Source organism: Equus asinus, chromosome 17 (genome assembly GCF_041296235.1).
Source record: "Equus asinus isolate D_3611 breed Donkey chromosome 17, EquAss-T2T_v2, whole genome shotgun sequence".
In the NCBI taxonomy this organism is placed as follows: domain Eukaryota; kingdom Metazoa; phylum Chordata; class Mammalia; order Perissodactyla; family Equidae; genus Equus; species Equus asinus.
The window spans coordinates 3,955,578-4,027,666 of NC_091806.1; positions in this window are offsets into that span (position 1 = coordinate 3,955,578).

Genomic DNA, 72,089 nt, shown 5'->3' on the forward strand with positions numbered 1-72,089 from the left:
CCATCATGATCTAACAAACTTCCTTGGAAATGCTTCCACTAAAAGCTTACAGAGCATTGCACATCACCATATTACAAAATCATTTAAAAGTTGTGTGCTCCATTTTGGATTGTGGCTGATATCCTTATTTTAATTTGATTGACTGCAAGGAGATAACCCAGATACAGGTGGAGGATGAACAGGGCTTCTTTTGCAACAGCAGAGGGGTAGATTTCCATGCAAATTGGCAGTTGGTGATGCCAAGTGCAGTTGTAGCCTTGACACCGTAGGCAGTAACGATTTTTATATTCCATAAAAATATTACTCTTGGCCGTGGCTCATGAGGTTCTGAGCAGTTTCATATTGATAAGATGGGCTATTTCTCCACTCTGTCCTACAAGGCGAATGTAAGAAGCGATGCCTGTATTGCAATAGTCATATTTTACCCCTTAATTTACTATTGGAGTTTCTGAGCTTATGTATTTGTGATCTTCCCTGGCTCTGGCACTACTTTTTTACTCTTAGCTTTGAAAGGATTTATTTTTTTCTACGATCTGTATGCATCCCTTCTTCTATACATTTCTCTATGGTATGATTATGACATTCTTCCTTCAGTTGAAGTCAAAATTGGTACTTTACTTTTTATAAGGAATCAGAGAAAACGAGGATCAGACTCACTTACTTAGTATTACTTTTGGAGAACAGCAGCCCTACCCCACAGAATGTGTAATTTTTTTTTTAAATCAGCTGAACCTAAACTTCTCTTCCTCTACTCTAAGCCAATTTCCAAGTCATTTTCTCTTTGGAATGTAAGTTGAGAATGCAGAGCCTTCTATGAATCTTTTCAGGAGCTCTCCTCCTGCCTCATCTCTGCTTCTGGTTTTCAATATGACTACTGAAGTTTCAGGCTTCGGAAGTAAACCAAAGGCCTAAGTGCAAATACCAAGACCCCCACTCCCACAATAATGCCACCAATATATTATCCTATTTTTCCCGAATGGTCAGCTGGATGAGAGAGGCTTCTTAGACAATGCATTAAACAAGTGATTTTAAAGCATTTGAATATAATCCAGAACTAGGACAGGAATCTCTAAAAAGCTACAAAGAGCAAAGAGACCCTCAAAATCATTGAGGCACTCACGGAGGGCACAGTAAAATGACATCTTACAGCTTTCTAACGTGGTTGTTCTGGCAGAAACCAGGTCTGAGCCACACTCCTGTGGATAACAGAAGTCTTCCCTGAAAGAAGGAGATATTTCTGTCAGTTGTGGTGGGAAGAGGCAGATCCTAAGACAGAAAATAAGGATTTGGAAGGTGTCTCAAAGAAGAGAGGGAATGAGTACTTTCGGAGAGTAGTCCTTCCTCGGATTTGGAGTCTAAGGATTTGTGACTTTTCAAGATTGAGCTCGGGTGGTGGGGGAAAGATGGTCTCTGCCAAGTGGAGGTTGCTGCAAGCTGGACCTCATGAGAGTAGGCTGGGCTGAGTGGGCTCCTGGGAGAACCATGTCTTATTGTCAGATAAGTTAAGTATATTTTTCTCTCTAGAACTGTCTCTGTTAGCCTGAATCATAAGTAAAGTCTGGTTTAAACACAAAAGCTTGGCCAACTATGCCACTGAGATTTAAGGAAGGGTCAGCTCATGAACGGGAAGGTGAACCCTGGAGATAACAGTCATGTTGCTAGACAAGAGTAGGGTCTGTAAGATCGAGCTGCCCCTTGCCATCTGAAGATTTTCTCCTAACTGCCATCCTTGCAGAATAGGGCTTTGAATCTGTCCAAGGAAGCTATAGGTTTCTTATAATAACTTCAGAGACAATTAGAAACTCTCAGCACTAAAAGTGAAGAAGCTTAAACACGAGTTTGCACCATCTGAGTCCCCTCTCTCTCTTCTCTCTGTAATGAATTAGGACTCAATATCATCAGCCGCTCTCAATTATTTATACTTCATTCTCTCCTTTAGTTCTTTAATTTCTTGTTAGGATAGGTAATGCATTAGGTTCTTGGATCATAGACAGAGGTTACTTTAATTAGGATAATAAAAGTTGTTCTTTCATTCTCAAGTTTTATTCAGGGATTTAATCTGATATCTTGTCTCTGCTCTCTCCTTTTCTGTTTGTATGGGAAATATAAAATAAAGATACATTTCATAGTTCACTAATTCTTTTCCTCGTTTTTATTCTTTGTCTTGTGATCTCCAAAAAGCAATTGAGAGAGACTAGTCTTCGTACCTTTAGTAGTTACACATAGTTTAAGAGTTTGCAATGGTGAGCTGGAGCTGGTCCATAACGGCCGACCGATAAATATTCGGAATTTCACAAGCTTGATGTTAAACTATTAATAACTTGAAATTGACCATGGGAGGGGTGTTTATATCCCCGTGGAAACTGAAAATTGCTGTAGATTAGAGGTTTTCTTTCTCCTCCTCCTATTTTCCAGAGAGCTGGCTTACCAACACATCACCGAATTTCCTTATTGGTATCATAAATATGGCATAAAAATTACTTTATTATGTTTTAAAGTGGATTGATTTTCAAGAGTTAGAGGAAAATCTCAACTTTTTAATGAAAGGAAGAGATGTTTGTTTTTTAAAAAATTTTTCATGTTTTTTGGGATGGATATCTGAGAGGAAGGAGGTTATTTCCAGGAACAATAAAAAAGCAGTAAAAATAGTAAAAATAGGCATAATAGGGCATAAGTTCTGAAAAAGAAATCTTGTATTTTATTTGTTCCTAAAAACGAATTTCTGCATGATGTTTATTATATAAGCGAATGTTGCATTCAGGTCCTGAAGTTTAGAAGTAAGCTCAGGGAATTAGCCTTCAAGGATTCGTCAGCTTGCCTTCTACCTCCCTGGAGGTAACCGGCCAGGGCCTCCGGCACTGGCACTGCTGGCTCCCCCAACTGATAAATGTTAGTGTCCTGTGCTTGAAAAGTCCAGTCAATTAACTGAGTTGTTTTGCTTGAACAAACTATTTGGTTTAACAAACCCTGAAGCCTGTTGGATTCCTAAAAATATTTCTCCTCTCAAGTTCTTATTTTGAGCTAAGATAGTAGGACGAGGTGGGAGGTGAGGTGGGCTGGTGGAGAGAGAGCAGTTGAGACTTGAACTGGTGAGTGAAGTCTTTCATATTTGCAGTTCACCCACTGTCGGCAGTGACCCTGTGTTAGTCTCCCACTGCTGCTGTAAGAAATGACCAGAAACTTGGTAGCTTAAAAGAACAAACATTTATTCTCTTAAAATTCTGGAGGTCAGAAGTTCAGAATCAGTTTGAATTGGGCTGAAGTCAAGGGGTCTGCAGGACTGCGCTCCCTCCAGGGCTCTAGGGAGAATCCATTTCCTTGCTTTTTCCAGATTCTAGAACTGCATTTGTTGGCTTGTCCTCCTTTCTTCTATCTTCAAAGTCATCAGTATAACATCTTCCTTCAATTATCACAATGTCTTCTGTCTCTGTAGTCTATCTCCATCTGCCTCCCTCTTATGAGGACACTGTGATTACATTTAGAACCCACCCAGATGATCTAGGTTAATCTCCCTATCTCAAGATTTTAACTTAATCACATCTGCAAAGTCTCTTTTCACATTTAAGATAATGTTTGCAGGTTCCAGGGGTTAGTACCTCCACATCGTTGGGGATCAATATTCAGCCTATCACAGGGCTTTCAGAGGAAGAGCAGACAGCATGATGCCCCCCTGGGGAACTTCAGGGTGGGTAAGAATTGCCCATGAAGCTGCCCCATTTTGGAAAGCTAGCTTGCTTTAAAATTCTGTCTTTGGCGTCTCTCCACCTCATCTGCCTACCTATCCTACCTGAAGAGAACGGGAGCCAAGAAAATTTCCTGTATTAAGCCATGTGTTAAACCATAGAGTGTCCAGGCATACTTTCCCTTCCCTACGTGAAATAATACTGGAAGCAGTCAGGAAAAAAATATCTTAGTTGCTTCCTGCAGGAAATACTTGCTTCTGGAAGATAAGAATTTGAACAACGTAGAATAATTCACTTAACAAGACGCTCTCAGAAACCTCACCTGAATGTGCTGATCAGTCCAAAGCTATTATGTCATCAACTCCACCCAATCCCAACTAGTTTTCCTCCTTGAACAGCTCTCCTGAAATCGTCCAGCCCACGACCTAAAACCCTACAAATACCATTTACTAATTTCTTTATTTTAAGACACTTGTAAGACTCTGTCCAGTGTTCTCTTTTACAGTAAGTCTAATAAACTTTGCTGTATGAACAGGTTTCTCTGGTGGTCTTGAGGAGTCCTGCCAACATTGCGCTCTTGAAACTTCATAGATACCTTTCATTGATTACTGTGGACAATTTCTGTAGGCACTATCTTAATCCTCAAATGTAACTTTCACTCTGAGGGCTACGAACACACTAGCGGTTATTTCTATAAGATATTTCTTTTTACACAGGGGGTATCTCATCAAAAAAGTAGCAGCAACTGAGAAGAAATCATTACTTGTTTTAGAAGACAATAGAGGCAACAAATGGGGATTTTTTTCTTTCCATGCTCCTCTCTTACACCAATAAGTAAAACAAAACAGAAACTTTTTTACTAGGTATTTACTGGAGGTTCAAGTAGTCTCTATCTATGACTTAAAACTCATTAATAGAGTACATCCTCAGCATTCTCAAGAGACAACTCCAGATAGCTAAAAATACTAGCAATTGAAACGTGATGTTCAGGCAGCAGGCGAGGGTCATTTATGAGCTAGAGAATTCATTTCAACACACCGTTCTTCCAGTTTGCAGTTCAAATTCTTGCCAGGTGTTTTATAAAAGTCATTTGATTTCATTCTCCTTACAATCTTATTGGGTAGCTATTTGAGGTTTGAGGGACCAGTAAATCACATTATTCTTCCCTAAGAGTTCTGAACCTATTGATACCTACACAGTTATCAGATTGAAGGATCTTGAAATATAATTTTTATTGTTAGTAGAACTGGATGGGGCTTCATGACATTGATCTGTGGTCAAATGAGTTTCCTAAGACTTTTATTAAATAATTAGATTTACCAAAGCAGGCATGGAGAGCACAGCCTGATAGCCTTATATCCAAGAAGAAGGTGGTCACCACACAGGGAAGGATGAGACTGACGAGGCTGTAAATGGTCTTGGATCAAGTTTTTCCCAAGCTTATGAATCGGTAAATCATTCCTTTTTGATGAGGAGAGTAAGGAGTAGAGAGGAAATCTAGAAGTGTTACATTAATAGTTTATGGCTGGGAGTGTAAACTTTCTCTGGAAATAAGAAGACAGGGGAAAAAAAAGAGTTCTCTATAATAGAAGTATTATCTCTGTTCCACACTGTGGATCTTTGGGATAACTCTGGTATATTTGACACTTTAAACGTTAATCCAAAAACAGCATTATGAGCCTTGAAATGATTTTTTCCTCCCTCTCTCCCTCCCTCCTTTCCTTCTTTACTTTCTTCCTTCCTTCCTTATGCTGTTATTGGATGAAGTATTTCATAAGTGATCAAATTGACTGATGGAGCTACTCAGTTCAACTATATCCTTACTGATTTTCTGCTTGCTGGATCTATTAATTACTAAAAAAAGAGATGTCGAAGTCTTCAACTGTAATAGTAGATTTGACTATTTCTCTTCACAGTTCTATCAGCTTTTGCCTCATGCATTTTGACACTCTGTTGTTAAATACATACGAGTTAAAGATTGTTAAGTCTCAAGGGAGAATCGACAACTTAATTATTATGTAAGGCCACTCGTTATCCCTGGCAAATGTCCTTGTCTGAAGTCTACTTTGTTTGAATTAATATAGCTACTCCAACTTTCCTTTGATTAGTGTTAGCATTATATATACCTTTCTCCATCTCTTTATTTCTTTTTTCAAATATGTCTTTTTAAAAATTGAGTTGAAATTCACATAACGTACACTTAACTATTTTAAAGTGAACAACTCAATGGCATTTAGTACATTGTGCAGGTGCTGCCATCTAATTCAAAAATGTTTTCATCACCTCAAAGAAAACTTCGTATCTATTAAGCAGTTATTCCACGATTAACCCTTCCCTCTATCTCCTGGCAACCTACAGTCCATTTCTATCTTTATAGATTTATCTATTCTGAATAAATGGAATTATACAATCTACGACCTTTGTCTCTGGCTTCTTTCACTTTGCATAATGTTTTCAAGGTTCTTCCACATTGTAGCATATCCGTACTTCATTCTTTTCTAGGACTGAACAATATTCCATTGTATTTATGTATCACGGTTTATCCATTCATCCCTTGATGAACATTTGAGTTGCTTCCACCTTTTGGCTATTGTGAATATTGCTGCTGTGAACATGCATGTCCATGTAATTGAGTACCTGTCTTCAACTCTTTGGGGGTATATACTTAGGAGTGTGCTATAGGCTGAATGTTTGTATCCTCCCAAAAGTTATGTGTTGAAATATAATCTCCAGTGTGATAGTATTTGGAGGTGGGGCTTTTGGGAGGTCATTAGGTCATGAGGGCAGAGCCTTAATGAACGGAGATGGTGCTCTTATAAACGGGACCATAGAGAGCTTCCTTGTTCCTTCCACCATGTGAGAACGCAGCAAAAAGACAGCCATCTATACATCAGGAAATGAGCCCTCACCAGACACTGAACCTGATGGCCCCTTGATCTTGAACTTCCCAGGCCCTAGAATTGTGTGAAATAGTTTTTGTTGTTGATAAGCTACCCAGTCTATGGTCTTCTGTCATAGCTACCCTAAAGGACCAAGACACAGTGGAATTGCTAGGTAATATCGTGAGTGTATATTTAACTTTTTGAGGAACTGTCAACTCATCCCTTTACTTTTAACCTATCTATGACTGTACATTTAAAGACAACATGTAGTTGCGTCTTGTTTTTTTTTTTTACCCATTCTGACAATCCTTGTCTTTTAATAGGTGTATTTAGACCACTCACATTTAAAGTGATCATTGACATAGTTGGATTAATATCTACCATGTTTGTAATTGTCTTCTGTGTTTTGTGCTTCTTCTTTGTTTCTTGTCCTTTATGTCTTTATAATGTTTCCTTCTCTTTCTGCCATCTCGAGTTGACATTGAGCATTTTACATAATTTCATTTTTTCTCCTCTCTTACTATATCAGTTAAAAATTCTGCAGGTAACTTATAACAGATTATTTGCCATGTTTTCTTCATGACCCAGGTATATACCCTGAAGAATTAAAAATAGGTACTCAAACAAATACATGTACATGTGTGTTCATAGCGGCATTATTCACAATAGCCAAAAGATAGAAACAACTCAAAGTCCAGTAACTGATGAATGGACAAACAAATTGTGGTAAATACATACAATGGAATATTATTCAGCCATGAAAAGAATGAAGTACAGATACATGCAATTCATTTCACATATCCATATTCCATAATCATCCAATGCATTGTTACTATTATTTACTTGATAAAAACAGTTGCCTATTAGATTAATTCTTCCTCTTCTGCTATTCCAATAGTTCATGTTACTCCATTTTAAATTTTCCCATGATTCTTGGATGTTCTGTTCTGTTTCATTCTGTTTTATCTTTTCATTTCAGTTTGGGAAGCTTCTGTTGACACAGGTTCGAGATCACCGATGATTTCCTTGGCTAGGTGCAGTCTACTGACGAACCACTAAGGAAATTCTTCGCTCGTGTTGCAGTGTTCTTGATTTTGAACACTTTTTTGAATTTTTTCTTGAAATTTCCATCTCTGCATGTATCTGTCTCAAATGTTCTCCACTTTTTCCATTAGAGCCCTTACCATAGCAATCATTGTGATTGAAAATTTCCTGTCTGATGGTTCCAAAATCTATATCATATCTGAGATTACCTCTGATGTGTACTTTGTTTTGTCAGATTGTGTTTATTTATTTATTTGAGGAAGATTAGCCCTCAGCTAACATCTGCCGCCAATCCTCCTCTTTTTGCTGAGGAAAACTGGCCCTGAGCTAACATCTGTGCCCATCTTCCTCTGCTTTATATGTGGGATGCCTATCATAGCATGGCGTGCCAAGCGGTGCCAAGTCTGCACCCAGGATCCAGGCCTGTGAACCCCAGGCCACTGAAGTGGGATGGGTGCCCTTAACCACTATGCCACTGGGCCAACCCCTTGTCAGACTGTGTTTTGTTTGTCCTTTAGCATTCCTTGTAATGTTTTGTTGAAAACTAGACGTGAAGTATTGAGTAGTAGCAACTCTAGTAAATGGGCCTTTAGTGTGAGGTTTTATGTGAATCTGGTGGGAATTGGGCTGTATTTAATGTTTGCTGTAGCTGTCGATGCCAAAGGCTTCTGTTTCCTCTGGTGTCCTTGTTGTCTCACCTGTTGTCTTTGCATTTCCCTAAGAACTCTTTCTTAAGTAAAGTCTGTGTATTGCAGCTCTTTCAGCTGTAATCCACTATTATTATACTGGAGATGTGTTGGTGTTTCAGTAAGCTGGGGAGGAAGGGAAGAATGTCACAAATTTATGATTAAACCTTAGTCTTTTAGTGGGCTTGTGTCCCTGGACTGTGACCTTCATAAGTGTTCCTTAACTTTTTTCTCTCCCCTTAGGTGATATCGGGAGGCTAGAGGGGACTGGAGTTGGACACCTGCCCTCTCCCAAGATCATAAAAGGATTCGGTAAAGTCTTTTCCCTTTGAGAGTAGGCCTTTATTATGGGGAATGTTCTGGGTATATTTTAAAGTGGTTAACTTTCTCTTTCCTAATGCCATAAACACAAGAGAGTTTTTCTTCAATCTTTTCGGTGAGAAACTGTGGGGTCCCTGGAGGTAAAACCTCTGAATGGAAGGGACTTCCTGGAAGACTAGGCCCCCAAGAGTTTTCATCCTCAAGGTGGTCCCCACTCAACTTCCAGCAACTTGTGAAAATTGCCATTTAAGTGTTCTTACCCATTTATGGCTCTGATTTAAAGTTTATGAACACAAAGATTATAAATACTATGATTCTCTGTATTTGCCTGTCTCTCCACATATTGGGGTGGCAGTTTGCCCTATGAATTCAATTCTATGATGGGTCCAAGAAAAGTTGTTGAATTTTGGTTCATTTTGTTATTTCTTGTCTTAAGGATGGGAGTGATGACTTTTAAGTTCTTTACATTTTGAAGCTGAAAGCTCTCATAATTTTTATTTCAACAATAACTTCTAGATGTATACTTCTTTATAATTCTTTACTATAAAAAAGCATCGATAATCCCATTATATTTCTTTATTCCTTTATTCACTAATTCTCTAGGATGGGAAGTTTGTATCTTTTCTTGCCTGCTCAAACCTTCAACATTTCATATCCAATCCTTATGCTCAGCTGATGACACTTACTTCTGTATCACTGAGAAAGTTGAAGCAATTAGAAGAGAACTGTCATAAGCTTTCATTGCCACATTGAACCAGCTGCCTGTATTGGAACATATTTCTTTTTTCCTGATATCATAGATAAGATTCCCATCCTCTCTTCTATGGCTAACTCATCCTCTTTCATGCCAGTCCCTTTACCTTGTTGCTTGGTTAAGAACATCACACAAGAAATTCTGAAATCAGCTCTCTAAATAATTAATTTTCACTATCTTTAGGATCATTTCCATCAGTACAGAAGTAGCTGATCTTTTTTCCACTTTATAAAACAATAAGACACTCCTCTTAAAAACTACACCCTTTCCTGCTCCTACCTTCATTCTTTGCTCTCTTTTAGAATAAACTTGAAAAAATGTTCTTCTCACTCTCTAATTCTCTCTCCTCCCATTCGTTCTAAAACACACTCAAATCTAGCTTTTGCTTCCACCATTTCAGTAAAATAGCTATTGTCCCTGTAACAGTGATAGAGTGAATGATTTGCTAGTGATTCTTTCTTCTTTCTCCTATTTTTTCGTGGCTCCATCCACACCATTGATATTGGTCTTGATTAGGCAGCTTACTTTGGTTAATGAAATGTGGAAGAAGAGAGTGTACCAGTTTTGAGCCAAAGCAAATTTACACCAACTTTTTTGAGCTTCTTCCTGCGTCATTAGGAAGGCATACCCTTGGTAGCTATAGCTCCTTATATACAGCTTATGAGAATGATTTTTTGAGTTGCTTAATCTTCTCCATATCTGCTAGGAGTAGCTCCATACCCACTCTCCCCAAAGGATTATCCCATACCTACTCATACCTAAAAGACTGACTGACACACCCACTGTCTAGTCACAAGGATTTGAATCCTATGATAGTTCACTTGGTATCTGTAGATAGCAATAGACTTGTCTCAATAAAGTAATCATCCAATTTGCATGTGCCAGACTGTCTTAGAACTTACTTGGAATCACATTTTGGAGTATAAGATGAAGATATGTCAGATTAATTTTTGCCTTCAGGTTTAAAAGCTTCCCTTTTCACTATAAGAAAGACAAATGGCCTTTTAGAATTGCATATATTTCTTTTCATATTGGTTTGATACCAATTCAAATTATCTGGTTCAATTGACATATTCCCTGTGATTTGTTAGGTAATATATGAACCAAAAACTATTCCTCATTAAGTAATCTAAGCGAGAATAGCAGAGACACTGAAACTTCTCTTGAATAGAATAGTACATTGTGGGCAGAGTTTTAGGCGACAAGTGGTCAGGTCCTAATTCTTTCACTGACAGGCTATGTGACTTTAGGGTGATCAACTAACCTCACCTTGCCTTGGTTTCCTTAAACATAAAATAAGCAATTTAACTTCATGAGATTCAGTTAAACCCTGCAATTTTATCGATAATAAAAAAATACTTTCCGTTAAAATGGATATGGACAAATAACTGAACTGCCTAGGATGGAAAGGATATTAGGAAGTTTATAGAGTGAGAAAAATTGACACTTTTCATCCTGAAGAGAGGAAAGAAATGGAATCAAATGAGATAGTTACTATAAAAGGGGTACACTGAAACAAGAACATATGGAGGATAATGCCTACCATATTCAAATTAGTGCCAGGTTTTTGTGGTTTGTTGGATGCTTTTCCATAGACTTGAGAAGGAAAAAGAGTGCAGTTGTGAAAATTCTCCTCTTCACCTTGGCTGCGGAACTCTCCAAGAGAGCAGATGGTTCTGAGTTTTAAGCCATGAATCATTGTCAAGGGATCTCCTCAAGCTGCCGCGAGCAAGGAGAGTTGACAAGCCTCAATGGGTAATCTTCTTATTACTATTGGTGTCAGACACATCCATGCCCTTGCTGCTGGGGTTAGGCTTATGGTTAATAAAGCTACAACTTGGAAACAAAATAGCAAGAGTCAGCAAATTATTTGTATTTAATGTCTAATGGAAGTTTCAAGATCTTAGTGTTCCTCTCTTTAATGTTCATCAGTGAAGAAAGTAAGAGAGGAGCCCGTTCCTTTTATTTATTTTCACTTTTTTTATTTTTACTTTTTCAAAGTAGACTGATGGATAAATATTTTATGTTTTGGTACCTTAATTAGCTAATTTGTGAAAGCAATTATTACTAATATCATGTTTTTGGTTGTAATGTGTGATCTAAATTTGTTACTTTCTTATAATATAAGTAGATAGGTGAGAGTCTTGGTGGCATAGTGGTTAAGATCCTGTGCTCTCACAGCAGTGGCCTGGGCTCGTGTCCAGGTCTGGGAACCACATAACCCAGCTGTCAGTTGTCCTACTGTGGTGGGGGCATGTAGTTGCGATGCTGAGAGCTCCGCCACTGACATTTCAAATACCAGCAGGGTCACCCATGGTGGACAGGTTTCAGTGGGGCTTCCAGACTAAGACAGACGAGGAAGAAAGACCTGGCCTCCCATTTCGGAAAAAATTGGCTGTGAAAACCCTATGACTCTGATACAGCACTGGAAGATGAGAGGAGGGCGAAAAAAGACCGGACAGGGCTCAGCTCTGCTGTACAGAGTGTTGCTAGGAGTCAGAATCGACTCCACAGCATTAAAAACAAAAGTAAGAGCTTGGTTTTGACCTGGATTATAATGTGTTTAATTCTAATGCTGTGGTTCATAATAGGTATATATGCTATTTGGAGGAACCACGGTGAGTTAACTTGACTCTATTAGGAAATCTGGGATCATTGGATTCTTCACGTAAAGTAGAACCAGATTAAATTGGCTCTGTCCATTAAAACTCTGATATACTTTTGTTGTGTTGATTAGACTATATCTCAGTTACTTTAGTTACTTTAGCTAAAGTCACTTTCAGTAGCTTTAGCTGAAATTTTACCTAGGATATCTTGGCTACTTTTTATAGAATTTAATGATTAGAATATGCTTCAATGATCTTTTTTAACATTTTGAATTGCAAAATACCTTGGACCATTAGGTTTCAAACCAGAAATCTAATAGAGGACAAAAGTGGTCCAAAGTAGTGGTTTTTTTCATATTGTGGAAAAGTCGATATTTAATGGATTCCAAGTGTCTGCAGTAGAAGAGAAAAGGGGTGTTCAGAAAGAAAGCATATTCACGTTTTAGTTCTGCAGAATTTAATCTGAAAATAGTTTCATGGTGAGTGCTTTGAAGATCATTACTTTTTCTGATATGAAGGGTGAGGTGGTCAGGTGCAAAGAGCAGGGGATCTGAGTCAGCCAGAACTGCTCCATCCTTTTAAACTACGCGACCAGTTACAAATGCCTCTGAGGCACTTTCTTCAACAGTAAAATGAGGACAATAATATGCATCTCAATAGCTTGCAGAGTTATTGTGAGAAAGAGAGGTTGCTAGAGTCCTTGGGTTTTATCTGACATGTGGTGGGCTCTCAGTAATAATAGCCATTCCTAGGGTTTTCTCATTGTACTGATGGCTAACTCAGCCCTTGTCTTTTGAATGCCTATATAACGTGCCAGAGGAAAATACTGCAAACGTTAAACACATGGAAGGTGAGAGCAAAAGAAAAAAACATCAGAGTTGAATGAAGTAGGTAGAAAACAAGTTTCTTGACCTGACTTTGCTACTACTAAATTTTATGATCCTGAGAAACTTTGTTTATTCTTTCCATACCCCAGTGTTATGTACAAAATGAAAAAACAAAATCAGATTAGCTATCTGAACTATTCTCTGAAGTACTCTGATGTTGATAATTATTCATTAAATAAGAGTTCCATGTTGAAATAAATTTAGAAAAAAAAGCTCTGGACATATTATAATACTCTTGGAAATTTACCTTGCTAATTGCATATTAGAATATGGTTTAATATGGTTTTGGTAAAGAAATAAGTTGAACTTGGTATAACCCAGTTTCCCAAACATTACAAGAACATCTCTTATTCATGGAAAAACCCATCTTTCTGAACATTTTGTGTAACTCAATTTGGAAACGCTGTACTGGGTGTTTCCTACAGTTCCTTATAATTCTAATATTTTGTGAATCTGTAACTAAGCAACCGCCTGAAGGAATATGTTAGATGATGATTTAGACTGAGCATGACTTCCAAAAGTTCACTTTATGTGTAAAAATAATTTGTTATTGGACCATTAGAGGAACATGTTTGTTAATTAAGGATAGGTTTATGAGTGAAATTATGACAGTTTTTACATAGATGACTTGAGTTTACAGAGGACAGTGTTCTCATTGTCCAGTAGAGTTTTAATTTTCCTTCACTCTGAGAATTAAGTTTACCTCAATAACATTTACCAATTGATTGCACATTCTCAACTCTTACAGAAATTATTATTTTTAGAAAAACATGTAGACCTAAAAACCCTCGCAGTAACATAGTATATATGTACATGAAACACGTGGAACATACACGCTACTGCTAGAGGGTTAAATTTATTCACTGTGATGGCACCGTTGCTTTTCTCTAATTTATACTACATGTTTCTTCTTTATTTAGCTTTTTAATTCTGTAAAGAGTGTGGAGATATAAATTGTATGAAGGATATGATATATGAGCCATTCCAATCATGGCTATATGTCATCCTCAATTTGCTAGGATAAGTTTTGTCTGTCAGTTTTTCAAATAATGATAGGAAGCTCTCATTGGGTCAAACAATGGTAGGATCCAGTGTGTATGTGGGAGACTTCTTCTGTGGGCTCTTATTGCTTCTTCTAGAATGAGGATAGCTCCATGAGGAGGATAGGAGTCATAACTGTCAAGATAGAAATGCATTTTCCACAGGTTCTGTGGCTTTTGGTAACTCACAGCCTGATGTAGAAGTTATTCCTTCCTGCTCATATAGATTGTCTGAGGGAAGCCATGACTCTTGTTAGGTTGTGGGTTGCCTTTGTATGTGTACTAATGGCTACCCTTCCCCACACACGCCAATATTCTTGGTACAATAGGGAAAAGGGAAGTGAATGGTAGTGGAGTCCTTCTTGTGGTTTCTCCTTCTCATCTCTTACATCCGATCAGTTATACCTCATAACAATCTCTCAAATGTTTCCCTGGGCTTGATTCTTAGCTTTATCACTTACTAGCTGTGTGACTTTGGTCAGGTTTCCTAACCTCCTTAGTCTCTTTGCCTCATCTATAAAATGTGTGTGTTGAAGATGTAAACATTAGGGGAAGTGGGGTGTGGTTGATGAAAAAGATTCAGTGAGATAATTCGTTCAAATGCTTAGTGTGAAGTTCTGCACATAGGGCGTACTCAGGAAAATTTACTGTCGTTATTTTTACTGTTAGTTTAGGTTTTCATTATATTTTGGCTCTTAACTGGTATCTCTGACTCAAAATCTCGTCTTTTTTCCAAATCCATCCTTCATAATACTTCCAAAAGGATCTTTTAAAACTGCAGATTAAACTATATAAGAAGCCCACTGTTTCACCCCCATAGTGGTTCCCAATTTCCTGTAGGATGGAGTCCAAACTCTGTACCATGACAGACTCTGCCCCCGGGGACCTCTTGTCCAGCACCAAGCTCCAGCTAAACCACTTGCAGTTGCATCTTTGCACTTCCATGTCCTTGCACATGCTTTTTCCACTCTCTTGAATGTACAAGCAACTGTGTCCTGCCACTACCCTTCACACTGCCACACTCTGTCCTTCAAGGCCCAGCTGTGGGATCACTGAGTAGCATCCATTCTTCCTCTGCCACAACCGTACCTCACATAGGCTTCTATCCTAGTGCTTCCTGTACTGAAATATGGGTTCACATCCCTCTCTCTCTCTCCTGTGCTCTCTGAGGAAAGACAATGGTGCTGATCCACCTCTCTGTCTCAGTAGCAGACAGGAGACTTGATAAGTGTTTGTTGAATGATGGAATGAATGGGAGTTAGTATGGAACATGATGTGCTTCCCCTCCTAAACTCCTAAATAACTACTGCACCAAACACCTTACACTTAGCAAACAGTAGGTGCTCAATAAATAACTTTGAACTAACTAATTTGTTTATACACCTACTTATGATCTGTGAAGTAAAAGGAATTTAGAATCATTTAAACAAGAGTACCAGATGTGGTAATATTACTGAGTTAAACACAAAAGTGATGCAAATAGAACGGTCACTTTCTGCCATCATTTGAGTTCTCCTGTTGTCCTACATTTTCTCTGATCTTTTTACGATAGCATAATTTAAAGGTCATAATTCATAATCACTTAAATATATGAAGTGTAGTTGCCATTCTTTGAAAAGGTTAGTGCTATCATAGGAAGTGTAAATCTTCTTTTATGAAAAAGATGACAAGCAGAATTATGATCCAAGTCAAGGTTTTATAAAACCTTGACTTGGATATGCTTGCTTTTAAAGTAATTTTAGTTTAATCTTTCATTAGAGATTCAATCCTTATTTATGTACGATGATCAAGCTGATAATGTTTTTGAGTCATTGATGAATGGAAATAAGGTCAAATATAGAATTTTCTTTCCTTTGGAATCACTGAATATTTTACATTCCACATTACTGTTTTACAGACTTTCAATGACTAGATAAATAGGGCCCTTGGTTTTACATTTATGAAGATATTAATAAATGAGCAGAGATGTGCCCAAATTGCCTAGAGAAAAAGGATGTAAACGGACACATAACCATAGGAAATGTAGACTCATAGCAGCCTGCCCACCCCCAGCGAGCACTGGGGCTAACAGAAAAGATCAGCTTTGATCAGGGCTTGGCTTTGGTCTTGGTCTGAATGGAACCAAAACCCAAGCTTAAAAGTAAGAAAAAAAATAATCTGTTTTTCTGGATTTTTTGCTGCGGTTTTCCCAAAGTTTGTATTTCCCAAAATTCAGCTCTGCAGTTTGCACACCCAGCCTCTAAGACCGCGCTTTTCTCCCCATGCCACTCATTTCCGTATAATCTTTTGAGGCCCCTTAGACCCAAGACTATCTCTCATGAAATATTCTATTGTACAACACTCGGGAGCCAGCTGGAGCCCCCAGGCTCCTCCAGTTCATGTAACCCTGTTTGCCAGAAGCACTGAGGGGCAGGAAAGGTGGATCTGGGCAAAGGTTGGCACAGGCAAAGCTAGAAAATTATGAGGAGGGATTTGTGGAATCCATCAGCCTGTGGTTTGCTACCACTTGCTAACATTTACAGACGGTGGCCGAGAATGCTCGAGTAACAGAAAACAGGAAAAACAATCAACTAAGGTGAAGGAATAATTGAATGAGGGTAGAGAGTGCTGGAAAAACCCTGAGCTTTGGAGTCAGATACAGCTGGGGCTGGCTCCCAGACGTTGGTCTTAGTTACTAACCATGCTGAGTTTCTGTTTCCTCTCTCCTCGATGAAGTAAGGGTAAGAAGCTGCAGCAGATGCTGCGAGGGCGTCACGTAGATCTCCTGTAACCTTGTACTCATGACTGATGGCTGCAGGAATGTGGGAGGCCAGCTTCCTTTTTTCTGGTGGGCATATACATATGGCAGAACTTATTCTCCAGAGCCCCCTGGGGATCAGGCTGAGCACCCTTCTGAGGGACTTTGCCTGAGATCAAGTCAGGGTTGGTTTGTTTCAAAGCCCAGCCTACTTTTTCTGCTTCCTTATTGGTTTCTGAGCGCAGTTCCTTAATAAATCATTTGCATACAACTCCTCATCTCAGGATCTGCTTCTGACCTAAAGGGCTGTCTGTTTTGAAAGTTCCTGATGTGGGTTAGAAATAATAGTTGTAGGATGCCTGCCGGAATGTACAGGGAAAAAGAAATACTAATGATTATTACTCTTATTTAGTCTTACTGTTGCTTTTTGTTTCTTCTTATGTTTTTATTTTGCCTGTCTCTATGCATATTCCCTTTTCAGAGATTCAAATTCTAAAACGCTCAACTGTATACACTTGTTAGGTGAGAACATTGATTCCACAGTAAAATATAGAGGTGAGCCTATTTTCCTGTGCTGATGACTACAATACCTGGTAGTCCAAGCCCCCTTGCAGGTCAGCATGTAGATGGCAATTGAGTCAGTTCTAGAAGTTAAATTACGCTTCGACATAGCGGCTGTGTTCCATAGTGGCCAGTGGTTAAGAAAATAGGTTTTCAAGACAAATGGAGCTGAATATGAATTTGTACACTTTCTGAGTCCCTCTAAAAAAGTGAGATTCCTCTCAAGGCTGTCATATCTTAATCAAGTGAGAGCTTAAGGCCACGCTTGGCATGTAGTTGGCGAGTGTTGAACAAATGATATTTTTCTGTACTCTTTTTACTACTACTGTATTTTAGTTCTATTCCAATATCCTAAAAGCTTATTACATTCACATTTTGATGAGATTCGCCCAGATATGATGCTATTCCATTATGGAAATTCATTCTCTGTCCAATGTGTCTAGTGACCTTCTACCAAAGGAAGGTTGGGTTAGCTAATAAATACTTTTCTGGCCCTTGAGGTCTTGTTTAGTGAGTTACTGTTTTGTAGGGGAGGAAAAATAATTTTCCCTCAGCCCATTTGAGTTCTGGGCTAAGAACCTTGTAATAAAACACAGATTAACAAGAGAAAAAGAAACAGAAGTGTATTAACATGCATACCTCATGTACTCATGGGAGACATCCAAGTAAAACTAGTGACTTAAGGTGGTGGATTAGAATTCAGGCAGATATAGCATCTTTAACAAAGAACAAGAAATTTGTGGAGAAATGACAAAGGAAAGCATTTCAGGCTTCCAAGGGCGGAGGTGAAGGCTAGTTAGTAAATTTGTTGTGTAGATTCCTCTGGTGCCTTCTCCAGGCTGACAGGGTCTGAAATTGTCTTCAGTGATTAACTTTTATTCTTGCTGATAGAGAGGGGAGGAGGGACACCTTTGTAAATTTATGACTTAGTTTTGGGAAAATAGGGGAGGGCAGGGAGTTTTTCTTGTATCTGCTTCTTCTCATTGCCTTCAGTTCAAAACTCTTATGCCAAAATGGCATATTTTTGGGGTGGCATATTCTGTTACCCCTCAGTTTTAAGGAACACAGCAGGAAAATTGTTCTTCTTGCCATGACAAATACATTACAAATAGCAATTCAGTCAAACTAGGATTTTGCACACTGCTTCTCTGGATAATTTCATTTAAAAAATGAGTTATCTGACCTATTTTTCTTCACTTGATGTTTTGCGGAAAGTTGTACACTTATAGATTATATCGCCAATGAACATTGATAATGTCCTCTGGAAAATGTTAAGACCACAATAGATAATGTTCTTTGCAGAATAGTTTAGATTAAGCCCTCTTGAAAGGTAGGGATTTACCTAAAATAATTTTTATGACTTCTTGTTCTGTTATTCTAAATTTATTATAGTGACCTTTCCGGTAAGCTCGAAGTGGGAACATTTTCCCTTATATTTTGGTTATTTTAATATGGGCTCTAATTATCTCTCTCTACCTCTCTTAATTTAAAACCAGACCAATTTTTTAAAAAAAAAAAAAGATTGAATAGCTACCATTCCCTAAAAACCATGGGCTTATAATTCAAGAAAATTTATACAGTTCCTTAGGAACATTTTTTACATAAATGATTTTTATCTGCCTCAGGGCTTCCGGGCTTTGCTCTTTTCCCCTCTGCCATGAGGGCAAGTGCTCCTTGGGCTAGACTCAAGGGGATCACAGGAGCACAGGCTAAAACAGTTTACATACATATTGTCCCCCTGGACCGCTGGTGGAGTACACCCACTGAGCTAACAACAGGGCCCTGTTCGGCTGAGATTTCTTAAGACTTTTCTAGACCTTTTTTTCCTTACGTATTTCCTCTACAGGGCACCAACAAACAGATCAGAGGGAGACAGTCCTTAGCTATTGAGAATTTCTTTTGGCAGGCAACATTTCAATGCATCTTCCTCTCTGACACTGCATTAAGCTCACTTTTTGTTGGGGATGCACAGAGCCAATAGACTGGAGATTTATGTACATATATGTATATGTTTATACCTATATATGTGTTTATTTATAGATATATAAATATATACATGTATATATATACAAAAACACTGCATTTCTGACTCCTTGTTCTGTTTTTCTAAATTTATCTAAACTTACTATATATATATATATTTATATATTTGTAATTTGCTTGATGATAATTTAAAGTTATCAGAATACAACCTGCCAAAGCTTGTTTACTACTTAGAATTTTAGGGGAAGAGAGATGGGAAAAAATCAGTCAACTTATAAATTACTTAGTTTTCTTGGACAACTTACCTGAAATTCTGTTTTAATTATTGCAAAGAGGAAATAATAACTGTGCTGCTTACTGTGGTTGTTTTGAAGATTCAATCATTAGATATTGGTGGCAGTATTAATGTGCAAATTTCTAGATGTTTGGGTTAGATTAGTGAACAATGCAGACGAAGATTCATGCTTTGTGTAATCTATATTCTACTGTGGGGGGAAATAAATAATAAAATTATTTTGGTAATACATTACTCTGTACAAACTACCCCAAAATAATGATGTGGTTTAAAAAAATAATATTCAAAAACATAAGTGATGGTGAGGACGTAGAGAAACTTAAACACTCAGACATTGCTAGTGGAAATGTAAAGTAACACAGTCACTTTGGAAAAGAGTTTAGAAGTTTCTTAAAATGTTAAACATAAATTATTACACACCCCAGCAGTTCCCACTCCTAGGTATCTGCCCAAGAGAAATGAAAACCCATGCCTGCAAAAAAGGCTTGTACAAATGCTCATGGCAGCGTTATTCGTAAAAGTGAAAAAGGGGAAATAATCCATATATCTATTAATTGGTGAATATATAAACAAAATATGGTATATCCATACAATGGAATGCTTTTCAACAATGAAAGGGAATGGAGAACTGATATGTGCTACAGCATGGATGAACCTCAAAAGCATTAAGCTAAACGATTGAAGCCAAATGCAAAAACAACATATTATATGACTCCATTTATTTGAAATTTCCACAAAATGCAAACCTATAGAATTAGAACGTAGCTCAGTGGTTGCCTGAGGTTGAGGGTAGGAATGGGAAGTGACTGCAAATTGACATGAGGGATCTTTTGGGCATGTTGGAAATGTTCTGCAATAGGACTATGGTGATGGTTGCACAAGTCTATAAATTCGCTAAGAATCATTTATCCCCCCCCACACACAACACATGCACTCACAAATATACACAGAAACTCAGCAGTATCAATTTGGCTCAAAAATCTGCAATTCATGCAAAATTTGGCAGTGAGAATTCCCCTCTGCTCCACTTGACATCAGCTGAGGCAGCTGGAAAGCAGGCGGTGGAGTAATCTGGGGCTTTTAGGGTATCTCTCTGACTCTACTTACCCTCTCTGTGTAGTATCTTTAGCATGTTGATTTCAGGAGAGCTGGGCTTAAGGCTCCTAAGTTGCCTGTCCTGAGAGAAAGAGACAACAGGAAGCTATATTGTCTTTTATGACCTTTCCTTGGAAGCCATTCAACTGCATTCTAGTCTTAAAAACTCAGGTAGTATATATGTACAATGGAACACTATTCAGCCTTGAAAAAGAAGGAAATTTTGCCAAACATGACAACATAGATGAAGCTTGAGGGCATTGTGCTAAGCAAAATAAGGCAATCACAGAAGGAGAAATATTGCATTATTCCACTTATATGAGGTATCTAAAATAGTCAGACTGATAGAAGCAGAGAGTAGAATGGTGGTTTCCAGGGCTGGGGGGAGTGGGATACAGGATGTAGTATTTAACGGGTATAAAGTTTCAGTCATGCAAGATGAATAAGTTCTAGAGATCTTCTGTGCAACAGCATGCCTATAGTTAACAATGCTGTATTGTACACTTAAATACTTCTTGAGGGAAGATCTCACATTTGATGCTGTTTCCACAATGAAAACAAACAGCCAAACAAAACTTGAGTAGTTTTAGATACTCTTTACCAGTTAGTATTTTAGATACTTGATTTCCATAGTGAAACAGAACAGCTCCAAATCCTTGCTCTCTTGGAGTTTCCAATCTGGCTAGAGGAATACACAATAAATTTTAAGCATATAGAAAAAAAGCTGTGGAAAAAAGAAATAGAGTTATGAAAGTAGGATCTGTGGTAGCATGGAGAGGGTATTAAAATTTCAGATCTGTTGGTCACGGTAGGCCCCATTAAGGAGGCAATATTTGAGTTAAGACTTGAAGGAGTTTAGGGAGTTGGCTTTGCAGATGTCTTGGGGGAGACCCTTTTATGCAGAGGAGGCAGCCAGTGCGAGGTCTGACACGAGAGCTTTGCTGGAGTGTTTGAGGCTTAGCAAGGAGGCCCATTTTGTGGCAGCAGTGAGAATGAGGGCCAGGTTGTGGGAGATGAGACCATAGAGGTGAAAGGAAGCCAGTCATGTAGGGTCTTGTAGGTCCTTATAAGGACTTTGGCTTTGACTTTGAGTGAAACAGAAGCGACTGGAAGGCTTCTGGTTTGAGTGATATCGTTTGACTTACTACTTTATTGGAAACTTTCTGCTGTGTTGAGAATAAACTATAGGACAGTAAGCGCAGATGTAGCAAGGCCTGTTAGCAGGCTGCTGCACAAACCAGATGAGAGCTGACGGTATATCTGACCAGGCTAGTCCCAGAGAAGATGGCAAGAACTCGCTGGAGTCTGAAAATATTTTTGATTGTGGAGACAATAGGATTTCTTGGCTGAATGGACGTGGTAAGGAAAGAGAGAAGAGTCAAGGATATCTGCTTTTGTTTGAGCTATTAATAATTATACACTAACAATTATTATTAGGAGATAAAAGTCCCATGGAAAGAATGATGATGCATATTGAGCATTTAATCATTATGAAATATATCCTTTTGGATAGTAAGAGTAAGAAAAAAATCTAGAAAGGAAGGAGGAAGGGATCAAAAGGATGAAAGCAGGAGTAGGAAGTCCTGGGTTCAAATCCAAGCTCCACAATTCATAACTACAGGATCACAGGGATTATTTCAACTCCCTGAGCCTCAGCTTCTCTTTAGTAAAGCTGAGACAACAAAATGCTGTAAGTCATAGTGTATTGATAAGAATTAAATAATATTATAAATAGAAAGCATTTAATGTAATGCCAGGCACATAGTAAGTACTCAATAAATGATAGCTATTATTATTATTATCAATAAAAATGGAAGGTTGGAGGGAACTGTGATAATTTCCTTTTAACCTTAAGTGGGAATTGGAAGTAGACAATATTGCCAAAAGAGCATCTCGTGTGACCTCTCATGGGCCAGAGCCATTGCCTGCCTTTGTCAGGTGAATAGAAATGTGTTGAAAGAACAGATGGGCCACTTTCCAGTAAAATATTACTCACCCTCAAACACTCTGATCTGCCTTCAACCCTCCAGTCTTATCAATTCAACTTTTTACTAATTTAACGGGATCCTGAGCAATCTCAGAAAATTGCTGTAATATTTATGGGCAAAGATCTGGCTAGTGACAGGTGGAATCACCAGTGACGGTGATGTTCTTATGTTTTCATTTATCTTAGTGCCTATCTGCTAATTATCCATGATAAAGTTGTCATTGGCTGGAAGTACTGATATAGAGAATTTGAATCAATCAGAAATCTGGAATTATTATCATGAGAGACTCACCAGTACACTAACAGTTAAAGCAAATGAATACTAACGAGAGGCTTGCTGAGCCAGCCAGACCATCTGAATCAGTAAAAAGGGTATCTTACGTCATTGTTATCAAATGGTTGAAATATATAGTCAAATCCTTAGAAATATTCATTTTTCGTTAGTATGGGTTTGAGTGTTAGCTATCGTGTAATCAGAAATACTAAAGTCACTTTCATGGTTTGTTTTATTTTGGTTGAAGCTTTTTACAGCTTAACCAGGTTTTAACTCTATAATTTTATCTTTGACCCTATATACAATTATTTTTTAAAAAAGAATATGTTTGATACCATAACACTCTGTTTACAAACCAATCCAATGCATGTTCTGTAGTGTTAAAAGTTGGAAATAATGATAATTATTTACCTCTTCAAGTAAAACATTTAAAAATAAAATTCATTTATTTTGATTTTAAATTACATTTTTCAAATATGCAGAAAAGTTCAGAAAATATTATAACAGATACTCATGTACTGTATCTAGATTTTTAAAAATAATATTTTACCCTATTTCCTCCAGGTAACTCTTATTTTGTAATGAAATATACTATTTTGGATACTACCAAGGTCCCACCAACCTTGTCCTTTTCTATCTCTTGTCTAGGAAACCCTCAACTGAATTTGGTGTGTATCTTCCCATGCATGTCTTTGGACTCAATACGTTATACGCATAATCAATATATGCTTTTCCTGCCTAAAAATTTTACAATAATGACATCACATTGTGTACTACAGGAAAGTAATATGCTAATAATTAGGTAAAAAGTGATAGAAGGCTAGATAAAGCTTCATTTGAGCTAAAAAAAAAAAAAATACTTGAAATACCTGCTGGTATAATGCTGATTTTGAGAGAAAGCTACATGACCAAATTTGAGTGAAATAATAATTACCCTGGTACTCTAAAAATGGCATAATGGAACAGGACTCTAACTTTCAAGCAGAAATTCATTACAAATGAGAACTTTCTGCAGCCTCTAAAGCCAAAATCTAGAATTGCCAATACTGATGTTAATCTCTACAAATCGAGCCTGTCAATTCTGCCTTGACAGGACTGTTCCGTCAACTGCCTACTCAAGAATGATGTTACACACGCTTCTTTCTTTGGACCAGTGATTGGGTAGGCCTTTCCAGAATACCAAATGAATTAAAACTAGAATCCATATGTGATTGCTTTAAAAGAAGTCAGCCTGGTTGCATAGTGGTTAGGCTCGAGCACTCCACTTTGACAGCTCGGGCCTCACAGCTTCGGATCCTAGGCACAAACATACACACGCTCATGAAGCCATGCTGTGGTGGCATCCCACATACAAAATAGATGAAGATTGTCACAGATGTTAGCTCACGCACAATCTTCCTCAAGGAAAGAAGAAGATTGGCAACAGATGTTTGTTCAGGGCCGATCTTCCTCACATAGATAAATAAGTAAATAAGTAAAAGAAGGTTCGCTGTGAATATTATTGTATGTTACTATTCAGAGAGTTAAAATTCTTACCAATTCTGCTAGAAAATGTGACATTCACTAGTGAGATAAGCTTCATCAGGGATTCACAGGTTTGTTCACTCCTGTAGCACAGACCATAATAAGTGCTGGGACATAGCAGGTATATAGTAATTTTCTAATAACTCCATTTACAACTGACCTTACACACTCAACACTATGTTCTTTTAAGTTTTCATATTTTGACATATAGATCAGGCTCATTATTTTTAACCATAATATGACAAACACACACATGTGTACATACCCAGGGTTTTTCTACTTCCCTGAGAGACAAGCTGTTTCCAGTTTTTCTTATTGCTAACCATGCTGCAGTAAACATCCAAGGACATGCCACTTTATGTCCATGGCAGCAGTTTCTCTAGGAGAGAAATCTAGCAGAACTGTTGGTCTGCAGGCACACACATCTTTATGTTTACTGATAATTGCCAAATCCCTTTGCAAAGGGATTGTACCACCTCCCAACAGCTGTATACCTTCATCAGCTTTTGGTATCTTCAGACCAATTAATCATTTTGGTCAATTTGATAGTTGCAAAAGATATTTCATCTAAAATTTGCATTTCCTGAGTCAATAATGAATTTCAACATCTTGTCAAGTTTATTGGTTATTTATGTTTCCTATATGTTTTTGAATTTTTCGGTTGTGCCTTGTCTTTATTTTACTGTTTTGTGGAAGTGTTTTATATATTCTGACTTCTGTGATTTATCTGCAATACATATTTTAAACATCTTCTCGAAGTGTGGCTTGTCTTTTCTTTTTTTAGTGGGATCTTGTGTTAAACAGAGGTTTTAAATTTTAATGTAGTCAGAATTATCAGATTTTTCCATTATGATTTGCATTTTCTCTTCCATTCTGAGTTTTACAGTTTTGCTCTTGCATTTAGGTTTTTAATCCATCCACAGTCTATTTTCGTGGATGATATGAGATGGTGTCTATTTCCTTTAAACATATAGATAGCTAATTGTTGCAACTTCATTTACTGTAAAGTCTGTCCTCCTTTACCATTTTTTGGTAGTGCCATCACATTTACCAAATTTCCATATTCATGGGCCTCTGTTTGGTTCCATTGGTCAAATGGTCTCTCCCTGTGTTGATGCAATTCTACTTTTATCATGATAGATTTATAGTCAATCTATTATCCTATTATTATTGTTGTTAAAAATTGCTTTGGTTAATTTTCATTCTTTCCTGTTGCATGTGAATTGTCATTATGCTATGTCACACTGTTACTGAAATATATTTTTACAATTTTTATTAAAATTGTACTGTATATATAAAAATTTTAAGAGAATTAGAATTCATCCCTGAACCTTATATATCTCTCCACAAACTCAGACAATCTTTTCTGGCATTAAGTAACATTATACATTTTTTCCATAAAGGTATTCCATATTACATGATTTATTCTTAAATATTTTATAAATTTTTTGCTCCTGTAATGAGTTTCTTTTTAAAGCTACACTTTCTAATTGTTTGTTGAAAATATATGAGTTGTCCACTTAACTGGCTAATGGCTGATTGAGAATTAGAGCCTACACCTTCTTTCTTCCCTGTCTTTCTCTAACATCTTGAGACTCTTCTTCCAAGGAAGAGCCCTTGGCCCTTTGGCATTTGGAGGATGGTGTCTTATGTGCTTATTGGAGGACATGGTCAATGGTGAAGCAGATCCTGCGTGGGCTGTAAGTATCCTGAGGGAAAATGGAGGAAGCACAGTAGGTTAGGTATTGAGAAGACTCAAAGGCTGAACGTGTTCTTCAAAGTAGTCAACTGAAGTAAATTTGGTTATTTGTAAAATACAGGCTATTTGTAGCAGGTACAAGTGGGTTTTGAATGCTCTCCGTCAATCAACAAGGAGCTGTCAATAAAAGACACCAATTTTGTTGTCTAATATGAGTTCGTGGGAAATATTTGAAGCCCATCTAAAAGAATACTGACACTTGCCAGGATGCTTGAAGATGACCTTCCATGGCAAGAAGTATCAGGGAAAATACATTTTCAGTCATTCACTGAATGACTGCTTATGGTCAGGATATAGCCCAAACTTCAAGGTCAAGCTCGACTACTAAGTTCTCTAGGAAACTTCCTAAGCCCTTCACTACATTGAACTTACTCTCTTTTTTCTCTAAACACTAGGACACTGTCCTGGCCCCTTTATTACAATTCTTACTTTATCCATCTGTATCCCTTCCCTTATTTTAACTCAACGGTAATAACTATTCTGTGGGTGCTTAGAGTAGTGCTTTAGACAGACTTGGCACTCGATAACACTTGAATTAAAGTGAAAGGAATGGAATATTTATCTTTTTAGAGATTTCGGGGTCATATCAGAGTTAACTTAGGTTTCTACAATGATTAGTTGGGCTAGAGCTCTGGAAAAGAGAAGTTGAACTGAACAGCTATATTCTCAGTTAGCTGTTCATGAAATATTTTGTGCCTCTGGTAGAATAAAGGCCATTATGCTCAATCAAATATTAAACTGAGATGCTGATTAACCAAATGCTACCAATTCAGTAACTAAGAACCAGGCATTTTTACAATATTTCAGTGTGTAGAATATATCAAGAGTTCTCATCTGCTTTCTAAGTTTTCAAATGGTGGTTCTATGCATAAGTAGCAATTTGCGGATAATGTTAATTCAGTCTGGTAGATAGTTCATCTGTTTTTTTAATTATTTAGCTAGTTATTTTATACTTGCTGAAGCCAAGGCTTAGCTACCCATTATTATTTGTCATATTAGGTAATGAAATTTATGGAACCCCAAAATAACTCAATCATTTGGAATTCCAAGCTGCTTATATTCCTAAACAGATTATTTAAGACACATAGATGTCTGCCTAGCACTAGTTTTAGGTTTAAAAGTAAAATCACTTTGTATGGGAAGAGATGGATCTGATCTGTGATATTTTTTCTATAAGTTAGGTACAGCCCTGGTCTAAAATTTACCTTAAGGCATCACACACACACACACACACACACATACACACATACACAATATAGATGGACTCAAGTATAGATATATTCAAATTAATGTAATGTATGTTACAATATATCTCTGGAAAGAGATTTTCACCATTGAATATAAAGTTAATCTGATGTGATTGTAAACTTTAGTGGATAATTGAGGTTGTAAAATCCTTAGTTTTCTAAATAGAATTCTGGAGTTTATTTCCAGCATACAGTAGGCTCATGAGAGGTGTTTATTGACTTCTACTCATTCTCTGAAGCACTCTACATTCCACAATTTTCCTCTTCTTTCATTAAGTTTCTCTGGCCATTTTGTAGATTGTTAATTACCAACCCCTTAAATATCAAGAACAATATACTTACGGCAAAAAATGGAAGTCATTACATAATTGTAGAGGCAAAAAAATGTGATTGACTTCTAAAATCTTTTCTAAAAATCACCTACGATGGGCCAGACATAATACTGAATATTGGAGATACAAAGATGAAAAAAAGGACTCTTGGTTTCTGCCTTCAAGGAGCTCATTAATTCCATGTATATTGCACTGTTCCAGTAGGATCAATCCTTTTTGTGGGATCTATTAAAAAAACGCAGTATGTTTTCCCTGAGCTTTTGGCTAATTTAGACCAGCCCAGGAAGTCTTCAAATTTCTATCGAAATGACCATTGATGAACTTAGTGAGTATTTCATGAAGATATCCAGCAATTAACCAGAAGATGAGCTGAGAGCCCAGTTACTTCCAGGTGAAGCTGTAGCCATTTAAATAACAGACATGAGAGCATTAGTTCCATTTGAACCTCCTTGTCCTTCTGCATGAACCGGCCAGTAGCATTGTCTTGAAAGGACAGTCCTTAACACTAACGCTATTAGTCAGGCTGTATCAGGCTCCGGGGAAAAGCAATCAGGCATCAATGCTGTATTCATTAGTTTCCCTTTATATTCCATGTTGTAAGGACAAGAGCTAAAAAAATGGATTTTTCTTTGCCTTGTTGCAGTGATGTTGAACAACTGGGAACTGTGTAACTGGCATCCGTGGAAACTCGGTTTTGTTCAAGCTGGAGAAATGCCAGAAAATATTTGTCGTTGTATTAAAAGGCACTGACATCTTATATTTTCAGTTCATCAGGTTATAGCTTGACTAAAGAATGAAAGGGATTGGAAAAGCCTGATTACTAAAATGTAAAACATTTCTTTTTTCTTTTCAATTCTGGATATTGCTCAGGCAAGACAAATGACCCTTCAAATATTTCAAACATTCCTGATGTTATCATTAAAATTATTTATGATTGTTACCAAGCATTGGAACTGAGGCAAGCTTTAAATTAGGTGTCTTGATTACTAAAAGGAGTTTTTTCACTAATGCATAAAACTTGGCATAGAATTCAAGGCATTAAAGATGTAAATACTGAATTACTTTACAACTCCAGTTAAAAGGTAAATAAAGGCGCAGTGAAATGGCAAAGTCGTTAAGTTAAATTCACATATGATTTCAAAACCTGAATTATAGCATTAGGGAGAGATTTGTATTGTAGCCCCGATTACATATTATTGAATAGGTTATCCTTTTCTCCTAGATGTCATTACCATAATTTTCCATAACATAGTATTCAGCACTCAAACTCCGTCAATTTTTTTTTCACATTCAGCCTTGACAGATTGTTTGGTCATTGCTGACTGAGTGGAGGGAGTAAGAAGGGGATGCACTCTTCAAAAATCTTCCTTGTTTATATTTTCTTGACTGTATCACTGAGTTGAGGTATTAGCCCCATTACGTATTAGCACCTTAATCTAAGTAGTCAGGTGCTGCGGTCTGAATGTTTGTGCCTCCCACAATTCACTGTTGGAATCTTAATGCCCATTGTGATAGTATTAGAAGGTGGGGTCTTGGGGAGTTGATCGAGTCATGAGGATGGAGCCCTCCTGAATGGGATTAGTGCCTTTATAAAAGGGATCCCCCAGAGCCCCTCAGCTCCTTCCATCATGTGAGGTTACAAGAAGTCGGCAACCTGGAAGACAGCCCTTACTTGACCACGCTGGCACCTTCCAGCCTCTAGAAGTGTAAGAAATAAATTTATATTGTTTATATGTTACCCGGTCTGTGGTATTCTGTTATTGCAGCTCAAACAGAACAAGACATCAGGCACCATCTATTATTAATTCCTTTCTATACATCACACCTTCCTCCAAAATATATTTGAGTTTCCTAGCAATAGGGAAGTATTAAAAACAAGTATAGCAAATGAAAATTTAAAAATTTAAAGGAATACTAGAAGATATTTAGTGGTAAGAGAGAAATGTGTTTCAAAACTTGGATGAATTAAGTATAGTAACTTATCCCTAAAAGTTTAATTATCAAAATTCAAAGGAAAATGTGATGATGAGATATATCAAAATTTATCTAGCGAAGTGTGACAGGCAGCCTCTAAGATGGCTTCTGCTTGAGTGTGGCCTGGACTAGTAATTTGCTTCTAACCAACAGAATACAGCAAAGACGATGGGATGCCACTTCCATAATTAGGCTACGGAAAATTGTGACTACTGTCTTGCTGGCTGGCAGGATCTCTCTCTTGCTTGTTTTGATGAAGTAAACTGTCAGGTTGGAGAGATCCACATCACAAGAAACTTAGGGCAGCCTCCGACCAATATCCGGCAAGGTAGTGAGGCCCACAGTCCCACAATCCTTAGAAACTGAATCCTGCCAAACAACCATGTACGCAAACTAGCAAATTCTTCCTCAGTTAAGCCTTCAGATGAGAACTTAGCCCTGGTAGCACCTTGATTACAGCTGCCTGAGAAACTGTAAAGCAGAGGATACTTCTAAGCTGTAGCCAGATTCATGAAATACAGACATTGAGACATAATAAATGTATGTTATTTAAATTTTATAATTTAATAATAATTTGTTATATTGCCCTAGATAATGAATAAATGAGCTAATTTTTTTCCCTGAAAGTAACATTTCTTATAGATCTATATACAAGCATTCCTGTAGAACATGAAGTCTTTGCCAACAAATTAATAAGAGCTGGAAAATTTGACTTAGTGAATATTTTTTATAAGCCTTCTATAAAAACTAAGTTCATAAACCTAGACTTTAACTCAAAAAAGTCTTTAAGAATTTGTCGGGGGGGGGGTAGAGTAAAGATAGTAAAGGCAACGAAAGTTATCTCATGAGCCACTCTAATATAGTGATGGAAGTTGAAGAACCTAGAGGGATGAGCAGTTATTACGTCCTTTATGACATGTCAAATAAGCTCTTTGCAAATCCCGTGCTGTAGTAAATTCCTTCCTTCTCAGGAGTGCGGCAGTGCAGATGTTCTGTGTTGTCAATGAAGATGCCATCCATATGCTTTATACGTGTGGCAGGCAGGCAGAAAACCTAGGCTTCTCATCAGAAAATTTCCAACTCATCCTCCAACTTTTGACAGAGGGCCATTTAACTCCCATTTGAAGGAAGGGCTACCAGGGTGTCAGTGGATAGAAATTATTATTTTTTCCAAAAAGTAATTTTGAATTTGCTCAAGTATTTGGCTAAGGACTGTGAGAGCCTAGATATCTATGACATTTGCTTAGAGGAAGTAATTTTCACCTGAATAAAATATTAAGGATAGTCATTAGCCAATTGGTTCCCAAGATTCTAAAAGGACCCCAGTTTGTACTGTACACATTCTCTGTTTTTGGTGAAGACCTGCCTGGTGCCCAGGCCAAGATGTGTTGGCTGTAAATTGCAGCCTCAAAGAATTGAATGATTATGCTTGGATAAAGGTATTTAAAGCTTAATATTTCTGTAGTTAAAGAGGACTGATGAACCCTTCTTATTTCAACATTTGAGATTTACATGTACAGTTTTTTTTTCTTGGAAGTAGACCATATAATTAACTTAATAAATCATTAAAAATATTTGTAAAATCATTTCCATTAAAGCTGTACACTGCCGTGGTGAAAAGGTCTGACTCCGGAGTCAGACTTCCCTGGTTTGATTTCTACTCTGTCACACACTTGCTGTATGAGCCTGGGTGAGTTATTTGACCTCTCTGTGCCTTTATTTTTCTGTGTGTAAAATGATGATAATAATAATACTTTTTTCAGGATCTATTTCAGGGATTAAATAAGTTAATATATGCAAATTTTTGTATCTTGCGCAGACGAAGCCTTATAAAATTCTGAACTATTAATCACTTAGCTAGTTGATGCTGTTATTCTTTCAGATTACAGATCTAAGTTCCCTTGTTTATAAGGCCGCTTCCAATTTGTTATAATAAAGCCACGTCAGCAGAATAGCACAAGATGATTCCTTATGTAGTAGGAGTAAAATCCTCATGCAGTAGGTGAAGGCATGCACGTTAAACTGTATTTCTCCTGTGGTGGTTCTTCAGACAATTGTTGGTTGTCAAAGTGTGCGAGCAGTAGCTCTGTGGTAGTCATTAGCGCTGTTCACCAAATAGTCTGATTTTCTTTTTTCTGGGCACAGGGCTGGATGGTGCCTCCCCAGTCCCTTGAAGTTAGGTGTGGCCATGCGATTTGCCCTTATGTAATACGCAAATCATCCGGGTCTTGTTTTCTCTCCTCTCCCACATCCCAGCAATGTTTGCAACGATGAAGCCTCCATCAGCTTGTTTCATAGAGTAGAGAAGACATTAAGCAAAGCTAGGACTTTGTCCTTAGGAAAACAGGGAGTCCGTTAAAAGATCTAGAATAATTAGCAATACTCCAGTGCGTGAAATTGATGAAAAATCGGGAAAGACAAGCAGATGCCTAGCAGGAGGCTGCTTCAATATTTTAGGGAATGCTAGAAAACGTGTGAGCAATGAGAGAGGGAAGGGGATGGAATAGAAGAAAATGGATCCATACGATATTGCAGAGACAGAATTGAAAATGATTTGACCATTGATTACAGACGAAGTGAGGTGTGAGCTGGATCGGCTTGCTATAAAGGCGTGGCTTAAATCCTGGTGACTGGAGAAAATGACATCTCTCCCAATAGAAATGGAGAACATAGAGCTTGGAGCAGGCTGTGGGGAAAAGAAGGATTCAGTCTGAGAAATACGGAGTTTTAAGATACTATTGGAACATTCAGGTCGAGATGTCCTGTAGTCATTTGGAAATACCACAGAAGGAGTGACAGGGTGAGAACTAGAAATGCGCGCATGTAATGAATGCTTGGGGAGGAGAGATTTTTAAAAGGGTGTGATCAAAGGAAAAAGAGAGACAGAGGAGGAGAAAAAGAGGGAGAGAGAAGAGGAATGACAACAGTTAAAATTGAGGGCCATCGAATTTGCTTGTCCAAGTTCACAGTTTTGTATGATATAGGAGACTGAACATGCATTGATTTAAAGTCTAAATTAAAAGCTTTGCTGACACCTAAATTTCTAATACAAACTTCTCCAGGAGTTTTATTTGGTTCTTCTGAACAATTAACTCCTGAAAAATATTGGTTAATTGAGAGTACTAGTTGTGTTATAGATTTTTGAGGTTCTGCTATATTACTAATATTCTCTGTATTTTTTGTCTTTTCTGACAGCTGTACAGTAAATCTGCAATTTTAAATTGTTTAATGTTTTCCCAGCTTTTAAGCATTTCCATTTCTTATATGTACAGTGAATTTGGAGGCAGCTAATGCATCTCAAAAATAGTCATTCTTTCAGAAGCTGGGCCTGAGCATAGCTGCGTCTTCCTTCAGGGTTAATTTCGTTTGAGATGAAGCATCTACCCTTGGAAGGATCTGGCAGGTGTATCGCTTGCTTCGTTTATGTTGGTTGGCGTGTGGAAAGGGGCAGCCTGCCAACTGACCACTCACATTCAGAGACATTTTCTGGGCTTTAGTAAACGCTTACTGATGCCCTTTTAATCTGATCTTTCAGGCGACAGTGTGGTCATAAGTCACTTGGGAGTAACCAAGCACTTAGAGAGAAAAACAGAATTTTTTTTTATATCAAGTTTTTGCACTTTAAGCAGTTTATTAAAGAACTCCTTTGCAAGGGGTAGTTAAAATTATCTTATATCATATCTTATCCTGAGATTTAAATCTGTTGAATTTATCCAGTTAATTTACTTACTATTATTGTTCTCCACTAACGTGAAGTTTCAAACTACCACATATGTACCCACCATCAGAAACAAGCAAAAGTTGCCTGCTGAACTTGAAGAAAATTACTTAAACAAGGAAAGAAAAGAGTAGACGAGAGAGAGTGAAATTATTTTTATAAAAAGATTATTTGAAGGAGATGGTAAGCAGGTGACTGGCTCGCCAACACCAGTAGGTTTCTTTGTTTTGTTTGTTTTGGTTTGGTTTGTTTTGTCTTAACAGACATTGATAATCTAAGCTCTTTCCAAATGGGACATTTATTTTAACGGAGGAATCTTGAATGGAAATGAGCCCAGTGATACAGAAAATACTGTTTGCAAGAAGCAGCCCAGGAAAAATCTAAGGCAGTCATATCAACTCAATATAACTCAATGGCATTTTTTTCTGGCCTACAAAACTACAAAACCAGTGAAAAAATTGTGTCCATATAGGAATGCTTGAGGGTTATGCATTTATTTACTTATTGCCTTGTGCATGAAAACACTTCTTTTCAAAAGAGATTTCAGGCATTCCAGACCAGGGCTCTTCAATTAAGCTTTTTAAAAATGATGAGGAGGTTTAATTAAAATTATTAGCATGATCATTTTAAACCCCAGCACTGCAATTCTCAACGTAAGCGTTATCTGATAAGGTTAAACCACACAGTAGTTCCTGAAGCTCGTGGTTTTCTAACTTATGGGAATTTTCAGGATAAAAACAGGTTAATGAAATTGTAGATAATGATTTTTTAACATACTTTTCTTTCTTGTTGTTTTGTTGTGCTGGTGGTAAGGTCTCCCTGAAATGAGTTATTATGGAAATAAATAATGATGAGTGGAGAAGCAACGTCTTGTCGTAGATTAAAACTGGTTGAGCTCTCAGAAAGGAGTGTGCACTGTTTGAATGGAGGAGGGTTAAATGGAAGATGCCCTGGGGTTGAGATAGGAAGCAGGGCTGTTTGATGTCTTTGTTAATAACTATGAAGAAGAAGATGCTGGACTCCAACTGCCTCTGCAAAAAATTGGGACCTGGCTCTTAGAAATTCAGTTCATGATTTTCTATGTGAACTTGCCAACTCGTCCACATTTACTTCTGCTTGGAAAGAGAGCCTCCTAAGTCATATCTGGTTGTCTCAATTTTAGTTTCTGCACCGTCACTGCTTCTAGAGGATTGCTATCCACTTCTTATTGACAGAGAGGGCACTTAAACGTCATGTAAAAATATTACATCTGTTATCAGGTGCATGACCTTTGAGTGGCCACTTTCCTATGATAAAGTTTTTGCAAAAGCTCTGTAAATAGAGAATATTTTGAGGGGAGAAAAAAAGGTGGGCAGAGATGAAGTGTAAGATTCTTTTTCATTAATCTAACACACACAGACACACACAATCCTTTAATATACTTTTGTTGTCATAGGAAATAGGTTGATGTAACTAAAATAGAAGAATATCATAAATGAACTTTTTTTAATTCTGAAGATCCAAATGGAAGTGAACACACAATAACCTTGTCCAGGTGATGTTTGATTTTACCGAGCTTTTCAAATGTTGCTGTGGATCGTCAGGAAAGATCAATTAAGAACTCATGTCCTTCGGATTTTGTCTACAACGTTACCAGCAAGATTAATTATTTGAATCTTTCAAATAACCAGTCATAGCCATCATTTTGTTGGTCAGTCTGGTGCATGTGGGGTAGGCGTGGTGTGTGTGTGTGCATTTGTGGGGTTCATGGTGGAGACAGGCAACAGCAGGTGTGGAAATTTTCAGGACTGAGGTGAGAGGAGAGTGGGCAAGATGAAACCAAATGAGTCATAAGGTTGTGCTTGTAGGGTCCCAAAGGTAGGGTCCACAGCTGGTGGCCTGCCATGGGCTGGGAAAGCAGGAGCTAAATTGCTAGATGGAAGGAAGTCCTGGCCAACTTCTGGAGATGCTGGGAAGGCGGCTCCGTTTAAAGGGCCACAGCAGAGTAGACAGTCAAGAAAGACACAGGTGCTGTATGAGTACAGTGAAAGTGTGCGGAATATCTGAAATACTGATTTTGCCCCTGCAATGAGGGCTTTATCAATACTGTCATATATTGACTTCCATTCTCAAAACTATTTGCCCAAAAGGTGACAGTACATTTTTGTGTTTTGTGATGGTCTGGCACCTGGGAAATCTCTCCCTTACTTCCTACACTTCTTCCTTTCCTTCATTCCACTCCAGGGTAAACTGCACTCCTTTCTATCTCGCAGTGTTCCTAATGACACTGCTGACACAGGACCTTTGCAATGGCTGTGCTTTTTGCCCTGAAACACTCATTCCCCAGAGAGGCAGATGGCTAGCTACGTCACTTCATTGTGGTCTCTTGCTCAACTACCTTTTCTGATCATCCCTTGAAAATAGCATCTGCCACTCTTTGTATCAGGTACTTGCCTGATGTCTACCATAATATGAACCCATGAGAGTAAGATTTGGTTTATTTTGTTCTCTGCTGAATCCCCAGCACCTCAAACAGCATTTAGCTCTTACTAGGCACTCAGAAATAGGTGAAAACATGAAAAGTGTGACATCTTATTATTGTTAGCTGATTCTGCTCTGGGCTATGGATTAGAGACAAGAGACCATCAGTATACGCTCAGAGAAATGTGCATACTTCTTTAATGACTCTAAGTGAGGAAGTAGCAGGGAAAGACAAGTATTCCCTTTTTCTCTTTCTTTACCCATAGCCCCCACACCCATCCAACCTCTTGCTCTCTGTTCCTCATTTCAGATGAGCTGCAAAATCATTCTGGTTTACCCAGCTACGAAAACCATTCACAAAGCAGCATGTCTAAGCTTACTCTCTCAAACCTACTTAAGCAACTTCAAGCAGCAGCACAATTTCAACAAATCCTTGGAATATGCTTTCTTCTTCTGCATCTTTGATGGTTGCCAGTCATTTCTCCTTCAGCATTCTGCCAGTCCATGACCTTGAAATCATTATTGCCCTAACTCTGGCAGACGCTAGCTCATTACAGTTTCTGTACTCCGCAGGCGATCTGACTTTGTGAAGTTTCAAATGAGGAAGTTTATAATGAACATAATTTAAATTACAAGCCCTCGAATTTGGTACTGTATGTAGAAGAAAAATGAAATTCTGTTTTAAATTTTGTAGGGCTGACCACAGCTGAAAAGGCTTGGCCTACTTCAAAGAATACCCAGTTCCTGCCATCTGAGTCTGCTAGCATAATTGAGTATCTAGAACACTTGCAGTGCTGTTTGGAAGCCCATGGGTAAGAAGCAGATGGGTGAGTCATTAGGACGAGCACAGGGGAGTGGTGACGGAGCAGGTACCAACCACCAGCCTGACTACAGCCGGTATCTGCCACTGAGCACTTGGACACGTCCTGCTGCCCCTTGTAGTGCTGCTACTTAAAACACGGATCCCTCTGTCGGCTTTCTGCTCAGACCTACAATCTGCAGGGCTGGGGAACTGCCAGAGTGCCATTTATTTTCTCAATTGTGTTTACCGACCCAAAAGGGGATATAATTCCCAAGGCTTACCACCTTATGAGAACTATAACTAATTTACTGACCTGCAGTGAAAGTGAATTGCTTAGTTTTGAATAATTATTGGAAATGGTCTTTTTTTATTAGGGTGGTCATATAACTTACTGTCCAGGCTAGGAGGCTTCTGAAAATCAAGGGGACACTAAAAATAACTATAATTCTGCACATGTATTTGAATATTATATTTATAACCTCTATAAAAAACTATGTTCCCTTTATTTTATGTATGTTTGAATATTTATTGAGTAACAAATTGGTTTTATTATATTAGCAGACGTTAAAAGTCTTATTTAAAATTATTTTATAAAACAAAGTTCTTTATAAAAACTAAAGTGACATTGATATGCATTGAAGCAAAATAAAAAGCTTTTCTTATTAATGATCTGAACATTAAAATAACAGGGTAATTATTTATGGTCTGTGGTCATGCACTTTAATCATATTTTTCGTCTTGTTTATTTCTAATATATATTTGTATTTTTCTAAAGAATGAGTTTCTTACAATACAATCTGATTTTTAAAATTAACTTGACTGTACTCATCGTCACAGTGGCATTTTATTATTATTGTAGTTGGTATTGACATCTTTAGTTGATTTGTCATAATGTTTTCAGTTGATGAAAAGTGTTCCCTATTGGTGCTAATATACCTGGTACAATAAAATCAAATTCTGCTACATAGGGAATATCCTCAGTGAACTCCTGTTTTATTTTGAAATGTGGAAATGTGTCTGCACAAATATTTTTATAGATGCTGTCTTTCTTTACTCCATTCTGAGTATCTTGATTAGAAAATTATTTTTAAAGACAACATTTTTAAACTAAAATATAGAATTGTCTATTTCAATTCCATGCTGATTTAGAATATAAATATTTTCAACCAAAATGAAATCTCTATACAAATATTTTACTCAAATTTGAGATATTCCAAAGTTGAACTATAGAATTAAAGAATTAAATTCATACACTATTTCCAAACATACAAATCTTAAGATTCATGCTTTGCTTTTAGATGAATTTCACTACCTCCCTGTTTGGAAGCAAGCTTGATTTTCAATATTTACAATTTGCTAAAAGCTCCAAAAGATATTACGTGTGTGTGTGTGTGTGTGTGTGTGTGTGTGTGTGTATGTGTTTCAATGTTAAATACTTTGATTACAGATATAGAAGTGATTTGCAATAAAAAGCAACCTAAATTTAGAGAACTCTTTTATAAAAGAGTTGACCCTCTATGAGGTATCTACACTAGTCACTCCCATAGAAATAGAGTAGAAGGATGGTTGCCTGGGACTGGGCGTAGAAAGAAATGGAGAATTGCTGTGTAACGGGCATAAAGTTTCAGTAACACAAAATGAATAAGTTCTACAGATCTGCTGTACAATATTGTTCCTATAGTTAAGAATACTGTTTGTGTGCATTTAAAAATTTAAGAGGGTAGATCTCATGGTGTGTTCTTACCAAAAAAAAGTCAATTAAAAAATTGGTGTTGAACAATCAAGAGGGAAAGTATGTACCACTATACTATACACTTTTTATATTAAATCTCAGCTCCTTCACAAAATTTTATCTTATTTACTCTAAGAGCTTATACGTAAAATATTTGTAAATTTTGGACAACTATGGCTTCTATTTAAATTTGTAGAATAGCATAGCTTGTTGAGAACCTATCCTGAATTCTATGTGCATCATAATCAAGTCCAAATACATTTCTTTTTCATAGGTTTCTCAGGTATTAGTTAGCTACTATTGCATAGCAAATCGCCCAAATACTCATAACATAAAGCAACACCATTGTTATGCTTGTAGATTCTCTATGTCAAAAATTTGGACAGGCCACAGCAGGGTCTGCTTACCTCTGCTCCACCCCTGTCTAGGGTCTCAGCCAGGAAGACTTGAAAGTTTGAAGCAACTCAGCATCCGGGGGCTGGAATTATCTGGAGTAATCTTCACTCACATAGCTGTTACCACACCAAGTTCGTTTTTGCCTGCGGCCTGGAAAGCCAAACACCGAGACGACAAGACTGCAGCAGAGAGAGGGTTTACTCACAAGGCAGTCTGTGAGAAAGTGAGAGCGTGAGTCTCAAATCCACTTCCCTGAAAATGGGGACTCAGGGATATTTCTGGGTTGCGGCAAGGTGGTCTGAAATGTGGAGACAGGTGATTGGAGGTGAGGAGCCGTGAGGTAATTGATGATCTGCGCAAGCGTAGTCATACTCCATGCCTCTTCATAGGACGCATGCTCACAAAATGGTGGGATTAGCCTGATCTGAGGGTGGAGTCTTTTGCCTCTTGATATAGAAAGGTCGCCTATCGGACATCTACACAGGCCCAGTTGATGAGTTGGTGGTCTCAACTGGCCTGCGGTGGACAACGGGGTTCTAATTCCTGAAGAACAGCTCAAATATCCATTACTATGGTGACCCAGGCTCCAGGGAGACGTTATCTGTAGGAGCCTAGCGCGAGTCAGACGGCATTCTGCCTAAGCAGTACGGTTAACAACGGGTGGGTTAAACAGCCAAAAGCTATAGTCAGTAATTGCAAAAAGGAAAAAGAACCCTTATTTGGTAGCTACTTAATCATCAATGGCTAACTGCCAGTTTCATACCGATCTAGTGGGTGAAGCTGACTGTTGACTAGGACCTCAGCTGAGCTGTTGCCTGGAACATCTACATGTCACCTAATCAAGGGGTCTTCTTGAATGAAATTGTTTAGATTTCCTGACTGCATGGCAGCTAGATGACAAGAACAGATGTGTCCGGGGAGTTAAGTGGAAATGCATGGCATTTGATCATCAGGATTTAGAAGTCACATAATGACACCCACATACCCTAATAGTCAGCGTATTAACAAATATTTGCCCAAGTTTAATGCAGGGAACATAGGCTTCATGGTAGGAATGTCAAGGTCACATGAGAAGAGCATGTGAGATGGAAGATATTTTTGCAGATATTGTTCTATAGAAACTATAGTTGGCCACACTTAAATTAGTAAAATACTGTTTTTGCCATGATATTGCTCCAGCAAAATTAGTGTTTATATTACAAAAATAGTTTTATTTTTAACTTTAAGCTTTTTAACAACATTTTTAAAATACTCAACAGCAATGCTGGATATATCACCTTCAATAGAATAAATTTTGAAAAGTTTTATGTTGGAGTCATAAATTGGATTTAAAAACATCTATTATCAGAATTAATTGATTTCTATTTGAAGAATTTGAGACATTGAAATAAAATTTACGTAAGTGAACTATTTACAAAGTGCATTTACTGCTAGTGGAGCCACCCACTAACAGTAATTGCTTCACTTTTCATTCGTGCATAAGAAATCTTGTAATTGCAAATTAGCAAAATAAATTTAAATGAAGAGTTGTTTGATCTAAATGAAAAGCCATGCATCACGAGGTGATATGTAGCACCTTCTGCAGCTGCATATCATAAATTTTTGTTTGGAGCATGTTTTCTTAAAATTGCTGTTAACTTGTGAGGCAGATGCTAGTGTTTCTTCTGCAGGTTCGTGTCTTCTTCTTTCTTTTTTTTTTTTTTTGAGGAAGATTAGCTCTGAGCTAACTACTGCCAATCCTCCCCTTGTTGCTGAGGAAGAGTGGCCCTGAGCTAACATCCATGCCCATCTTCCTCTACTTTATACGTGGGACGCCTACCACAGCATGGCTTTTGCAAAGCAGTGCCATGTCCACACCCAGGATCCAAACCAGCGAACCTGGGGCTGCCGAGAAGCAAAACTTGCGAACTTAACCACTATGCCACCAGACCAGCCCCGTGTCTTTTTATTTAGATGGAGTCAGTGATATCAGTAATCTTCCTGTAGAGTAAATGCTGATAAACATTTTTTGTAAGCTAAGCACATCATCATCACCTTTCTTCAGGAAGGATATTTAGTCTTCAGTTTTTTTATTTAAAAACTATTTTATTTATTTTTTTTCTAGCTCATTGCTTCTGAAAGAGCTTATTCTAAACTCAGAAAGCATCATCAAACAATAAGATAGTCTTTGATTTATGCTATTTAATGCATGACACAATAGCTGTAGCAAGGGTGTCCAGACCACGCTCTACAGCTGGCCTGATCAGCCTGTATTCCCTGCACGAACTTCATGTACGCCTAACCTATAATTGTCACGTTCTCCTATTACCCTGCTAGCTTGTCCACAGCAAGACCCACAGAACAATTGTCTGGTGCATCTAATTCCTGGCAGGGACATCAGGTACTTTTTCCACCACCATCTGAGATCAGAAGGGCAAGCAGACCCTAACTGCTTATATCTGGACACACTTTGTTTTATCAGCGCGTGTTCAGTGTGCTTTCCTTGAAAGGGATGTTAAGTTCTGTCAGGAAAAGGTCCAGCTAAAGAGAGATGTGATATCTGTGATCTCTTCATATTTAACCACATGGTAAAGAGAGAACTGTGTTCACTGTATGTGTGATTCACACACTACTGGGTGGAGGCAATTACAAACTTAAGATTTACTGTAATCATCCTGGCTTATTTAAATGCAATTATTATTAATGTTATATAATTAATATTAAAAATAATTGCATTAAAATGGAAAAATCTTACACAAATATTAATCTGAATGGGCTGCTATGGCCATAGAAATATATCAAGACTGAACCCTCACAGAAGTAAGTTCCTCATGTTTCTTACCCAGATTGGACTTTCTACAGAGCATATTTTGAGTTCCACTGCTCTCTAGACATTATTGGGTTGAGCAATAGTAAAACTGAGTTGTCTTGCAATTTAATTGCCATGCCATCTCAGGAAACTTATTTGCATTCTAAATCTGTTTCTCCCTATTTAAAATGAAGTTAATACCTAAGTCTCAGGAACTCTGTGAGGATTCAATTAGGAAAACCTAAAATGAGCCTGGCACAAAGTAAATAGCTCAAATAACGATAGATATTTTTATTAGCTATTGTATTATTAATATCAACAATATTGATTATAAAATACAACAATATGTACAATCACAGTTTTCATATCTTTGAAGAAGTTAGTATCATTGTTTTACTACCAAGAACTGTATCATGGAGGGAATATTGGAATGAGCACTGTTACACATTTTTTTGAGGATGGAATTGCATTTTTAGAGGGCCAGTTGGCAATGCAAATCAAAAGCCTTAGACTCATGCACAGTGTTTGACCCTATAATTGTCGCACTTCTTGGTATTTATTCAAAGGTAATAAGCATGGATATGATGGAGAATTTAGCTGCAAAGTTGTTCATTATACTGCCATTTACAAAACAAGAAATTGGAAGCAACCTAAATGTCCAAATATAAAATCTAGGTTAATTAAGTTATGGAGCAAACATATAACGAAATAGTGTGAAGCCATTAAAAATAATGTGATTGAAATTTAATAACATGCAAATATATTCATAACATCTTCATTAAAATAAGAGCTTACAAAAGTGTATGTATTGTTGATTCCCAAATTTATTTTAAAATATTTTACCAGAAACACACAAGTTTGAGAGTCTCTAAACCAAATTGCTAACAGTGATTATCTCTGAATAGTAAAATTATAAATTTTCTCATTTCAGGTGTTTTTGGTCGCACATAACCACAAAACCAATTCAAATTGGCTTAAAAATAAAAGCAGTGTATTGCCTCATGAAATAGAAACCCTCAGACTAGAGTGGCTTTCTGGCACAGTTGCATCAGGATGCCTGTTCTCTTCCTCTGAGATGCTCCCGGCTCTGCCTCCTCTTCTGTACGCATCTTCATCCTCAGTATGGCTTGCTTCCTGAAGCGCTTAGCAGCTGGGGTTCTAGGCCACACATCTGCACACCACACAGGGCACTTTAGCTTAGCCTTGACCATAAAGAGGAGTTTTGCATTTCATCTGACTTGGCCAACCAGAGCCAGACATCGGTCAGAGGAACACCCAGAACTCAATGGTTATGTTGCTTGGACGTTGCTGTCCATCCCTGGGTCAGTCAATATAGCAAAAGGAGCACCAAGCTGATCTGTTTACTTCAGAGACAACGCTGGAGGAGGAATGAGGTCAATCTCATGCAGATTCTGTGGTTGCCACATGATGAGGAGAGATGGAACAGATGTTGGAGGAGGCAACCAGACATCTCTTTCCATGTTCACATTTTCTACAAATGAGTATACATTCTATTAGTTATAATAAAAAAAATTTTTTTAAATGATAGCTATAAAATCTTCATTAGACAGACTTAACAGAATAATTATATTAGATACATAATGATATTCCTTGATATACTGAAATATTATTATCATTATCATTAACAGCGTTTTAGGAGAAAGTGACATATAGTGAGGAAAGCGTCCGGAAGCACAACACCCAGGTCATAGCTTTGGGATAAGAACTGATCTGGCAGGAGCTTCTGCGCCTTCTTCATCTGTGGTTACAGATAAGGACTTGAGGTTCCAAATGAAAACTTTGAAATATTTCGCTCAAGTGAACATGATTGCATTTTTCTTCAAATTATTTACCCAGGCCCAAAAGGGGTACACCTTTTAAACAAACAATCTGAGTAAGTCCTGAAACTAAAAGCATGTTTTTAATAAAAGCAACCCAAAATCAATCACCTGGAAAAACTCATTCGTAAAGGCTTCAGGTTAGTTGAGATGTAATTTTCTATGGATCTCTGAGGGTTTTGTCAGTGTGGTTTGCATCGGCTATGTTCCTCAAGTGGAAAATGAGCTTAATGGGACAGAGATGAAGGAGCCTCATGGACCCGGGCAGAAAATGGGGTTCTAGGCACCATTACTCTCCTCATCTACTTTATATCTTAGGCAAGTCACTTAAGAACTGTGGCCCAGGGCCAGCCCCAGTGGCCTCGTGGGTAAATTAGGCACACTCCACTTTGGGGCCTGGGTTGGGTTCCTGGGCTTGGACCTACACCTCTCATCTCAGTGGCCATGCTGTAGTGGCAGCTCACATACAAAACACAGGAAGATTGGTATGCTTACTCTGGACCAATGACAGAATCATGTTTCTTCTCACACTGTGACTCTGTCTCAGAAATCAAAATAGAGGTAAGACAGAGGATTTTTTTGGTTTGTATTTTGTTTTTTTATAACAGCATTTTATTCACAGCGCCTCATTCATTTTTCACTGCTAGGTCTGTGAGACTGTTTGCAAAGAGATGTTAAAAAATGAAGCAAAACACACTGCCTTGTGCATTTGCTGTTCATAGAGCTTTTACAGTTCTTACTTTCGTGATCTTACTCTCTGCGTTAGTTTTTCCCTTTTTCTTTCTTTCTTTTAGGCCATCAGGTGGAGAGCATTGAATTAACCACGTACCTCAGTTCAAAGCATGTTGGCATTCTTTGCTCATGCAAGGCCGTTACTTGTTTTCGTTTCCCAATTACTCATGTTGAACACCTTAGATCAGTGCAGTTCCCTCTCGCCTCTAACATTCTTATGTGTTCGATACCATACTTTTTTGTGTCTGCCCTGGGAAAATTCATTATTGTTTGATTGCATATAATTTACAGAAAAGGAATTGTGTTATTGACCTCATTCTGTTTCTTATTTTTTTATTCAAGATGATGTTTAAAACATTTGTTATTTTCTCTGTACAGTCTAATTTATTGCATATTGTGATTGCACAGTGCATCCAGCATATTTGAGCTACCACTTTCCTAGAGGAAATCCTGCCTCCGACTCCTGGCCACCATATGTGATGCTACAGTGAACATCCTCAGACTTGGTCCCTTAGGAACCTGTAAGAACTTTTGTGGGACAGATCATCAAAGGCAGAAATCCTGGGTCTGTGATATGCATAGAGTTAATTTGCCTAAGTCATTCTGGATTGCTCTTCACGATGGTCAAGCAAAAAAGTGCATGCTGGACTTTTGTTTTGTTCCACATCATGCCTGGGCAATTTATTCTCTGTTGTGCATAGCAGGAATGCGTTCCTTTTTGTTGATATATAATATTCTAATGTTTGAAAATACCATGCTTCATTTACCTGTTCTGGAGTTGACATTTGTTTTGTTGCCAGACTGGCGCTATCATGATTAAAACTGCTACAAAGATTCTTATAAATATATTTGAATTTCTTTTGATTACAGAACCAGAGTTAGAATTGCTAGGTCCTAAGTATATGTACAATTAGCTTTAGTAGATACTGCAAACAATTTTCCAAAGGTCGGTACCAATTTACACTCCAACAGAAAGGTGTGAGGGCTCCAGCTGTTCTAGATTCTTCTGAGCCCTTTCAAGTTTAGACTTTGTGCCAGGTGTGTAGCTCTTTCTCGTCATGGCTTTAACTCGTCTTTCCTTGATGAGTAACTATGCCAAGCACCTTTTCATAAGCTTATTACTCACTTGGACACTCTCTTTTTGTGAAGTGCCTGCTCCAGGCTCTTTGCTATGTTTTTGTTTTTTTTAGTTAATTTGTAGAGTTTCATTATATGTTCTGAATACAGGTCCTTTATCAGAAGTATGTGTTCCAAATACTATCTTTAAGCATGTGGCTTGCATTTTTCATGGTGTTAATAGTATCTTTTGATAAACAGAAATTGTTTGTTTTCATTAAAGCCAATTTATCAACTTTTAAAATACTTAGTGATTCTTATGTCCTGTTCAAGAAGTCCTTTTCTGTTCCAAGGCCATAATGATCTTGTCCTATGTTTTTTCCATAGATGTGTTATTGTTTTACTTTTTATATTTAGGTACATGATTCATCTTGAACTAACTTTTGAGTATGTGTGAGATAAAGTCAAGGTTTTTTATTTATATAAATATTCAATTGACAACATTCAGATGATTCTTGTATAGTAGGAAACCGTGAAAAGAAAAATTGTTTTCTTTCAGAAAGAACTGAGCTCAGGCTTCATCTCTGTCATTATCTAGCTGTCTGATTTTAGTTACTCCCCTCTCTGTCATCAGATTTCTTCCTCTATAAATCAAGGGCATAGGACTGGGTAATCTTTATGGAACTTTTGACCTCTAAAATCCTGTAGGATTATGCTAGGATATTGGGACTGGACAATAAAACCACGTGCTACAGTTTTGATCTTCTCCTAATCTCACTCATCACTCCCCAAACATGTGTTCTCTCTCTTCTCCATAATCTCCCTCACATCACCAAATATGTGTAGAGGAAGAAAAATAATTTTCCCTCTCTCCTTCTGAGACCTTGTAATAAAGACAGATTAACAAGAGAAAAACAAACGGAAGTTTGTTGACATGTATACCTCACGTGCACACGGGAGATGCCTAGGGAAGAATGAGCATCTCAGTGTGGTGATTTAGAATTCTGGCTTATATAGTGCCTTTAACAAAGAAGAGCACATTTGGGGAGAAATGACGGAACAAAGGAAAGCACTTAGGCTTCTGAGGGCAGAGACAAAGACTCGTTAGTGAAGTTTGTTATGCAGATTCCTCTGGTGACATCTCCAGGCTGCTAGGGTCTAAAGTTGTCTGCAGGGGTTAACCTTTGTCCTTCTGGTTAGAGAGAGCAGGAGGGAAACCCTGTAAATTTATGACCTGTATTTAGGCAAATAGAGGGAGGGCAGAGAGTTTTTCCTGTATCTGCTTCTTCTCAGTTGCCTTCAGCTCAAAATAATCTTTATGCCAAAGTGGCGTATTTTGGGGTGGCATAATCTGCTACCTTTCATTTGCTTCAAGAATTTTTCCTTATTTGGAAATCAAAAGACAAGTGTGATTATTGTTCCAAATCTTCTGATAAATAGTCAAGATTTATGGTTTTTGTAAAAAATTGTTTTTCCCCTCACTTTTATTTCCAGCTGCTTTTAAGTTTTTCTCTTCATCAATCATTTTGAGCAATTTGGTTTTGCTGTTTCTTGGCCTGGTCTTCTTTATGTTTTCTGTTTAGGCTTTGTTGACATTCTTGGAAATTTTTTGATTATTATTTCTTCAAATATTTTTTCTGTCTGTCCTTTCTCTTGTCTCTTCCTGGCATTCCAACTGCATGGATGTTGGAATGCTTGTTATTGTTCCGTAGGTCACTGATGTTCTTCCAGCCTGTTGTCTCTCTGTGCTTTATTTTGGATAGTTTCTATTGCTATGTCTTCAAGTTCATCAATTTTTCTCTTTTGCAGTATCTAATGTTTGTTAATCCCATCTAGTGTATTTTTCATTTCACATATTAAATATTTTTATCTCTATAGGATGTATGTGGGCCTTTAAAAGTACTTTCCATTTCTCTCATCACACTTATGTTTTCCTCTACTTTCCAAACCATATGGAGCACATTTATAATAGGAGTTTTAACATCCTTATCTAATATTTCCATTATCTCTTTCATTTCTGGCTCTTTGTCCATTGACTCATATTGACTCATATCTCCTGGTATGGGTCATAACATCCTGCTTTTTTGCATGCCTCTCAATTTTTTCACTGGCTGCTGAACATTGTGAATTTTACAGTGTTGAATGTTGGATTGGGTTTTCTCTTTTCAATGGTATTTGGTTTTTGTCCTGGCAGACAGTTAAGTTACTTGGGTTCAGTTTGACCTTTTGAGACTTCCTTTTAAGTTCCTTTAGGGTAGGTCCAGACTAGTTTTTAGTCTAGGACTAACTGAATTCCCCAAATAAGGCTCTACCTTCTGAGGACTCTACCTGATGACCACTATAATAGGAAGCCTTTCTACTCTTGTTTGGAAAAAGCACAAATTATTCACACAGTGAACTCTGGGAATTGTTCCAATATCTCTTTCCAGTGCTTCTTTTCCTAGCCTCAGCTAGTTTCCTCTCACGTCTACACAGATCAATATTCAGTAAAGACCTGTGGGGACCCCTCCATGTATCTACAGAGTTTCCTGGGAAGTTTTCTCTCCTCCAGTACCCTGTCCTTTAAATACGAGCTGCTTCAACTTCCATGAACACTCCTGTCTGTCTCCTCCACACAATGAGACTGCTGGGTTCCATCTCCCTGCCTTAGAGCATGGAAACTACCTTGAGGCCATATAGTAACCTGAAGGAATTATAGAACTCATTTATTTCTCTTCTCTCAGCTATCGTCGTCACTTACACCCATCATCCAGTGTCTGAGAACAGTTGTCAACATATTTTGTCCAGTTTTCCAGTTATTTAATGAAGTAGGGTAAATCCATTTCCTGCAACTACATCATGGCCATAAGTGGAATTCTTTCCCTTCTTTTTATAGAAGAAATACCTGTCTTTTTTTTTCTGGAGCTGAGGGGAGGGGTGGTTCTTTCCTGTTTTCTCTTTCAAAATTGTTTTGGTATCATTTTTTAAAGTTATGCCATTTTCACAGTCACATTTTATCCAGAATCACTGTTTTCAATATGCTCACCATATAATGACCGTGGCATCCTATTGACAAAATAGATTTGGTTCCCTCTCTGAAATGCACTAATCTTTGGAACCCAGAAGCTATCTTTATAGAATTCTTTTTTGCATTGTGTCAGAGAAGTGTAGCACAGTTTTGTATCTGAAAGTGAAATAAATATAATGATAACACACAGATAATGAAATGACCACAAAGCAAAGCTTGAGGAGATATAAGCTATTTTATATGTTTTGCAATAAATCTCAGAGGTTAAAAAAGTCACAAGGCGGAAACAATTTTTTCCCATCTTGTCTTTAAAAGTATGACAATCATTTAAACATAGCCAGATTCAGGTACTGTCAACTATAAACCTACTGCTTTATTTAGCTGTTTACAGGAAAGCACAAACTCAGCCCCTGTCTCTACAGCATCAATTTTCAAATGGACAAAAATAATGGCACCGTGTGAACATTTCCATGCAGTAATTTATAGAGAGGAAAATATTTTGGGTGTTAAATTTTTCATGCCACACGAAATAAGGAAGCAATTAGCTAGTACCTGTAGCAGTTTATTTTATATTCAGAACAAGTGGCCAAGACATTTAAAAGATAGATGGAAATATTTTGCTAAAGTTAATGGCTGTGTGAAAAATTTATAATCTATGAAATTCTGTCCAAAACAAGACTGCTATGTGTTTTCGGCAATTTTGAGTTTTAAAAAAATCACACTGGATCATTCACTTTTTTTTCCTTCCGTTTGTCTGCCTGGGCATTCAAGTCTGCTTCCAGGGTCCTGGAAAAATTACATTAATGTTATTTTAAACAGGATATGCATAATACCAATATAACACGTGAATTTAGAAGAACATTTTTCTTTTTTGGACATATAAATTTCTCTACTCATTCTGCCAAATATCTGTTCATTTATTCATATCAATTAACTCATGTCTTTATAACATTTATAGTGATTTTAAAAAGAGTGAAAGAAAGGAGTAGGATTGGTGATTCCAAGAGATGTGAAAGATTTAATTCCCACCTTAGTTTGAAAAAACAAAGAACTTCAGAATAGATAATTTTGAAAATTTAAAACTGGTACCTTTAAATTCAATATTTCCTCCACATCTATGTTTACTTCTTTTACCCTGAGATTTGAAAATCTCTAAAGTCATTTAGCAGATATTTCAAGAAAGTCTTTGTACTGGAGACTAGGAATATATAAATACAGTTTGAATTAAGCACTAAGCATAAATGATTAGGCATAAATTCCTCAAGTTTATCCTTAAGTTACTCAGAGCCCGAGGAAATAGGGCTTTGACTGTCAACGCTCTTTAAAGTGTTCTCCTGCAAAACAAAACACAAAGAGAAACAGCCTTAAATATATTATTGAGACCCCACTGAGTCAATGGGCATGTGTGTGTGTGTAGAGGGGAGCCAAGAGAGTTTGCCTAAGATATTTAAGTAGATTCTTGTAAAATATTGGAGGTTAATGAATATTTATCAAGCATCTCCTATGAGAACAGTGGTGAACACACTAGATCTCTGTCATCATGAAGTTATATCCCACGGGAGGAAGATAGACAATAAAACTTAAGAAAATAAGTAGGGATTTCAGTTATTTTTTACTGCTAAAAAGAATATAAAAGTGTAATATGGTAGAGTAATTGGGATGAGGGAGGGAGTTCTGCTTAGTGTGGCTGGGGTTGACGCCTGAGAAGGTTCCATTTGAGTTAGGACCCAAATGATGAGAAGGCAGTCATGCAGAAATTTGGACAGAGAGAATTTTAAGTGGAAGAAAGAGCAGGTGTAAATGCCTGGATGCAGCGTGATGAAGGAAAGTAGAGATGAAGCTGGAGATGTGGGCAAGGTCCAGGTTGGATGGAATCACTTAGGCTGTAGCAAGTAAGGAGTTTAAGTTTTAATCTAAATATAACGGGGTACTACTAGCAAGGTTTAGGGAGGGCAGCGACGTCGTCTATTGTACTTTCTTAAAAGTTTATTCTGGCTGCTCTTGGAAGATGGGCTGTAGGAACCAGCGAGAATGATAGGATACTTGTTAAAAGTAATGGAAAATTGTTATTGAACTAAGCAGTGTATTAGTAAACTGTGGTCAGATTTGAGGGAGATTTTGGAAGTAGATAGAAATTAAAAAAGATTTTGACGAATGAATATGAAGAATTTAGCGGAAAAAAGTTTTTATCTGAACATTGGGTAGATAGTAATACTGTTAATCATGATAGAAGAAGCTTGGGAAAGATTGTATATAATTAATTAATTAAAGTACAAAGAATCAATTCTGTTGATTAGAGCGTGGTAAGTTTGAGCTAGTAATGGAAATGTGAAGTAGGCAGTTGCTTATAAATGTGACATTTAGAAGGAAGTTCTGGGCTGGCAAATTAAACTTGGCATCCATCAGCATATTCATGATATTTAAGGGGACAGGACTGATAACATCTAGTTTGAAAATATGGAAAGAAAAGGGAAAAATTCCAAGGACAGAATTCTATGGCAGTCCCATTTTTATTTGTAGGGCTGGTGGAGCAAGAGAAACCAGCTGAGAAGGCTGTGTAAAGATGTAGAAAGAAAGTGTCTCAGATGTTTTTACTTCCATTAATCCAGTTAACTTCAATTTCCATTCACAATCACTAATATTGCTGAAATTTTTTTTGTCAAAAACGATTTTCCCCAGTCTGTCTTTTTTTTCTCCATGGTGTACATTTAACCTATTATCAGAAGGCTTAGGTAAATATAAACTGAAAGCACTGACATCAACTTTCCAATCCAATATTTCTTATATTACAAATGCAGCAAGAATATTGATGAAGTCGCTCCTCTCTGTGGTAGATTGCTTGCAGAAAGGCCCCAGTTTTTCCTCCCCTCTATCCATGCTCTTAATATCTCATTTACAGCTCCTCTCATCAAGATGTGAAATTTATGATCCACTCTTTGAATATGGGCGAGTCTTATGACTGCTTTGGTCAATACAATGTGGTGAAAGTGACATTATACTAATTATGTGTGTAGGCCACAAGAGGCCTTTCATGTTTCTGCTCTTTCTCTTTGAATTCTGTCCCAGAATTCAATTTAATCTTATTAAATTCTGTCTAGCCTGGTGAAGGGTGAAAGACTACATGGAATAGAGATGAGCCATCCTTGCTGGAGTCATCTTAGACCAAACTGTCTCCAGCGGACTCAGTACCTGATCACAGACACATGAGTAAATGCAGCTGAGATCAGAACTACCCATGTGAGCTCCATCCAAGTTGCTAACACACAAAATCAAGAGCTAAATAGTTTTTGTTTTAGCTATTAATATTGGGTTGCTTTGTTTCATAGTGCTAGCTAACAGATACATTTTGCTTTCATGCTTATAGTGCCTGATAAAGATAGAGGAGTGGAATGACAGTGGCTTCAACTGAACCTTTGGAATGTGACAAATTGGGAAAAACTCTTAGGAGCTGGCAAGAACATATTCTAACATTCACATAAATTTCCAATGAATCAGTGTGGTATCCAGTCAAGAACCTTGGGCTGCGCACAAAGAAAGTTGGGTTCTAGCCCTGTCTTGGATGTTCAATTTGCTAAGGCATTTTGAACAGACCACCTCACTTCACTGGTTCTCTTTTTCTATATATTTAAAATGAAGGGTTAAGATGAAATTATGGGGGCTGGCCCCATGGCCTGGCCATTAAATTCAGTGTGCTCCACTTCAGTGACCTGGTTTTGGCAACCTACACCACTCGTTGGTGGCCATGCTGTGGCAGTGACCCACATACAAAACAGAGGAAGATTGGCACAGATGCTAGCTCTGGGCAAATCTTCCTCAGGAAAAAAAAAAAAAAGATGAGATTCCAAATATTCCCATTCAACTTTTTATGGAACTCTCCTTGGTGTTGACATAAAAAAAACTCAAGAATTTGCTAGATTTAATAAAATGAAAGAATAAATTTCATTCTATTAATTAAGCTTTGGTGATTCTGTCATGACCCTGCCATGAACACATTTTTACTTCCAAAATTTTAGATTAATTTAACCAATCACCCAATTTATCCATACTTGTATCATTGGCTACAGTTATGCAAAACCACGTAACTATATGACAAGTTATGTAGACAAGCTATGGTTCTTAAAAGAGACCTTTTCCTAAATTAACAAGACCAGTGTTTGATTTGCATATTGCTAAAAATCTCAACTGACAGAAAAAAATTTCATTTCCTCTGGTCAGCTATCAGAGACATCCTTTGGGGCTACAATTTTATTTCCCCAAATTCTCTGTTTATTAATAAACAGATGTTTATTAATGTTTATTTATTAATGTTTGTCCCTTGAAAACAGGACACAGGAGTTAGCAGCAAGCTTAGATTATTTAGCATGTCCAGAGCTCCCACACAGGCTTCCCCTGATCTGAGGATTCAGATTTGCTGAGATTATTCATTCTCTCTGTTCTTAGGGTAGGCATGCTGGCCTTGAGCAGCTGGAGCCCCCAGGCAGGATAATCACCTCCAACCATTTATATCCTCATCTTTACCAACTGTGCTGTACAAATGCCATTTCTTACGTGTTCCATGAAATGGAAACTTTGGAGAAACACTATCTTGGCATATTAGAGTCATTGTAATATATTTCACTGTATGACTCCATGCTCTTGCCTCAAATTTTCCTTTTGACTTTTCAGACTTTGACTCAACTCCATGTGGCTGACACTCCCTTACTATTCCTTAACAGAATATCTTAAATCTGTAAGGATGGTCTTATTTGATGCCTTTTCTTACTTTCTTTTTTGACCAGACATGGCCTCCCTTTCTTCCTTCAAATCTCATTCATTTTTCAGAAATTTTATCAAGTCCCAGTTCTTCCACAAAAGTTTCCCAATTACTTTAGCCTGCACTGCATTGTCTTGCTCTTTTAACCTGAAATCTAAGCTGTTACTAGGGCTGTTCCTGTTTGTCAGTTATTTAACGATAGAAAATACCATGTTTTCAACTCACATAGAACTATGCTAATTTAGTATTTTCCTATAGTGTACATCACTGTGCTGGTCACATAGTAACATCTTAATTAAATACTTAATTACTAGGTAATAAAGCATAGGATGTGCCCCTGATAAAAATAGACGGTTGTATTAAAAAGGTTAAAATGAGTAAAGGGAGGAAAGAAGTTTCTCAAGCACCGTGTGATGAGGCAGATATGAATGAGGTGCAGAGAGATGAATACCAAGAAGCAATGTGAATATACCAGGAAATCAGTGTTAGTCACCAGAAGGCAGAAGATTAAGCACATCAAAGAAGCCAACTCATTATTAAATGTCAAATGGGCCTCAGCATTCTCAGTAAGGATTTATATTTCTTTGAGGTGTCTCTGGTCTTTGTACCAAATATGACACAAGCAGTCCTTGACTCTTGTCTCAAGAATATGTAGTATTTCCACAGTTCAGTAAGACTCCATATGTGTTTATTGGGTGTCTGCTCTGAGTCAGACCACAATATTCAAGGTATAATTGTTATAGGCTCTTAGTTAATATCAGCCCTGATAATGGTTCCCCTGCATTGAACGCAGCATATATGGGGTTAAAAACAGAAACATTCACCCCCTCTACCCTGCTTCTTTAGTTACCCTCATATGTAAATATCTGTCTCTTTAACCTTTGTCTCCCTGAGCTTTACAACCAAACAGAAGGTACAAGTTGTTAAAGCCCAGATGGGCTGGCTCTGGGCTCACATTAAAATTTTAGCTAATCATGCATCCTTGCAGTCTACCATTGGGAAACTGTTGTCTAGAGAGTGTCAGAAATCTGAGGCTCCCCAGACCTCAACTCCTTGGCTCCCTTACACCAGATTCCACCATCCATCATGAAGGCAAGACAGCCAAGGAGGCCCACCTGCAGCCATCCTGTCTTACCTTTCCCCTCTCCCTGCAAGCAGCCTCTCAAGGCTAAATGCAGTCTGGTGGGAAAACGCCAGCCAGCAAGGCTATATGCTTCTCCTCCCCTACCTGAAACCCCAAATAAAAACCCTTGCTTGTAGCTTTTAGGGGAGTTTGGGATTTCAGCGCTAGCTACCTTTTCTTTGCTCAATGCTTTGCAATAATAAAGTCTACTTTCTGCCACTACACCCAGTGTCAGAGATTGGCTTCCTGCACAACAGGTAAGTGAACTCACTTCAGGTTCGATATCACAATCATAAGAAGACGTAATTGTTATTGTTGTTTTATGATTGGCACCTGAACTAACATCTGTTGCCAATCTTTGTTTTTTTTTCTTTTTCTTCTTCTTTTTCTCACCAAAACCCCCCAGAACACAGTTGTATATTCCAGTTGTAGGTCCTTCTGATTGTGCTATGCAGGACACTGCCTCAGCGTGGCCTGATGAGTGGTCCCAGGATCCGAACTGGTGAAATCCTGGGTCACTGATGTGGAATGTGTGAACTTAACCACTCGGCCCTGGGGCCGGCCCCGGAAGATGTAATTACTGATATCTGTAAAATTCTATCTACCAGAATGTTCGTGGAGCATTAGTATACATAATAAAAATAATTTAACTACCCAATGCTAAGGGAAATAAACAATATAATGTTCAATAATGACAAAACATATTAGATATAAATCGTAATATATTACTTACAAATTAGTTTATAAATGTAAATATTAATATGCTATATTAAATAATATACTATGAATAACAATACATTGATACTCAGATAAAATATTTTGTAGAATATTTAATAATATCCCTTATATATCATTAAAGTAATATAGTCATTTGACTCTCATTTCTACTAAAGGCAAGAATAGGATATTGTTTCAACCTAGTTTTATGATGAAAAGATCTGGTGAAGATTTTTTAGATATTGGACAACCAGAGAAAATCACAGAAAGAGAAGTGAGATAAATTTTGGCACCTTGGAAGAGAACATTTTTCCTCATTCAGAATAATTTTTTCCTTTTGAAAAATCCATTACAAGCAAGGCATTTCTCAAGATTAATACTATGTCAGATGTTAATCTGTTTTGTGTGTGTGAGAAAGGGAAAAAGTGAAATCTGAGGTTACATTTCTATAAGGAAATGATGCCCAGTCACAAAATGACAAGCGATATTAATAGAGCATTATACATTCTCATCTATAGATGACCTTTACAGAGAATTGTAGTTATTATCTTACAATATTCCCTCATTTATTAGCTGTCTCTTTCCTGAGTTCCCTTGCTTTTATACAGCAGAAATATAGATACACGGCATGAAAAATAGAGAAATATGATCTAATCATCGTAATGGCTCAAGGCTCTCAACATTAATTCAATTTTTTTCTCATTATATGAAGGGGGTTGAAGCTGATGGTGCTGCTAGACCAGGCATTTTAGGAGAGAAATCCAGACAACTTTATCTCTGACCATTAAATTAGTCATAAAGGACTTTTCATTTTTCAGGCTTGGTGGAAGTTCATTAAAATGATTGGATAGCCTTGTAGGATTGCATTATGAGATATTATTGTTGGGGATGTCATCTAGGTCATAAGTAAGATGACTTATTTGGACAATAACAAATGATAAGATAGTCTCATTTTTTCTCCTATTCACCTAAATCTCCACTATTAAATATTAAAAAGAAAAGAAAAGACTATTAGGATGGCTGACGAATTGAGCTTCCAAAAAAGAAAAAACATCTTGTCATGTGACCATGATTAGAAGTCCAGAAATGAACCAGCCTAAATCTCCAGATGATGGAAAATACAATTTCCTTTTATTCTTTCCTATTGAATATTGACTGAAAATTTATGTGCAAGTTCTCAGCTCTCTGGAGGATACAGAGATAAGATCTTAACTTCTCATTTACTCTGAACTTTTCTCCCCTAGGATTAAAGAAAGTTTCAAATCACTATCTGGTATAATGTTATTAGTGACTTTTTCATTTTCCTTTTTTTTCTCTCTTTCTGTCCCTAATTACTTTCAAATATTGTATTTTTTGTTTTTTCCTGAATAATAGTCATTTTTAGGAAAGTGGCAATATTGGAAAGTCTACTTACTGCCAAAGAAATGGGAAGAATAAAATTTTATGTTCATCTCAGCTGGAGTTCGAAAAATTACCTTATATTTAGTGTAAATACACAAAATTTGATTCGAACACCATTGGAGAAAGTATATGGTGAACTCCTGAGCATGTTTTCCTATCATTCCATCTCATGAGTTAGTTTAGTCCCACCAGAGTTTTGAGAACATTGAGAAAAAGGGAAAAAGATGGATCATGTACTGTGTGCAAGTCATTTTATTACATGTTTTCTTTAAGTCACCGTGATGATGAGTAAGTTGGCTCAGTGAGTCAAGCATGTGTCCTAGTTACAGCTAATAAACTGGGAACTGGAGTTTGAACTCAAGTCTAGAATTACAGGACATACATTCCCCCCACAATGTAAGCCTTGAATTCTTATTAAACATGTCTCGTCATTTTTTATTACACCTTTTATCTTCGATTAACCTAGTGACTTTAATTTCTTTCCTAGTTTAATTGAGGAGTTTCTCTTCTTGGCTAAGGGTAGGTTTTCTTGTGACATTAATGTAAGATGCCAGCCTCGTTACAATGAGACATGTCAATTCAGAAATAAAATATTCTAAAAGTAAAGGCCTGTCTAGGATTGTATCAAAGAAAGTTTAGATTCGAGAGGATCTTGTCAAGATGGCGGCATAAGCCTTCCCATGAACACAACCAGGTTACAACTATTTTTGGAAAAATTACCCTGGATAGAAAATTGAAAACTGGATAAAAAGAACCCCCACAACAAGGGACAGTCCTGACTAAGGCAGAAAAGGCAGAAATTCCTGCTGGACAGGAAAAAAGCCACTTTCCAAAGCAGCAGAGTTTCTCAGCTGTCCAGGCGGGAGGCACCGTATGGTACACAGCCCTCCCTGGAGGAGTGAGGTCTGGAGCGGGGGCCAATTCTGCGATAAGCATCCTTCAGACTTGAACACAGGGTCTTACTATCTGGCTTTTAACTTACTAGCTGGCTATTAACTGCAGCAAGGATACCCCTAGAAAAGCTATCGGACAAAAGCCAAAAAGACCCGGGTCTTAAAGGGCCCACGCACAAACTCACCCATCTCAGCAACCTAAATCACCAGAGAGAAGGCTGACAGTCCTTTGGAGAAAGGAGACTCACCTGGTGGGCTCCTGGCATCTCAGTGAGAGGAGGGATCTCTTCAGAGACTGAGACATTGGTGGGGGCCATTGTTCTTACCTGGTCCAGACATGCTGACACAGACCCTGGTGGATGCCATTGAGGTTCTTCCCTTGACCTGTTACCACAGGGGTCTGCCACACCCACTAGAGCACAGATTTAATCCAGTTCAGGCAGGGCAGGCAGCCCACCCTAGGGACCGGCCCTGCCCAACAGCAACCCCTCAGGCTACTTGTCTGCCTGCTTTGACTGGGTGCCTTGATCCTCCACAGGTAGGTAAGTCTGTCCATCTCAGTGAGGCAGGGCCTGTGTGAGAACCAGGTGAACTGTGAGGAGCATTGGTGGAGAGGTGGGGGCCTCTGCAGTATGGCGTTGGGGTATGCTTAATGGGGTTGGGAAGTGTGCATGGACCAGGACTGTGTTGATGGTGTGCGTGGTCCTGTGGAGAGTGACAGAAGACCTGTTCTTCACAAATAGCCATAAAAAGGATCAGCCCCAGCTTCCAAAGCCTGAAACAATTGAGTGCTCCTGAGCCTAGGGCCAGCCCCACTCAGCTGCACTCCTAAGAGAACTGACAACAGCCTTGTAGGCCTGAGGCCTACAGCAACTGTAAGCCCCTAAGCCTAGCAATCAGCTACACCGGGTACCACCCAATTAACAGGAAAACTGCAAGAGGACTGTGCTGTTAGACTTTGTAGCCAATGGTGCTGAGGCTCCCCAAACCGGATTTACAAAGAGTTGGCCAGGGAAGGAAAGCCTAGACTCCCTGGGTACCTGCATTAAGAGCAACCCTGCCACAGCAGAAGGACACAAGCCCACAAAGGGGTCACTCCTGGATCATTTGGACTGCTGATTAGAGGGAAGCACACTGCTGGGCCTCATAGGGCATCTCTTACATAAGGCCATTTCTCCAAGATCAGGACACATAGCTGACTTGCCTAATACATAGAAATAAGCACAGGGAAAGAGGCATAGTGAGGAGACAAAGGAATACATTCCAAGCAAGGAAACAGGACAAAACCCCAGAAAAAGAACTAAATGAAACAGAAATAAGTGACCTACCAGACAAAGAGTTCAAACAAAATCTCATAAGGATGTTCAAAGATATTAGGAGAAGACTGGATGTACAGAGTGAGCTCATCAACAAAGAAGTGGAAAATATAAAAAAGAACCAATCAGAAATGAAGAATACAATACTGGAAATGAAAAATTCACTAGAGGGACTCAATAACAGAGTAGAGGATGCAGAAGAACGGATCAGCGAGCTAGAGGAAATCAATCAAGCAGAACAGAAAAAAGAATTAGACAGAACGAGGATAGTCTAAGAGAATGGTGGGACAATATCAATCATGCTAACATTCGGATTATAGGTGTCCCAGAAGGAGAGGAGAGAGACAAAGGGGCAGAAAATTTACTTGAAGAAATAATAGATGAAAATTTTCCTAACCTAAGGAAGGAAACAGACATCCAAGTACAGCATTCACAGAGAGCTCCAAACAAGATAAGCCCAAAGAAGCCCACACCAAGACACATTATAATTATAATGTCCAAAATTAAAGCTAAGAGAGAATTCTAAAAGCAGTAAGAAAAAGGCTGCAAGTGACATACAGAGGAAATGCCATAAGGCTATCAGCAGACTTCTCAGCCAAAACTCTGCAGGTCAGAAGAGAGGGGCATGAAGTATTTAAAGTGCTAAAAGGAAAAAATACAGCCAAGAATACTCTACCCATCAAGGTCGTCTTTCAGAGTGGAAGGAGAGATGAAGAGCTTCCCAGACAAGCAAAAATTAAAGGAGTTTATCACCAAGAAACCAGTTCTACAAGAAATGCTGAAGGGACTTATTTAAGTGGGAAAGGAATGACTACAAATAGGGATTAAAAAAAATTATCAAAACCTACCCCCCAAAAACCAGGAAATAAAATCACTGGTAAAGGGAAAAATATAGTGAAGGTAGAAAACCCACAAATTTATGGACAGCTAATATTCAACAAGGGAGCCAAGAGCATACAATGGAGAAAGGAAAGTCTCTTCAATAAATGGTGTTGGGAAAACTGGACAGCCACATGCAAAAGAATGAAAGTAGACCATTCCCTTACACCATGCACAAAAATCAACTCAAAATGGATTAAAGATTTGAATGTAAGGCCTGAAACCATGAAACTTCTAGAAGAAAACATAGGCAGTACGCTCTTTGACATAGGTCTTAGCAGCATATTTTCAAGTACCATGTCTGACTGGGCAAAGGAAACAAAAGGAAAAATGAACAAATGGGACTACATCAAACTAAAAAGCTTCTGCACAGCAAAGGAAACCATCAACAAAACGAAAAGAAAATCTAACAATTGGGAGAAGACATTTGCAAACTATAAATCAGATAAGGGGTTAATATCCAAAATATACGAAGCACTCATACATCTCAACAACAAAAAAACCCAACAACCCAATTAAAAAATGGGCAAAAGATCTGCACAGAGATTTCTCCAAAGAAGATATGTGGATGGCGAACAGGCATATGAAAAGATGCTCAACATCATTAGCTATCAGGGAAATGCAAATCAAAACTACAATGAGGTATCACCTCACTCTGGTCAGAATGGCTATTATTAACAAGACAGGAAACAACAAGTATTGGAAAGGATGTGGAGAGAAGGGAACCCTCATACACTCCTGGTGGAAGTGCAAACTGGTGCAGCCACTATAGAAAGCAGTATGGCATATCCTCAGAAAATTTAGAATAGATGTACCATATGAGCCAGCTATCCCACTGTTAGTATTTATCCAAAGAACTTGAAAACACAAAAACATAAGGATACATGCACCCATATGTTCATTGCCGCATTATTCACAGTAGCCAAGACTTGGAAGCAACATAGGTGCCCATCAGGAGATGAATGGATAAAGAATATGTGGTATATATACACAATGGAATACTACTCAGCCATAAGAAATGATGAAATCCAGCCATTTGTGACAACATGGATGGTCCTTCAGGGTATTATGCTAAATGAAATAAGTCAGAGGGAGAAAGTAAAATGCCGTATGATCTCACTCATCAGCAGAAGATAAAAATGACAAACAAACACATAGCAATGGAGATTGGATTGGTGGTACCATAGGGGAAGCCTGGAGAGAGGGCAAAAGGGGTGATTAGGCTCACATGTGAGGTGATGAACTATAGTTATTTTTTCATTGGTGAACATGATGTAATCTATACAGAATTCAAAATATGTTATGATGTACATCTGAAAGCTATATATTTTATAATCCAATGTTACTGCAATAAAAAAAATAGTTACAGCAAAAAAAGAAGGAAATTTTAATTGTAAATTTTATGTAAATATATTTTATTTAAATTTTATTTAAAGAAATTCAAAATGTAATTAATCCAGATTCTACCCTATTGTAACTTTTCAATGAGTGAATCCTAGTTGTTTTCTGTTTTTGTTTTTTTTTAAATTTTCATGAGGATTTTCTTCTTGAGGCTAGTGTAAGGTCAGTAAATCATATAAATATTTTCTCAAGAGTTGCTTTCCTCTACTAAGCGTTCTGGAATACAGAAAAAAAAAAAAACCATATTTTTCTTAGTTCAATGGTGGAGCCAATCCTAATGAGGAGACTCAAAATTAAACAAATTGTTTACAGAGAAGCTAGCTGGAAAACCCAGAAGCAGTCTGGCCAAATATCTTCCTTAGAAGACAGAGACTGTTCTTCAGTACTTGGTTAATTCTGTACAGCTACTTCTATTTCCAATAAGATGATGGAGACACTACCTGGGAGTATTGGCATAAATATTTAACCTGCCTATATTATTAAACACAAAGGCAACCTTTCTGCTGCTCTTCAAAGACATTGCTTGGTTTAATTGCCCTCCTTCCTCCTGAGATGATGTTGACATCTAAACCCAACAGAGGAGTTCCCCCTTCTTCTCTCATCCTGCCCCTGAAAAAATTTCCTCTCTAATTTACATGATTCCATGGGGTGGTCTCCAAGACTCTCTCCTTCCTTGACAGCCCAAAATTGATTACCAGTTTGTGAGAACCATTCTTGGAATTTTGTTCTATTAAATATATCCACAAGAAAAAGCTGAAATATGTGTCCTAAGAATTATCCAATATGAATCTTCAGTGAGAGAGAGGAACTAAATTCATTTCATTTACTGTAGGCCATGTAGTATGCTAAGGTCTTTACCATATTATCTTGAAAATTTTTAACCATTCAGCATGGTAGGTATTTTTCTCTCCATTCTATACTTGAGAAACTGAGGCACATAAAGGAAAATAAATTTTGTTCTGGCTCATAGGACTACTAAATGGCGGGAAAGCTTTCTGAAGCAATGTCTCATAACTACTCTACTAAGCTTCACAGGAGATACACATTTTCCTAGGTCCGCAGTGGAGCATTGCCAGAATTCTGTCCGCGCCACCGAGCAGTTCAAGAATTGTCATCCCTGTATTTTGCACAGGTGTTTTCTTTGAGAACATTAAAGTCCTTGTATACAGTTCATTTGTTCTCACAGTATTTCTACCTGTGAACTATCCAATGCAGTTGTTTTCAAAGTATATAAATGGACCATCAACATTAGCATCTCCTGAGAACTTATTAGAAATGCAAATGCTCAGGCTCCACGTCAGATATGCTGAATCAGAAACCTGGAGTGTAGGGCCCAGCTGTTGGTGGTTTAACAGGCCCTCCACCTGATTCTGATACACGTGAAAATTTGAGAATCACTAACATAATTAAGTTACACAGCAGAAAATCACTTAGCTGCCTAAAGTTCTGAATCTCTTGTTTTAGTGAGAATTTTATTACTCATGCTGAAGTCAAGCATGCGGTATTCCATAGGATTTAGGATGGAGTTTTTCTATGACCCATATGAAATAGATTAGAGATCAGAATCTTTTCTCTGGAAAAGTCGAGAAGGGACTTATAAAAATGTCTGTATTGTAAACTTGTATATCTATAAAAGAGCCCCATCTATGGCAAACTCTCTCTCTCTCTCTATATCTATATATAAAATATATATACACACACATATATACGTATGTGTATATGCACCAGCACATATCTGGGTGTCTAAACAGAGTGAACACAGATCCCAATGTCTATATTGAGATAGTACAAGGCAGACAAGCAGCACTGTCGAGAAAAACCATGTTATTCTTGTGACACCTGTATGGTAGCAAGAAAGAACAAGATAACGGCTACAGACCAGAAATACCATGGAACAAAATACACTTTAGACGAGATTTGACACATTAGTTCATTTTCCTCTCCTTTTGATTTAGAAAATGCATTGAAAAATAACAAAACAAATTTATTTTTATTTGAAAAGAAAAGCCTCTTGGGCATCACCCAATGAGGAATCCAAAAAGAAGTAGATGGAGGGAGGAGGACAGTGAATTTTCAGTACACTGTGTTGCATGGAAGCTGCATCTAGAATCATAAAAATGTGATTCAGCTGATTTCTTTGCATATAGTATGTCACATGTAATTGTCCACTCTATCCGCTATAGGACCAGCAGTTTCTTTCATTGATTCAGCGAATATTTATTGCTTCTACTGCATGACAAGCTTTGTACCGGGCAGTGGAAAAGATGTACACAGACATAGTGACATAGTTATATAGCTTAGGCTCCTAAACTTGTTTGAGTTTTTAAGTTGAAATTGGAAAGATGAGAAGAAATCGGCCAAGCAAAGAACACAGGAAAAGTGTTTTAGGCTAAGAGAATCCCACAAGCAAAGCCTTTCACTTGGAAAGGAGCTTGGTGCATTGAAAAAGAAAACAAATAATCAATACTAAAAGAAGATAAAATGAGTGACACTAGACATGATACCAAGGAGGCCCAAGGAGAAAAAAGGTAGATAATACAGATATGTGGGGAGCAAAGAATATTTTGTTGAGATGGTGTACTCTTTCCCAACAATTCTATCAATGTCCTGTTACTCCATTTTTCCACCAAGACTTATCTGAAAATTCCTAGGGAAAGATAAACTCAGATCTCTGGTGAGCTGATACTAGGTAGGGTGGTGGTATTGGGGTGGGTTTGTATGGGGTAGGGGTCAGGGACCGTCTGTCACTCTTCAAATAGCATGCCATTCCACCTATGCATGATAGAGGCTGGCTGACTATATTAGTCACATGTAAATACGGCAACCCTAGCAGTCTTTGTTTTCTAACCCTAAATGGAGGGAGGAAATTTTATCCAAAAGTGCTATTCATTTTCATACACCTCTGCTTTATTGGTTCCAAGTCTAATATCCACCAACCCGGGAGGATGGTGTATGAAAATCAAGGGAAATGTGACTCTTTTGGCTCCTGTAGTTTTCTTCCCTAAAATTCAATTACTCCAGTTAATTTTGCAGACAAGAAGACTTTAGTCCAGAGAGGAAGATAACATGTTAAAATACGTGGTTACAGGTAAATCTGGGACTTGAATGTGCATCTTCCAGTTCTTAGTTAGTAGATACCTGTGAGTATGCAGTATTTTGTATTCTAAAAGGCATATGGAGACACAATTCCCACCTCAGTTCAAACAACAAGAATAAAAAAGAGCAACATTTTGACCAGAAAATTACACTTGATGACTAATGTACACCACTACAGGGACAGATTTTTTGTTTTGTTCTGTAAACCCACAGGGTGGAATACTATACAGCAGATAAAATGAAAATCAGATCCAAATGTATCAACATGAATACATCTCAAAATAAAAAGTTAAGTGAAAAAAGCAAGCTGAATAATGACACTTCTACATTTTTTTAAATAAGATGTAAAAAAAGACAAAATTACTACACTTATTTATTAGTTATGAAAATACATAGACAAGGATAGAAGGAATGCGCACAAATTTCAGAATAGTTATGCCTCCAGAGGGAAGGACAGGATTGTATTGGGAAGAGCTATGAGGGCGACTTCAACTGGATCTAAACCTTATTTCCCTGAAAATGTATGCAGCCAATATAATCGAATGTCATCCTTTATTAATTTTTGTTGGCAGGTAAAGGGCATATGTTACATTTGTCTCTGCGACTTTCATTTGGTGTGTAATACTTTCTAATGCTTGAAAAGGAAAGTGAGGTGTGGATTAGTTTCCAAGGCAAGGAATGTGAATGAGCTTGTCCTTCTTGTAGAGGGTTGCAGTAGGTTTAGTGTCTACAGATTTGAGCACGTCATGGTTTTACTTGGAATGAATGGAAATGATTTAAGGCAATATAGAGCCTAGAGGCTTCTCTGGCATCTGTTTTGTTTAAGTGAATGCCTGGGCTATGTCATATCCTATTTTTTCCCCTAATATTGAAACATGTTAAGACTAACTGGAGTCTCTGAAGGATTTAGATGTCGATTGGTTACTTATTGTCTCTCGATAGATCATATGTTTACCAGTGTTAGTAGCCATTTAATCATAACTTCAGAGAAAAAAGTCATAAATTTCTAGTCAGAGCCTTTTGTCATGGTCAGCAGATTCTCGCCTTCCTTTGTTTAGCAGAATCCAAGAGATGTCTTGGATATTTCTATGACTTCTGAATGGATAAGAGAGACGACAGTTGCCCCGGACAATTTTAATTTATCCTTCAAACTCCATCAAGGAAACGAGATCACTCTGCAACCCCTTTGTGCCCCCTACCTCCAGAGACAAGCCTCTGAGAATCGTGTTCACTCCTGCACCAACCATGCCTAGACTATTCCCATCTCAGAGCAGACAGTAAATAGCTGTTAGTTCGTGGATATAAGTCCTCAACCAAAGCAACATGGTATTAGTGCCCATTAACTTCACCTTGATGACATTGTCTCCATTTGAGAGATGAGTGATTATTTTGTAGATTTCAGTGTGTCTACAATTTAAAGGGCTTTTTATATCTAAAATTCTTAACTACGAAATTCACAAAGCTTGAATCGATATGTTCCTCCGGCATCTAAGCCTGTAAAAGAGACTGGCAAAAAGTAAAGATTTTGTCTCAGGCTTTCCTGAGACTGCGACGGTTCTAGCTAGGCCGAAAGCAGTAATGAATAACGTACCCTCCAGGTACTCGTTGCTACTCATTGCAAAACAGTTTATTTCAGCAATGATTCCAAAGGGGTCATGAACAGCCATTATATGCAAATAAAATAGATGATTCTCTTTAAGATGGTAGCCTACCCTGGAATAGTGGACCCTTTGCAAGAAGAGAAAATGAGTCACAGAAAGACCACAGAGACTTTTATAATCCTGTCATCTCACTTTTTCACACATCATTACTTTTGAACCTCATATATGGTTCTTAACTATTGTCTCTCTCTTGATATTTATGTCCAGATTAGCATCTGGACTGACACAATCTTCCCAAGAGGATTCTTCATAAGACCCAAATCATTTAAATCATTAGTACATAGCAGAGAATCCACTAAAGGATTGGTAGTAGAAATGAAAACACTTGTGAATATCATGCTAAGGAGAGTGAGCAGCTTCAGGGATGGCTCAGAGAATCTGAGCCTGATACCTTTGACACAATTGGTCCTGAAAAGAAATTTGTGGAGGAAGAGAAGGGCTTCACTTTAGAGAGGTTTAATTTGAGGGCATGGTGTGATATCCAATGAGGGAGGATTGGAGATTGTGACATTGTTGTTACCCGCCAAAGGTGATCGCTCAAGGTGTGAAAGTGAGCAAGGGTGTGAACAAGGCCAGGGTGTGAGAGTTGGAAGGAAGGCAGTATCATGGTAATCAAGCACATAAGTTTTAGAGGCAGATCCATTTTATGGCTTTAAATATATTTTCTTACCTCTCTCATTCTCTTTTCTCCTTTATTAAACTAGGATAATAGGAAAATAATAAAGATGAAATAATATATCAATACTGTATCTGCAGCGCTTATCACAGTGCCTAGTCCTTAATAAGTGAAGAATAGATGTTATGCATTATAAAATGAATGAAAATACCTGTTAAATGCCTACTATGTCCTGGGATCTTAGGATAAATCAATAAAAAAGACTGTAATGGTTGCTGTACAAAGAATTTGGAATTTGGAGGGGTCAAATTGAAGAGATAAGGACTAAATCTTGGCAAATTCTTGGAAAGGATGGCATTTAAAAATATTTTTCTATACGTCTATCTAGTAGATGCTTTTGTTGCCCTACACATCCTCTTGGCTCTCATCTCCCTCAACTTTGAAGGAGTTGAACTCCATGAACACTCGTGACTCTCTGTGCCTAAGAACTCCTTTTTTCTGGCCATGGGGAGAACCAGAGACTAGCATACATGACAAGCCAGAACTGCCAGACAGTTAATGCCCAAGTAAGCACCCTTTAGCCCATGACAGATGGGGAGTAGTGGATAAATATCTCATTTTCCTTGCCTCTCATTTTGGATAATTGTCTCCCAGATTTCTACAGTGGGATTGAGTTCCATTTACCCAAAACCTGACTGTTTGATAACACATTCTTTATTGGCCTCATTCCCTACCTCTTTTCTCCCCTTCCCTAACTATGTTCCCAGGCATCATCTCTCAGATTACTACTTACATTTGGATTCTTGTCTCAGGGTCTGCTGCTCAGGGATCCTAAGCAAGACAACAATAGACAAAGTCAATGGACTTGGTATTTATTGAATACCTTCTATGGCAGACGCTGGACTACTCACTTCACTTCATTTCAATTATTACTCCAAAAATCCATTCAACCTAGTAGTTGCACCTTATTTTGTAGATTATAAAACTTGGGGTGAGATAATAAGTAACTTGCTAAACTCACTATTATTGGTAAGTGGTTGTTGGAATCCCGTTTAGACTCTAGCACCCATACTTTTCCACTACATTAAGTTGCTTAATTTTGAATTTTGAAGGCAAGCATTCCATGAAGATTCAATTAAATAAGTAATCTTACTGTGTATCAGACTCTAGTAGCCTTTTGGCTCAAATTCTGTGGTTGTGTTTGGCATGGCTGAAATTAAGTAGTATAAGCATTTTAAAATAATCCAGTAAGGCACCATTTCTGCAGCTGAATCAGCAGCAAGTGACTCTGTGTGTGTGTGTGTGTGTGTGTGTGTGTGCGTGCATGTGTGTGTGTGTAGATATAGATACAGATATTGTAGGGAAGGAAAAGTAATTTTGCTTCTACACTTCTGAGTTCTGAACTGATTCTGAGAACTAGAGCTAGTTCTGAGAACTAGCTAGCTGAGATCCCACTAATAAAAGACAAGTTAACAACAGAAACACAAACAGAAGTTGATTAACGTGTATACCTAACGTATACATGGCAGATACCCAGGGAAAAATGAGTAACTCCCCAAGGTGGCTTAGAATTCAGGCTTAAATACCATCCTAATAGGGAAAGGGGAGGGGAGATGCACTTCTTTTAGGAGAGAGTATAAATGGTTTTTAGGAAAGATAAATGGGCCTTTAAAAGAATAGACGGGAGGTATGATAGTTTGTGACAAAGTTTGCCTGAGTGTGGTGTCAATTTCTAGTTTCCTCTCTCCTGATAAGAATCAATCCTCCCTGGTTGATGAAACTCCCAGGGAGAAGATTTATGACAATTGAGTGCCTTTTGAAGGATCTGTCTTCGGGCAGATAAGAGTTCAGAGAAAGCCTCTCCCTGCATTTGCTGTTTATCAAGTGCCTACAGCTCAAAATACTCAATACACCAAAGTGGCATATTTTGGGCTAGCATATTCTGCTACCCTTCAATATCAATATGGATTATCTATCATCTTCCTATCAGTCTGAATTTATCTACCTATCTAAATTTATCTACTTATCTGTTTATCTATCTATCTATCTTATCTATTGAGAGATGCCATTTTTTGGTAGGAAGTTCTAGACATAACTATTCTCTGGCCTAATTATCTTATTAACCTGAAGGTCTTTCTAATTATCACTGCAAGCATGTATCCAGTTAATTTAAATCTCATTTAGGCCCATTATGGTTTTCCACAGATAGCTCTGAGGTGATGCTATATGGACTTTCTCCCAAAACCACTACAACGTAGCCCCACTAGCTCGCTCTTCCTGATGTGTCTCAGCTCAGGTTGTACCCCACAGAGTCTGAGCCATTGTCCACAGGAGCAGTCTAAGATAGACTGTCGATGCTGCCTTCTAATGATTTCATCTGAATTGCAAAGTACTGGCTTATGGCCCCATTTATAACTCCAGTTTTAGAAACTGCTTCTTATGACTAAGAAACACTTTTTAAAGGGATACAATAAAAAGACGACTATGTTAACAAAAAGCTGAAAAACATGTGTTAGGCAACACGGCCACGCGATGCTTGAAATTGCAACCATGATGTCCTCCTGCCACTCATTTAGGCAAGACCCTATGATAGGACTCAGTTGCCAAACCGGCAGAGGCAACATGGAGTAATGAGAATGTGGGGTCTTGTGAATGAAATGGATTTAAATTCAAATACTGTCTCCACCTGTAATAACTTTGACACTCTTGGCACATAGTGGGGGCGGGGGGGGGGGGAGGGCTCAAAAATGTTTCCAGGTTTTCTAACTTAAGTTTTACATTCTCACTTTCCACACCTGTAGGTTGGAGATAATACCAACTTCAGAGGATTGTTGTGAGCGCTAAACGAACCCACATCTGAAAGTATTAGGGCAACGCCTGACATTAAGTAGAAAATTGGATAGTGAACACATATTGATCTACAGTGTCATTTGGACATCTAATTAAACCTTATTTATTTATCCACTCCTCTTAAACCCTGCATAGATTCATCAATTGCTCATTCTTCATGCTTACTGTCCCAAGAACATGCTATACTCATTCATATTTCTACACTTTTGCTTATGATCTCTCTTTATCAAAATGCATTTTTTTTCCCATTCCTTTTTGGTCTTTTAAATCTCATTCATCATTCCAGAACAAATCACAAGTCACTTCCTTCATGAAGCCTTCCCCAGTGACTGCCATGATTTCTTTCTCTGATCTCTTTACTTATTATGTATACCATTTACTTAAGGACATTGTTATATTATATTTTATCTTCTTTATAATTCTAGATCTATTTCTTATATTTTTAATTCTCTTTCCTCAGAAAGATTACAGACTCTTTTGGGAAAGTGACCACATGTTAACATTTTTCTTTCTTTAAAGAGATTTCCAAAGATATGTAATCGTTGCTTAAACAATACTATATTGTTTAATTCATATGTAAATAATCTTCTAACTAGTTCCCTATTTCTGTTCTCTCTTCAATCTAACCCTTTTCCCCAAGACATCCTTGCAAGGCTCAGTCTGATCACAACTGACTTCAATGACTACTGACTCTTGTCAATTCATCCTTTGTACTTATAAACTTCTGATGACTCCCAATAACATTCAGAGTAAACATCAAACTTTGAGGCCAGACACTTAAAATATCCTACAACCTTGGCCATATCTATGTCTCTCTAACTTTTTTTAACTACTGCTTTCTTTCTTAGGTAATGACCTTTTTCTTGCCCAACTAATACAAATGGGTTTTCTTACTGATGTGACTTTGTTCATGTGTCAACTACCTACACAAAATTTCTTCTTCCCACTTTCCAGTGATCTCATTCCTATCTTTCTTACTATGTACCTTGCCATACTGCTCCTGCCCACATGATCTTTCTTTCCTAATGCCTATAAGAGTTTTAAGGTCTTTACAACTCACATGACAATTAGGATCACTACCACCATCATCTTTATTATCAAGATAATATTCACTGAGCATTAAGACATGTAAGAAACTGATAAATACTTTGGATTGTCTCATTTAATTGTATCTCTCACCCTGTACCTACCTTGTGCTTAAACTTGAAAATAGGCTTCTTGAAATCAGGAGTCATATTTTACACTCTCTGAATTACCAAGTGTGGGGCATATCTTAGGTTCTCAATTGTGTATCACTATTTTCATTAGTGATCATATGTTCATATTTATTTAACAGATATTTGTTAATTGACCACCTTTATGACTATCTCCCAAAGCAATAAGCTCATTCATATGTAGTAAGTTTATAAAATGCCTTAAGAAAAACTAAAATATGCTCATTGAAATCCTTGTCACAAAACTAATTCCTTCATATATGCATGTATTCAGCAAACACAATATATTTGGTATGTACTATTTGTAGAAGTTACATGCTAGGGATAAAACGGTGGATAAGATCAGTCAAGGATATGTGCATTAATAGTTACAATACCAGTTTATGATGATGGTCGACTGAGCCAGGTTAAAAAATTCAAAGAAAAGGTGACCCAGTGCATTTGAAGGGAAGTAGGAGGGTTAGCTCTGAAGACTCTCTGAAATTGGGATGCGTGAGCAGAAACATGGACTCCAAAGTTGCTAAGGACAAGAAGATAGCTTAGACAAAACCGTATAAAGATGAGAAGTTTTGGCAGGGTAAGTGACAATTGGTGATGAAGGAAACCAGAATACGTCATCCCCAAATATACCTCTTTGGTATAAAAGTCATTTTGAACCAAAGGGACTGAAAACAAGAGCAGGTGCAACAAGGGCTCTCTGACCCGTCCCTTTTTCTTCCCTGAAAGCAGGATATAAAACCCCATATGGAAGATGTCCTCCTTATATCAGGAAGGAAGTAACATTCTTATCATCAAGTACTGGAAGTTGAAGCCCAGAAAATTCTGTACAAACAGACCTTGTTAAAATAATACTTATCTTTCTTTAACTTTCTTGCATAATTTAGTCTCTTTTCCACAATTACCTCTCTTTGTTCAACCTAGAATAAAAGAATTTAGGTTTTCCCACTTCTTTAGGTCTTCATTCCCTTATGTGGGCTCTTGTGTCACATAAAACTTATAGTAAATAAATTTGTATCTTTTTTTCCTGTTAATTTATCTTATGTCAATTGCATTCTCAGCCCCAGCTGAAGATGCTAAGCAGGTAGAGGTCAAGTTTCACATCCTCTACGGTGAAGAACTGAGGAACAAAAAACATTTGTGATTGAATCATAGATAAGACAAACAGAGAGAGAGAGCAGCTTGGAGAAGTTATTTGAAAGCATTTTGTAAAAGACCTTTTAGGCGGAGAGATAGTGTGGAGTTTTATATTGAAAGGGTAACATTTTTAGATGTATATTCTAGAAGGATAATACATTATACTCTTCATCGTGAAGGTGAATGTCTCAATTATAAAATTTGATGGGGCAGAGGGTGCTGTTCAAATAATGGCCTGAATTGTTCACTCAGAAATGTGATCTTAGAATCTTCAGATGCATAATCGACATTTCTTGTGTGCCTTCTGCTGTAGATTTGGTAGTTAGCTGTGTTTCTCTCTTGAAGAATCACTTTGCTTTACATGAATATAAACTATGGAGCATCAACAACACACTTTTCAAGATTCACTTTTCGTGATTAATAATCTGGCTTTGTTTTCTTTTTATTACAGGTGGGAGGTTCAGGATTTAAATTACCAGCTGAGAAGCAGTAAGTCATTTCTCCCAACGTCTACATGAACTCAGATCTGCTGAAACCATACGATTAACTGCAAAAGATTTTGTTTACTTTTTTTTAACAGAAACCAACCAAAACCAAAGAAATTTACATGAAAATCCCTCATAGCTTGAATCTACCACAACAGATTTTTTCGGTAGAGTTCAAAACAGCACCCACTTTCTGAGGATCTGTAGACCAAACCTTATGTTCTCAAGGTATTACTGGGTTTCTCAGCCTCTGATAGGTCATTTTGAGTCATGTGATTCTTTGTTCTGAGGGGTGGTCCTGTGTATTGTAGGATGTTTAACAGCAACTTGCTCAGCAGCACCTCCCCAGT